The sequence below is a fragment of the Centroberyx affinis genome, unplaced genomic scaffold (assembly GCF_046629955.1).
Source record: "Centroberyx affinis isolate AG114_WGS23_722 - 3 ecotype Tasmania unplaced genomic scaffold, CSIRO-AGI_Caff_v1 ptg002281l_1, whole genome shotgun sequence".
NCBI classification, from domain to species: domain Eukaryota; kingdom Metazoa; phylum Chordata; class Actinopteri; order Beryciformes; family Berycidae; genus Centroberyx; species Centroberyx affinis.
In genome coordinates this window covers 118,499-183,193 of record NW_027280559.1, presented here as the reverse complement: position 1 = coordinate 183,193, position 64,695 = coordinate 118,499, and the positions used below count along the sequence as shown (strand labels likewise).

General features: G+C 42.5%; 2 protein-coding genes across 3 annotated transcripts; both read left to right on the top strand.

Moving 5' to 3' along the window:
• The first annotated feature begins 4,614 nt into the window (after positions 1-4,614).
• LOC139655488 (scavenger receptor cysteine-rich type 1 protein M130-like) lies at positions 4,615-35,617 on the top strand. The gene is made up of 13 exons (XM_071532912.1): positions 4,615-4,897; positions 7,719-8,024; positions 16,907-17,209; positions 21,200-21,505; positions 21,601-21,906; positions 30,257-30,562; positions 30,658-30,954; positions 33,661-33,966; positions 34,062-34,367; positions 34,633-34,719; positions 34,804-34,962; positions 35,332-35,405; positions 35,525-35,617. The coding sequence occupies exons 1-13, from the start codon at positions 4,615-4,617 to the stop codon at positions 35,615-35,617; spliced, it is 3,132 nt and encodes a 1,043-aa protein (XP_071389013.1).
• Positions 35,618-50,310: 14,693 nt separating this feature from the next.
• Positions 50,311-59,122, top strand: clrn1 (clarin 1). Of its 2 annotated transcripts, XM_071532927.1 has the most exons (4): positions 50,311-50,563; positions 56,684-56,863; positions 58,013-58,032; positions 58,838-59,122. In XM_071532927.1, the coding sequence occupies exons 1-4, from the start codon at positions 50,311-50,313 to the stop codon at positions 59,120-59,122; spliced, it is 738 nt and encodes a 245-aa protein (XP_071389028.1). The 2 variants fall into 2 exon arrangements, with proteins under 2 accessions (XP_071389028.1, XP_071389029.1); XM_071532928.1 differs by lacking the exon at positions 58,013-58,032 and having other exon boundaries at positions 58,857-59,122.
• The last annotated feature ends 5,573 nt before the right edge of the window (positions 59,123-64,695 follow it).

The window sequence follows — 64,695 nt, the reverse complement described above, 5'->3', positions numbered from 1 at the left end:
AAAGTTCAAAACAGAAAATACATTACGTATTTATAACAAACAAATGAACATTCAGTTTAAAACACAAGCATGACCATTAGGCTACTCTAATCCGCAGTTTATTTGAATCTAAAAAGTATTTTTTTAACCATGAGGAATAAAACTATGGGAATCTCTGAAGTGAGAATGGAAGGACACTAAAATAATAAACTCTAGTGGATTAGAAACAGATAGAAACAGAGTAGAAACAGAAACAGAGTAGAAACATGTGAGAAACAAATAGAAACAGAGTGGAAATATTAGAAACGGAGTAGAAACAGATAGAATCAGATAGAATCAGATAGAATCAGCAGGGCTGGACAGGCTCGCGGCTCCCTCTGGCGGTGAGTCTGAAACCTGCAGGGAATCTGAGGAGAAACTACAACTCCATAATGCGAGAGGATTCTTCTAGAAATCAGAGGGGAAAGGTTTTAGAAAATATTCCTTCATTTACACAAATCTAAACTGTAGTCAGAGCCTGTTATGATTCCTTCCATTGACTTTGTTGGCCTGGTGAGTGATGTTTTCTGAGCTCCTGCCGTTTCTAACAACAATAATGATCAGAATAACTCACTGTAACTCACTGTTCATTTACAGCAGATCTCAAAGTGCAAAGAGGAAAGAACATCAGGTCAGAATTAGATCAGTACTCTGTATCAGCAAGTACTCCAGATGAAGTACTCGTACTTGTACTCAGTCACCATCTCAGCTCTCTACTGTGTCTCTAAGACCAGCAGGTGGTGCTGTTTCCTCATTTCTCAGCACCTGAGTCCACTGAGCTTCTCTTTCAGCCAGCAGCATTCAACAGGTCAAGAGGAGAGGAGAGGAGAGGAGAGAAGATGAGAGAAGAAACGAGATGAGAAGAGAAGAGGAGAGGAGAGGAGAGGAGAGGAGAGGAGAGGAGAGGAGAGGAGAGGAGAGGAGAGGAGAGGAGAGGAGAGGAGAGGAGAGAAGAAACAAGATGAGAAGAGGAGGAGAGAAGAGAAGAAACGAGATGAGAATAGGGAGGAAGAAAAGAGAAGAGACTAGAATAGAATAGAATAGAATAGAATAGAATAGAATAGAATAGAGCATTAGGTCAGATGCTGTTGAAAGCGTAGTGGTTCCTGCTGTTTGTAGGAGACTGTTGACTGTAGAGAGATTTAGCTCCAAGCTGTTGATGAAACAGACAGTGGGATTTAAATGGTATTTTGGCCCCGATCATCCAGCAGGGATCACACAAACTCTCTATTCAAGTCATTTGATGTTTTTTTAAGCGTTGCTCACACACTTCTTTATTTACTTTAATGGCTGCAGGTTTTCTGCTGCGTTCAGGTCTTATAAGAGAAGTGGAGAATGGGATTTATTTGTGTTTTACATGTTGGAACGCCCACGTCCAAAATCATTTGTATATGAATTTAAAATCAAACTACAGCAGATATTTCTCGCCTTTCTTAGGTATGGTTGATTGTATTAATGTGAATATAACTGATAACTTTGATATTTAATACCTTGGACTACAGACTTTTAAGACTAATGCACATTCTACTGAAATTATTATTTTTTACTGAAATTGGAAACAATTTCGTTTTTTCTATATAAAGTATGAGATATTTGAACAAATCATTGGACACTCATGTTGACAAGTTGACAGGTTGAGACATATTTGTTTGTGGATAGTAAAATACATTTGGGATATGTCTCTTATTTATGGATCATTATACACACATTTGTCAATAATATTGAGTCCAGCCTCTCTCCATACTTGCACCAGGTTATATTTCTGATCTTTTTAAGTTATGAACCGGTAAGACCCCTCAGATCATCTGCTAACTGTACCAAAAACCAGGACTAAAACCCTTTGGAGGCAGAATTTAGTAGTATGGCCCGATACGTTTGAACAGCCTCCCGGAGGACCTGAGGAAAGGGGATAATATTTATATTTTTAAACGTCAGCACAAAACCTTGCTTTGAATTTTAGGTGTGTAATGTTTGTAATGTTTTAGCTCATCTTACATTTTTATTTGTATTATTTTATATTATGTCTTATTTTATTTTTGTTTTACCTCTAACTGTTCTGTGCATTGGTCTCTATTGCTGTAACCTGTCAATTTCCTGTCTCATCTACTGCAGTGGAAAGCACTTTGAATTGCATTCACTTGTACGAAAAGTGCTCTATAAATAAAGTTTTGCTTGATTTTGAGTGATTGACTGATGAATTACCTGTGTTAAATTCATGACACCAGATGGGAAATAACAGAGCTACAAAAAAATCCCACATATTTGTCTTGTAATATGGTAATTACCACTAGGAGATTGACATGAATGATTTTTCCCAGTCGGCGGATCGTATTTACACAACATCCAACATGCATTGGATGCAGCATCAGAGTACTGGAGCGGTCTAGCTCATGCTAGTTATAGAAAATACCATAAAGTATGATGAGGTCACTATAAACACAGTATATGTCATCATCTGCCCCTGTCTGCATGTTCTGCCCCTGTTCCTGGTCCTGCTCTATCTCTCCCTTCACTCCCCAGTCCTGCCGTCCTCCTGCCAGCCTCCAGATGTCCTCGGACTTCCCCTCATCACCTTTCCTGCTAAATCAAACTGAATGATGGACAGTGGACTTTAGATGTTGGAGACGACATGAAGCTACAGGAAGTCACTGTGGTTACCGCTAGCAGCTTCCTGTCCATACTGATATCAGAGAGAAACATGAAGCTGATGAGGAGATAAAGGATGGAGAGGAAACAACACTGACTAGCAGGAGGAGAGCTGAGTGCCAAACATAAAGACCCAGAAGACCAAGAGACACCAAGTTAAGACACTGACAGGCTGGTTCAGACAGACAGGCTGGTTCAGACCGACAGGCTGGTTCAGACTCCTGACTGACTGGATATGGATCCCATACTGATGCTGTTCATGTTGCTCTGCAGCTCAGGTAGGACTCTGATTTAATGATGATGTGTGAAAGGCTCTGAGGCAGATATCTGGGAGAACCAGGCTGCTATGGAAGATCTGTGGAAGTTGTGTGTGTGTGTGTGTGTGTATTATAGGTTCCTGTGGGGAGAAGGGAGAATGGACCAACTGTGTGTGCGTGTGCGTGTGCGTGTGTGTGTGTGTGTGTGTGTGTCCGTCCGGTTATTGTGAAATCTTACATGAGAAACAAAACTACATAAATTACATACATGTATAATATGGCAAAATCCCATGTGTAAAATTAATTGATTTCTCTCTGACCACAGACACACACACATACACACACACAAAGAAGAACTGAACAATTTTACTTGTCGATTGGCCAAAAGGGGGCGTGGTGGTGGGCGTGGAATTTCATCAAAAGGTGCCTAACTGCCTTGCGGTTACACCCCTTTTGGCCAGTCGACATGAAAAGTTAATCAGCCCTGCGTTCAGCCCCGACGAAACGTAGCAAAGCGTTTATTTAAAGGGAAACGGTGGAGCGTTGAACAGCCTGTTGTGTTACGCAAGCGTTGCAACTACGGCAGCTGAGGAGGCCATTCTTTGTGTTCTTTAATACTATAAAATACACTCGATGTTACAGTCACTGCCCTTTCCGTCCAGAATAGCAGAGAACATCCCAGTGGACTGAAGGGGTTTGTGGAAACTGTGCTTTCTAGATACAGTGATCCAGCATTCGCCTCATTTGCATTTCAGGATGACAAGGCAAACATTTCAGGTGAAGGATAATCCACTTCTTACCTTCGAGACTGCGTTAGGACCTATATGAGCTAATTATTTTATTATGAGTATTAGGCCTATCATTATTGCTGATCACTGTTGTTGTGATATGATATTGTAATATTTACCATTATATATTTAGAGGAGTAGAGTGGAGTAGAAAAGTTTATGAAAGAGTCACTCCACAGTGGTACAAACAATAGCAAAAGATACAAACATGTCTTCTAGTTAGTTCAGTTGTTGCAGACAGCAAGCTGCAGGACGTATTAGTAAAGGACATTTGTTGGATCCATTGTGCGCACTGCCTTTTTAATACGGCGGGGGTTTATATACACGTCGCTGCTGATTGGCTAACACCTCTGACACGCCCACCACACGACAGACAACGTACCTCTAAGCCCGGTGCACACCGTTTCGAGGAAACATGACGTGCAACCCGGAAACCGTAGCAAAACGGTGCGCACCGTATTTAGATTGAACGTGCCCCAGTTCTTCCTTGGCCCATCACCAACCTTCATACCAAGTTTTGTGCAGATCCGTGCCCAACACAAACACACAGACGTGGGTGAAAACATTATCTCCTTGGCGGAGGTAACAAGTATGTTAACCTTGTGTTCTGTGTTTTTAAATGTTCATCTTATCATTTATATTGAAATCAGTCATGAGTGTGTTCAGTAAATATACTATGTTTATTTTCATTGAGATGATTTGAAAGAGTTTATGATACTACCCATTCATTTTCTGCTTTTTGTCCTCAGAACTCCAGGCTGAAGTAAAACACAATTGAACAGGTAAACAGAGAAAATAAAACTGGAAATAAAGAGGAGCATCCATCTTGTTTTGGTTTGATCTTTTTCAGATGAGTGTAAAAATCACTTTTTTGTCTCTGTTCAGAGCCTGATGATGTCAGATTGATGGGAGGAGCCAGCCGCTGTGCTGGTGGACTGGAGATGAAACAACATGGAGACTGGAAACCAGTGGATTTCTGGTACTCTGACTGGAGCCTGAAGTCAGCAGCTGTAGTGTGTAGACAGCTGGACTGTGGCTCTGCTGTTTCAACAGAAAGGAGAAAGGATTCCTCATGGAGATCTGTATGGAGGATCAGTCCTTACTGTCTTCAGTCTGGGTCTACACTGAGGGAGTGTCTATCAACAGGGTCTGACTCTTCCTCTTCCAGCCTGGCGATCACCTGCTCAGGTAACACCATCAATGACACTAATCTATGACACTAATCTTTACATATGAGCTTCAGAGAGCTGAAACTTGAGAGGAAAACAACCAGGGACTCATCTATCCCACTGGAGTTAAGTCAAGTCAAGTCAAGTTTATTTATAATAATAATAATATGTTTATTTATATAGCACCTTTCAAGAACAGACGTCACAAAGTGCTTCACAACAACACAAAGAACAAAGAAAGCAAAAATAATAAACAGAGCAGCAGACAGTAATTGCAGACATCCAGCTAAAAACACAAGACATCACAGAAAAGGATAAAGAAAAATTAAACAAAAGTAAGTCTAAACAAATGGGTCTTGAGCTGCTTTTTAAAAGTGTCCACAGTGTCCACTGATCTTAAGACCAGTGGGAGAGAGTTCCAGAGTTTAGGAGCTACAACCTCTAAAGCACGGTCACCCTTTGTCTTAAGCCTCGAGCGAGGGACAAACAACAAACCCTGGTCAGAGGACCTCAGAGTCCTACTAGTACTATGAGGCTGCAGCAGCTCTTTAATGTAGGCAGGTGCCTGAGCATGCAAGGCTCTGTACGTGATAACAAGAATCTTGAACTGGATTCTAAATTTGATGGGAAGCCAGTGTAAGGACATCAGGATTGGTGTTATATGAGACCTTTTGGAGGACTTGGTAAGAAGCTTGGCAGCAGCATTTTGGACCACTTGTAAACGGTTTAGGGACGTGTTGCTAAGACAGGTGAAAAGAGAATTGCAGTAATCAAGACGGGAGGAAATAAACGCATGTATAACCATCTCCATCTCAGTTATGGACAGAATGGACCTGAGTTTGGCAATGTTTCTCAGCTGGTAGAAACAAGAACGAACCAAACAATTAACATGTTGGTCAAGCCTCAAAGCCTGGCCCATGGAAACGCCTACGTTACGGAGGGTAGGTTTAACAGAAGAGGATAAAGAGCCAAGACTGTCCATCACCTTCGGGACAACATCATCTGGGGCAGAAACAAGAACTTCTGTTTTGTCAGTATTTAGCTGAAGAAAATTATCTGCCATCCAAACTTTTATAGAGGTGAGGCACTTCAGTAGAACAGACAGTTTAGAGACATTTTGTGGGTTAAACGAAATATATAATTGAATATTGTCTGCATAGCAATGGAAGGAGATGTCTTTAAAATTTCTAATTATCTGCCCGAGAGGGAGCAAGTATAATGCAAACAGCAGGGGGCCCAGGACCGAACACCACATAACAGAGATTCAGTTGATGAGACATATTTATGAACTATGACTGAGAAAGACCTGTCTGACAGGTACGAGGAGAACCAATCCAACCAGAGATACCCACCCACGGCCTGAGCCTCTCATCCAATATGCGGTGGTCCAGAGTGTCAAAAGCGGCACTGAGATCTAGTAGTACCAGAACAGAACATTCTCCTGCATCACCCTGCATTTGCAGATCGTTTGAGACGCTGAGAAGAGCAGCTTCTGTTGAATGCAACCAACGGAAACTAGACTGAAACTTATCAAAAATGTTGTGCTCATCTAAGACAGCTGTAAACTGTTTAGCAACCACTTTTTCTAATACCTTAGCTATAAAAGGTAATTTGGAAATAGGCCTGTAGTTCTGGGGCAGAGAAGGGTCCAAATTAGTTTTTTTGAGAAGTGGTTGAACAGCGGCTGGTTTGAAATAGGCTGGGACATGACCAGATGCCAACGAGTTATTGATTATTAAGAGCAAACATGGACCAATGGAATCAAAAACAGTTTTTAAGAAAGAAGTAGGAACAATGTCAAGGGGACTAGAGGAGGTTTTCATTGTACTGACCAGAATTTTGAGCTCTTGTAGTGAGATTGGGGAAAAACTATCCAGGATTGTTGGCCGGGTAGGGCAAGGAATTGGGGGGGGAAAAAGAGGGAATGATGTTTGCTCGTATGTCATTTATCTTACCAACAAAGAAGGAGAGAAAGTTGTTACCCTTTGTCACAAGCATGTCTCAGAGGACTTTACAGAGAGTGTGTCTAGCTAGGTCTAACTAAACACAATCAATGGTGAACAAAGTTATGTAAGACAAACATAGCAAACAAAAAAACACAGGTAGGCAAGAGCAGATTGAGCAAGACAAAACAAACTACCTATTCTATTAAACACAATCAGTGGTGAACAAAGTTATGCAAGACAAACTTAGCAAACAGCTAATGTGGGAGGAGGACCAAGGCCGGTGCCGACGACCGCCAAGATGGAGCAACACCTGTCCACTGGCAGGTGGGACACTGGACCAGAGTCTGGGGAAGGGGAGAGAAGACAGCTGCACACAGAACACCTGGAGTCAGAGCACGACAGGTCGGAGCAGCACCAGGGATATGGACTATGGCATGCACTGGCGACCATTGCATTGCACTGGAGTCTGAGAAAGGGGGGAGAGAGAGACAGGTGCAAACAAAGACAACAACAACAACACAGAGAGAGAGACAACCAGGTGGGAGCAGCATCAGGGATGGGACTAAGGCCAGCACCGAGGACATCAGAGCCGGGGCTGTACCTGTCTGCTGACAGCTAGAAGACTGCACAGGAATCTGAGAAAGGGTGGAGAAAACCAGCCACACACACACACACACACACACACAGCTGCGCAGAAGCAGCACGATACCCAGATGTATTTGGGCACACGCTCATACAGACAACAGATAGAAAGCGATTAGACACTGTGTAACCAGGAGGCAGCCCTATGTTCCCAACGGCAAATTTGTTTTTACAGTCTGTCTGTCTGTCTGTCTGTCTGTCTGTCTGTCTGTCTGTCTGTCTGTCTGTCTCTCTCTCTCTCCCTCCCTCCAGAGTCTGTGAGGCTGGTGAATGGGACTAGTCTGTGCTCAGGCAGACTGGAGGTGAAGTCTAACCAGTTCTGGTCCTCAGTGTGTGAAGCTGACTTTGACCAGCAGGATGCAGAGGTGGTCTGTAGGGAGCTTGGCTGTGGGGCTCCTTCAGTCCTCCAGGGGGCGCTCTATGGAGAAGTGGAGGCTCCAATGTGGACCAAAGAGTTCCAGTGTGAAGGCAGTGAGTCCGTTCTCCTGGACTGTGGAAGCTCAGGCTCAGCTAGAAACACCTGCTCACCTGGCAAAGCTGTTGGACTCACCTGCTCAGGTAGAAGAGGAGCTGCAGCTTGTATTTGGCTTCATTTCTGTTCTAATCAAAGTGACTTTACTTCTTTTACTAATTACTCTCTTGTCTCTGTTCAGAGCCTGATGATGTCAGGTTGGTGGGAGGAGCCAGCCGCTGTGCTGGTGGACTGGAGATGAAACACTGGGGAAACTGGAGACCAGTGGAGGACTGGTTCTCTGACTGGAACCTGAAGTCAGCAGCTGTAGTGTGTAGACAGCTGGACTGTGGCTCTGCTGTTTCAACAGAAAGCAGAGAGGATTCCTCAGAAAGATCTGTGTGGCTGGTTATATCTCGCTGTGATGGGTCTGAGTCTGTACTGAGGGAGTGTGTACCAACATGGTCTGGGTCTTCCTCTTCCAGCCTGGAGGTGATCTGCTCAGGTAACACTGAACAGTGACATCACATCCTCAGCTGGGCTGCTCTCTGACTCCTCTGTATTACATATGAATGCAGCAGTTCTCTGTCTTGTACGGTGGCTGCTAACAGACAAATCCTGTCGCCTTTCAGCCATCAGCGTTCATCACTTTGACAAAACAGATGAGGAGAAAACAGTCAGTTTCTCACTGAGGAAGGAGGCATTAGGATATCAGTAACATGTATTCTCAAGTCTTCATCATCTATCTGTTTCCAGATCTGCTGGTTCAGCCAATCATCTCCCTCTCTCCCTCCGTGGACGGGGTCTCCGAGGCCCAGCAGCAGGGGCTTCAGGTGTTCAGGGACTCCAGCTTCACCATCAGCTGCTCCATCCAGCCACAGTACCCAGGAGGCTCCTTCCACCTCACCTCCACCGCCTCCAACACAGGACACAACCACACCCAGCCAGCTGTCAATCACTCTGCCCACTTCCTGTTTCCTGCTGCAGGCCACGCCCACCAAGGGGTCTACAGCTGTGTTTATCAAATCTCTGTTTTCTCTCATAACTTCTCCTCTGAGAGCCAGCCCCTCTCTCTCACTGTCTCAGGTAACCTGAAGGAAAATCTGAAGCTGAATCCAACAGGAATATGTGACAGTGTTAACAATCCATTTTATCATCAACATAAAACAAGACATGAGAGTTCATGAGAGAATCAGCAGCTTTACTTCATTCCTGAAAACTGACTTTCTGCAGATATGTGGCTTTTGTCCAACAACATCAATATAATCTTTAGAGTGGATCAGATTACCATATTCTCTAAGAACTGAATCAAACAGAGATGTTAAAGTGACCTTCATTTAGTGGTTTTAAGGGTTTTAGGGCAACATGAACTTTATCTTTAATGGGAGCTGTTGTCCTCATGATGTCAGGTGATCTGATGTGATGATTCTGAATCTGTTTCAGCCTCTCCAACAGATCTCACCATCAGACTAGTTCTCCTGCTGCTGACTGTGGTGTTGGTGGTCACTGCCGTCTGTTTCTACTGCAAGGTACTGAACATCTTTATTCAGTAGAGGATTGGGTTAAATGAAGCAGTTAGACTGTATATTTTAGCTAGAAGAGAGGTGTGATCCAGTAACAGAGATGGCTGCTGTCATGTCTCTCCAGGCCACCAGGGGGCAGAAGCCAGGAAGAGAGGAGAACATCGAGCTGGATTATTATAACCTCGGTGGTTCCGGTGCTGAAGGCGGGCCGGGTGAAGAGGCAGGAGCCCAGGGAACAGAGTAGGGTCTCCAAGGAGCTCATCTCACTTCCAGATGGATCGCTCAGCTTTCACACAACCGTCCATCACCTTAGTGAAGGATTTTACAGACAGAGCTGTTCCCTTTAAAGGACTAGTTCACCCAAAAATGAATATTCAGTCATTATCTACTCTCCCCCATCCCAGTAGAAACTTCACTTGTTTTGGAGGCTGAAGGCTGCTATGGAGTTCTACTGCAAAGCTCAGAGACTGTTGTAGGCTATCTAACAAAGCCGGGGGGCTCGGGCTTGACGTAGACGGCGTAGGCGTGCAAAAGGCAGGCGGCAGGTGTTGCTTGTATATTTTACAGCAACAATCCTTATTTCAGCAGGTCTGCATGGTGTAAACACAAAACATGTTGCACGAGGATAGAAAAGCATTATAAGCTAAATCACCTCTTGCAAGAGAAAATGTGAACTCTCAGCTAATCAAATCACTGTTATGATTCCTTGACATGAATATTCATGACAAAATTTTGTATCAAAGGGTCCACTTGTAATTCCACCCGGCGTAGCCTACGTCGAAACTGGCCCGGGTAGGCGGAGTCGGCACTTGTTATTTAAACGGGCGACGCCACGGCGTATGCCGAATGACCAACTTCAACCTGACGGCTGAGACCGACGCTAACATCACCAGTGCTCTCCTATTGGCTGAGATACTGAACGGAGTTAGAAAGAGAACCAGACAAAACACTAGCAGACTGAGGATTCACGTTTTCTCCTGCAAGTTGTGATTTAGCTTTTAATGCGTTCCTATCCTTATGCCAACTGTGCAGCTGCTGAAATAAGGGCTTTCACACCAGAAGCGGCAATGCGCAAGGTAGAGTGTAAGCTGGAATCTCGGTAGGCAGAAACATATTTTCGCCTTTCCAGAAGCACTAGCGGGGTCACCAGCAGTTTATTAAACAACTTCAACAGCCTATGGTTAGGTTTCTGTAAATAGTCTGTTTTAAATGGTGTAGATAGATTTACTAATGACATGAATAATGTGCTACGTTAATGCTTTCAGGTCTTAACATCGTACAAAGCAGCTGAAATAATTCAACAATGATAGCCTACTATCTAGACTTCTTTTGAATATGTAAATAATGCAATATTTTTTTTTCTAACCTGGTATCTCCATTTTTTGGACATTATCTGCCATGCCTGTGATTTTTTTGGTCAGGTTCCAATATGTTGTTAATATGGAGTTATAACTCTTTGGTGCTCCAGCGCCTACAAAACTTCCGCCTCCTGTAAATGTCATTTAGCCCAGTAGCTTTGCTGTGTGTTTACAAAATGTGTTGCTGTCACCCTCTAGTGGTCAGAAAAAATTGTGTTAGTGTAGTTTTAAATCCCACTGTTTCATAAATTTCACTGGTGAAAAATTAGATTTTTGACATGAGGTTTTCACCAGAGAAATATGTTACACAGCAGAATTTTTTGATTTTCTTGTTTTTGGTTTTTGTTGTACTAACTCAAAAAAAAAAAACTCAATAAAAGCAAAAAGTGGTTGAGGAAAACGAAGTGTCCGTCCTGCTGAGTGTGTTCCAGCCTTTCTGCAGTGGAGGAAGTCAGTCTGTGTGTCTTTACAGCTCTGCCTTCTGATTCTCATTGGTTTCAATGCAGCACAGCCATGTTTTTACAGTTTGGTGAGCCAGACTCTGAAAGTTAAAGATATGAACTTTATCAAAAGAGCGCTGCACTTCAAACAGGCTGTCAGCAGTCTCCTACAAACAGCAGGAGCCGCTACGCTTTCAACAGCATCTGTTGACACCTAATGCTCTGTTCTGTTCTATTCTATTCTATTCTATTCTATTCTCTTGACCTGCTGAATGCTGCTAGATGAAAATGATGCTCAGTGGATTCAGGTGTTGAGAATTGTGAGAAAACAGCTCCATCTGCTGGCCATAGAGACACACAGCAGAGCTGAATATATTGCTGTATATCACTGAATATAACTGTATTACTGAACTGTATATATTACTGTGTTGAAGCAGAGTTGTGATGCAGCCGGTTCATTTTGGTGACAAAGTGTGGCACTTAACATGGAGTGTTTGATGATCTAACTCATCTGAATCGTTTTGCCCTTTCAGCACTTGAAGATTTTATTTGAATGAAAAGAGAGTTACAGTGAGTTAAGTGAGATTTTTGACAAGTTGATGATGAATAATATTAATATTTAACAAATGTTGCTCAGCGGACTAAGAGACGCATCATTCAAATGGTGTAAATGGAAAGTAAATGGAAAAAGTAAGTAAGTAAAGTAAATGGAAGGATTTCTCTTCTCTTCTCCTCTCATCTCGTTTTGTCTCCTCTCTTCTCTTCTCATCTTGTTTCTTCTCTTCTCTCCTCTCCTCTTCTCTTCTCTTCTCCTCTCCTCTTCTCTTCTCTTCTCTTGACCTGCTGAATGCTGCTGGCTGAAACAGAAGCTCAGTGGACTCAGGTGCTAAGAAATGAGGAAACTGCGCCACCTGCTGGTCTTAGAGACACAGTAGAGAGCTGAGATGGTGACTGAGTACAAGTACGAGTACTTCATCTGGAGTACTTGCTGATACAGAGTACTGATCTAATTCTGACCTGATGTTCTTTCCTCTTTGCACTTTGAGATCTGCTGTAAATGAACAGTGAGTTACAGTGAGTTATTCTGATCATTATTGTTGTTAGAAACGGCAGGAGCTCAGAAAACATCACTCACCAGGCCAACAAAGTCAATGGAAGGAATCATAACAGGCTCTGACTCCAGTTTAGATTTGTGTAAATGAAGGAATATTTTCTAAAACCTCTCCCCTCTGATTTCTAGAAGAATCCTCTCACATTATGGAGTTGTAGTTTCTCCTCAGATTCCCTGCAGGTTTCAGACTCACCGCCAGAGGGAGCAGCGAGCCTGTCCAGCCCTGCTGATTCTATCTGTTTCTACCTGTTTCTGTCTCTAATCTGTTTCTGTCTGTTTTTACTCTGTTTCTATTTCTACTCTGTTCCGATCTGTTTCTACTGTTTCTGTTTCTATCGGTTTCTATTTCTAATCGGTTTCTAATCTGTTTCTAGCTGTTTCTATGTGTTTCTTACATTTCTGTTTCTTACACAAACAGCTAATATTGCTCAAAGCAGCAGCTAAGATGAGCACCACTCACCATCCCAATACAAATAAATGGAAGACTCGGCTACTAGTTAAGATTTCCTAAAACACATCCTAACTGATTTCTACAAGAACCCTAAAACATTATGGAACTGTGATTTATCTCTATTATTCATGTTAGAAATGACTGGATTTTAATATCTCTGTCTATATAATTGATATAATTGTGATTTCTCTGTCTGTATAATTGATATCATTCTCCATCCAGCCTTGAGTCTTCTCCCTCCTGGCTCCTCAGTGGTAGAAAACCTTCCCACTCCAGTCTGGACAGCAGAGTCTCTCCCTCTACTGCACAGTTCAGTTTTTCAGTTTGACGCTAATTACTCACTGACTCACAATACAGTGACTGGATTCAGCAGAATGCATTGGTGAGAATAGGGAGGAGGAGTGTGTGTGTGTGTGTGTGTGTGTTAGTGTGTGTGTGTGTGTGTGTGTGTGGGGGGGGGGTTATTGGATCATCCAGTGGCTCCAGGAGGCTCAGCAGTAAACTCAGATGTCCCAGAACCAATGGATAGTGATGCAGATCAACTCACACATAACTGACTGGAGCTGTGGTTCTCTAAATCAAACTGAATGATGGACAGTGGACTTTAGATGCTGGCGACATCATGAAGCTACAGGAAGTCACTGTGGTTACTGCTAGCAGCTTCCTGTCAGTACAGATATCAGAGAGAAACATGAAGCTGATGAGGAGATAAAGGATGGAGAGGAAACAACACTGACTAGCAGGAGGAGAGCTGAGTGTCAAACATAAAGACCCAGAAGACCAAGAGACACCAAGTTAAGACGACACACAGACAGGCTGGTTCAGACACACAGGCTGGTTCAGACAGACAGGCTGGTTCAGACACACAGGCTGGTTCAGACAGACAGGCTGGTTCAGACACACAGGCTGGTTCAGACAGACAGGCTGGTTCAGACAGACAGGCTCGTTCAGACTCCTGACTGACTGGATATGGATCCCATACTGATGCTGTTCATGTTGCTCTGCAGCTCAGGTAGGACTCTGATTTAATGATGATGTGTGAAAGGCTCTGAGGCAGATATCTGGGAGAACCAGGCTGCTATGAGAGATCTATGGACGTTAAACTCAGTGATCAACTGGGCCAACAACACTATTAGAGAGGCTGTGTGTGTGTGTGTGTGTGTGTGTGTGTGTGTGTGTGTGTGTGTGTGTGTGTGTGTGAGTGTGAGAGAGATAGATTCTGTGTTAGAGCTCAGTGCCTGTGTCAAGCAAACCAGAATATAAAAAATAGGATTTCAGTTCACAGTTTTCAAATAAAACTGTTATTGATGAACCTACAACATTTTTGCGTAATATAATATACAAAGTGAAAATATAGGATATATATGAGGAGGGTTCAATAATTAATAAATATACAGTTGATGTTATTTCCAGAATGTTCTCTACACCCCAATAGTTATTCTTTTTCCCCCAAGTGACGCATGTTAGACTTTGTTAGACATAAAGGAAAGTCACCCACAGAACTCCTGTCTTCTGGTCTCCTCTGGCTGACTGTTCTTGTTGGTAAGAAGCTGTTGAGTAATGATACGGAAATGTGATAAATGATTCTCGTTTGATAAAACCTTGTGGTTTCAGACTAGTTGACGTCGTCAACAGTTTCAAATGTAAAGTGAAGTTACACATTAATGCTTAATTCTACAACAACTGATTCATGTTGTTTTGATAGCAGGTAAAACTCTAACAGTGTTTTCTATCTGTGGTAATGTCTTGGTCAAGAGAGTTACTGCATAAAAGACTTAATGTCAAAGTATGTGATGCTGCAGAGCTGCTCTGACCCAAGTATTGTTATTACTGCAAGTTTCACTATTATCACAAGTGATGTTAAAGGAATAACCTGACTGTGTCTGACCTTTGACCTGCACAGTGTGAGAAAAAACAAAATATCTTTACAAGCCCCAAAACATGGAGAGATTGAGCAGGAAAGTAGGTTGTTAACCAGGTTATGTTACTGTGATTATGACCTTATAATCAGATAAAGGCTTTTACATGGCATGTCAATAGTCAAAGTATTGCTTTAATTGGGTTAAGATCAAATTATTGTGTGAATGTAAACACACTTACTGCCACAACATTGTAATTTAGTTAGCTGAGGAGTGTGGTTTGAGTTTTGTATTGTGAAATGTGTGTTTTGTAGTGTAGTGAGTGTTTGTGTGTTTGGTGTTGAGTGTTTCCCTGCTGACTGCTGTAGTGACACCTGAGTTTCCCTCTGGATTTAATTCAGTATATTTCATCTCATCATTTATATTTCATGAGTTAAATTATGCACACTGATTTACAGTGACCTTGTCAAAATGAATCACAGCTGAGTTCAGTCATAGACTTACGTCAAAGGAGTTTGGACCATTACAGCACTAATGGTTATACAGTTGTATTTGGCGGAAAAGGCTCTGCTCTTGAGGAAGCTTCCCAATGAATCCAAGCAGCATGCGAGAGATTCTGCAGGAAGCGCAATAAACCCCCCAAGGCATAGTAGACAAATCATTAATATTATGAAGCAACATAAAACCAGATATAATTCAGAGATAGCTTGCACAGCATCCTGGGAACAGATAATACAAGAGGAGGTTGGGGTGGTGGAAGGACAGACTGATCTCACAGAAAAACGTGAAATGAACACGACATGTTAACAGCGAATTACGTGTTGGTGGAACGTAAAGTGTTAAATTTCCCAGCACGATGCAGTTCTGTGAGGGAGACACGACTATAAACAGGAAGTACTGTGACACTGAAGTAGCACTGGCTAGTCAGGGTGTTGTGGTCGGGATGGTGGATGGGCGAATACGTTTGCCTTTGATGTCGGTGACCAGGGTTTGATTCCCAGCGTTTCCATAGGACATGCAACCAGTCACATTTTAATTTTTAAGGAACGCTTTTCTTATTTAACCACGACCAAACCATTTCCCTAACCTTAACCAAGTTGTTTTAGTTAACTAAACTTTACCATAACCTTAACCCTAACCTTAACCAAACTTGTTTTAGTTGCCTAAATTTAACCATTAACCGACCTTTGGGACGTAATTCAATTCGTAGCGGAGACAAGTTTTTTTCCCATAACACGTGTCCACAACACGTAAATCACCATTTTAGAGTTCGTGTTCATTTCACGTATTTTTGTGAGATCACGTTGAGGAAGGAATTGCATCGACTTGGGTCAACAGCAGCAGTGGCATGAATGATCAGCAGTGTGAGCTGGCAGATAATAAAGACCGCCTCATTGACTTATTTGAATGTGATTGGTGATGAGCGTCAGCTTGGATTGGACAGCTGATAGCCAATCAGCTGATAGCGTGCACGACTTCAGTGTTCTGCCTGAACTAACGCGATGCTCCATTTCAGTCCATAATCTCTGTGCTTTGTAATTGAGATCCTCCAGTGCTTCCTGAGTGTTTAGTTTGTCCACGGCTCTGATTTCAGTTCAAGTTCTTTTATTTCTATAACCTTCATCACAAGCCTGTCTCAAAGGACTTTACAGAGAAAGAGCTGACCGAAAGAGCTGACCTAGATCTAACTGCTCAACACATTTAACAATCAATCATAGAACAAAATGATGTAACACAAACTTATGGAAGCAAAAGAAAGCACAAGACATTTATTCATGATGCCCACATGTGAGAAGGAGAGAGAAGGGGCAATGCACTGTGCAGACGATGTCATTTGTGTTTTGCATTTGCTCAAATAGTTTTGCTCGTATCGCTACAATTTATTAACTATTCGGAAAATGCCTAAAATAAAATAGTACATTTATTGGAAGGGGCATTTTGTTCAATTAAGGGAAAAGAAGCAGGTGCCCAAGCACCCAGAGCCCCCCCCCCCCCCCCCCCCCGCACGTGCCTGACAATGACAATGACATGAGAAAACAAATCATCAAATCATGATACTCATTTATTTTCTGCTTTTTCTGCTCAGGACTCCAGGCTGAAGAAAAACACAATTCAACAGGTAAATAGAGGAAAGAAATAGAAATGGAGAATTACAAAAAGAGAAACAACAGCTGTCTCATTTGGTTTGATTTTTAAGTTTACTTTCTTTTTTTTTTTTAAACTAATCACTATCTTGTCTCTGTTCAGAGCCTGATGATGTCAGGTTGGTGGGAGGAGCCAGCCACTGTGCTGGTGGACTGGAGATGAAACAACATGGAGACTGGAAACCAGTGGATGACTGGGACTCTGAGTGGAACCTGAAGTCAGCAGCTCTAGTGTGTAGACAGCTGGACTGTGGCTCTGCTGTTTCAACAGAAAGGAGAAAGAATTCCTCACCAAGATCTGTATGGAGGATCAGGTCTTCCTGTCTTCAGTCTGGGTCTACACCGAGGAAGTGTGTATCAACAAGGTCTGTCTCTTCCTCTCGCAGCCTGCAGATCACCTGCTCAGGTAACACCATCAATGACATCAACTATGACAGTAATGTTTCCAGTCTCTTCCTTCCTCTGTCACAGTGACAGTCAGTGGTTTACATTGGACTGAACTGTAAAGTTATCCAGGACAATGGCATCCTAAAGGGAAGAGAAGTGGGCTTGTTGCTGGAAGCTCACTGGTTCAAATCCCCCTCTTTTACTGTGGTGCCCTTCAGCAAGGCAGCTCCCCCCTAACTGCTATAGTGGAGCTATTAACATAATAATGTATTACGTTAGTCAAGGCAGCAGTTTGTCTCTGAGCTTTTTCATGTATTTTGGAAAACAATGGGAGTCTATGAGTTCAAACCTGCAGTAGAACAGACAGTAGGAGCTTCTGACTGTGGAAATACATCAGAGGATTTAGACTTTTCATGGGTGATAATGGAGACAGAGAAAAAATATTCTAGTATTATCTTTTCAACAAATAAGAACTGAATCTAGATCAGTATTGCAACTTGACTTTATCTCTCCTTGTCTCTGTTCATCTGTCTGTCTGTCTGTCTGTCTTTTTCTCTTTTTGTCTTTCTGTCTCTCTTCCTCTCAGTTTAATTCCAAATATGCTTTATTGTCATTACAGTAAAGAAATGCATGTTGTCAAAGCAGTACAGTATATCAGTTACACACAGTGAGTGTGTATTTGTAAGTAATTAATGTTTGTGTAGAAACAATAAAATAAATGTAACATACAAACATATAATAAAATGGGATTAGTGAGAGAACCGAGCAAAGCAAACAGCCTGGGCAAAATAAAAAGACTGGAGAGCAGGCAGGACAGACCGCTGCCAGAGTGGCAGAGAGGCTGTTTTAGTGGAGGAGGAAGATGTGACGCTAGATGACAATCTGATGAAAATGTCTGTTAAAAGGAAACCTAAAGAAAGCAGCCAAAACAGTTCAAAAGCAAAAAAAACCTTCTAAAGAAACGAAGCTCCCATCCTCTTTACCGGAGGAGAACACAGATGACAGTGACAGTGATGCAGATTCTGCCTCCGCCTCTCAGGTGCAGGCTGATTCAGAGAGCAGCTGCTCTCTCATTAAGATTAGGAAGTTCCTACAAGCCACCAAGCTGTGAGGGCAGTGAAGGTGGAGAGCTTCTTTCCACACCTGAAACTGTTTGTTGATTCAGTCAGGTGTGTTGTGAAAAATGCAGGAGGTTTGAGAAAGCTTTACTGAGCAAGAGATTTTCCGCCTGAAAAAACTTGTCCAAAAGGTGAAAATTCATATACTTGATGAATAAGTTCATCATATTTTCTCTTAGGTGTAATTAGTGTGTTTCTCTTTTTAAACTGGTTGATATCAGGAAATTAGATGTTTTGATTGATAATGCAACTGAATGGAAGAGAAAATGGAATGGGGAAATCTTTCTTAGTCATAAATCTAACAACAGTGGTGGTGTTGGGATTTTGTTCTCCAAAGATTTTATGCCAGATTCTTATGATGTAGAAGAAATAGTTGCTGGTCGATTACTGAAAATTAAAGCACAATATAAGAATGTCAGAATGTTTTTATAAATGTTTATGCTCCAGTTCTTGGCGCTGAAAGACGGTGTTTTATTGATGTGCTATGTAATACAATTCATAGTTGTAATAGTGAGGAATATTTATTTCTGGGAGGTGATTGTAATTGTACAGAAAATGATAAATTAGACAGGAAGCATCAGGAACCACATCCTGCTTCACGGAGTCGGCTTCAACGTTTAGTTGAATCAAATGAACTGAGCGATGTGTGGAGAAGTTTTCACAGAAACCAGAGGCAGTATACCTGGACACACTCAAAGCATAATGTGCTCTCTATGGCCAGGCTTGATCGCTTTTATTGTTTTAAACATCACTTCAGTGTCTTTAAAGGATGTCATTTGAACCCAGTTGGTTTTTCTGATCATTTCCTTGTTCAGTGTTTTTATGAAGAGTGTTAAACCAAATAGTGCTTTTTGGCATGTTAATGCAGTTCTTTTACATGACAATAATTTTAAAAAGTTTTTTTGGAATGAGTACAGAAATAGAAAGGTTGATTTTAGTTACAACAATGGTGGGATATTGGGAAGTGTCAGATAAAGCAGGTTTGTCAGCAGTACACTCGCAATGTCACAAAGGACTTAGTCAGATCTGTGAGAGATCTAGAGAGTGAAGTGGTGGAACTCCAGAGTTCAGCAGAGTCCACAGGAGATCGAGGCCATATTGAGGCTCTCAGATATAAAAAGTCTGCTTTGGTGAACCTGCTGGGTATTACAGCACAGGGGGCGCTGGTACGCTCACGGTTTTTGAATGCCACACAAATGGATGCCTCATCTCACTTTTTCTTTAGTCTAGAGCAGAAGAATGGCCAAAGAAAGATCAGTCACTCACTGTGTTCGAACACTGGTCTGTTGCTGTCAGAGTCTTCTGAGATTCACAAGTATGCAGCAGAGTTTTATGGTGATCTCTACCAGAGCAAGCATAAAGAGGATAAGAGATAAAGAGGAGTATTCTCTGGCTATTGAGCCCCTGCTGCATAAACTCAACTTTTAAACTATCTGCATATGCTGATGATGCAATAATGTAATTTAATTTCTTCAGCAAAGGTTAACTGGGGTAAAAGCGAGGCACTGATGGTTGGAGAGGGGTTGTGTAGGATGCTCAGTTTACCTGGTGGGCTCACCTGGAAAAAAGGAGGATTTAAATATCTGGGAGTGTTTCTGGGGACTGAGTCTTTTGTAAATAAGAACTGGGAAAATGTTTTAGAGAAAGCTGAAGGACGTCTTAGCAAATGGAGATGGAGACGTGGACTGTTGAGAGTGTGGAGTATGTTCAAGAAGGAGAGACTGTAATGGTCTGACTCTCTGTACTGGCTTTTAAAGGAACCAGTGGTTTATGGAGGATGTTTAGTCACAAGCTGTGGGGTTGGACCCACAGTCTTAAAACTGTTCTGCATGGTGAAAATCGTCACACTGGGTGACGTAGTGGACTTGGCGGGGCCAAACCTGGACAATGCTGCTGCACTAGCGTCTCACCTGGGAGTGAGATCCACACGGCTCATTAGTCAGCTGCTGGACAACTGGAGATGTCAGCTTACAGAGAAGGAATGTTCTTTGTTAGCAGCATCCTGACAGTGAAGATCCTTTTCGATTGCTCCTGATTTTAAAGATTGTGTGGGTCTTTTTTTAGAAATGGGGGATGCAGTTAATACAGACTTGGTGATGTAAAAGGTAAAACGATGTATAACATGATTGTGAAAATGTTGAATAAAACAAAAGCGAATGGTCGAAGTGACACACCTTGGAGAGCTCAATGAGCTTGAAAGAGGAGGTGAGACCAGTGTGGAGGGCATTATACAAACCACTGTTAACAAAAACAGCTGGTGATCTGCAGTGGAGGATCCTGCATGGCATAGTGGCTGTCAGTGCTTTTATCTCTGTTTTAAACCCTAATGTCAAAGACAACTGTCCCTATTGTGTCCAGAGAGAAACTGTTTCATTGCTTTTCTGAATGTGCTCGACCTTCACATCTGTTCCTTCTGTTAAAGAGGATGTTTCAGTTGTTTGGAGAGTTTTTTTCTAAACAGTCTTTTATTCTTGGTTGTAAACACAGTCAAAACTCGAGGGATAAATGCAACTCTTGAACCCCATCTTAGGACAGGCAAAACTGGCTTTTTATGTCAGTTGGAAAAAGAAAATTGAACAATCTTTAGACTTGATGAAGACTAGACTGCAGAAGATTTGTTCATCAGGATGCTAAAGGCCAGAGTACGGGTTGATTTTAATTATTATAGTGCTATGAAGGATCTGGATAAATTAATATATACTGTATCTGGTCTTATGGAGGTGCGCTGTGCTCTGTTGAGGGGGAGGAGCTTATCTTTAGAGATGAATGTATGAAATCCTTATTTTTTTGTAACTTACTCAATTATTTTTAATAAAGAGCTTCAAGAAATTCAAATTCTCTCTCTCTCTCTCTCTCTCTCTCTCTCTCTCTCTCTCTCTCTCTCTCTCCAGAGTCTGTGAGGCTGGTGAATGGGACTAGTCTGTGCTCAGGCAGACTGGAGGTGAAGTCTAACCAGTCCTGGTCCTCAGTGTGTGAAGCTGACTTTGACCAGCAGGATGCAGAGGTGGTCTGTAGGGAGCTTGGCTGTGGGGCTCCTTCAGTCCTCCAGGGGGCGCTCTATGGAGACGTGGAGGCTGCAATGTGGACCAAAGAGTTCCAGTGTGAAGGCAATGAGTCCGTTCTCCTGGACTGTGGAAGCTCAGGCTCAGCTAGAAACACCTGCTCACCTGGCAAAGCTGTTGGACTCACCTGCTCAGGTAGAAGAGGAGCTGCAGCTTGGATTTGGCTTCATTTCTGTTCTAATCAAAGTGACTTTACTTCTTTTACTAATTACTCTCTTGTCTCTGTTCAGAGCCTGATGATGTCAGGTTGGTGGGAGGAGCCAGCCGCTGTGCTGGTGGACTGGAGATGAAACAACATGGAGACTGGAAACCAGTGGATAACCAGTGGTTCTCTGACTGGAACCTGAAGTCAGCAGCTCTAGTGTGTAGACAGCTGGACTGTGGCTCTGCTGTTTCAACAGAAAAGAGAAAGGATTCCTCACTAAGATCTGTATGGAGGATCGATTCTTCCTGTCTTCAGTCTGGGTCTACACTGAGGGAGTGTGTATCAACAGAGTCTGCCTCTTCCACTTCCAGCCTGCAGATCACCTGCTCAGGTAACACCATCAATGACATCAACTATGACAGTAATGTTTCCAGTCTCTTCCTTCCTCTGTCACAGTGACAGTCAGTGGTTTACATTGGACTGAACTGTAAAGTTATCCAGGACAATGGCATCCTAAAGGGAAGAGAAGTGGGCTTGTTGCTGGAAGCTCACTGGTTCAAATCCCCCTCTTTTACTGTGGTGCCCTTCAGCAAGGCAGCTCCCCCCTAACTGCTATAGTGGAGCTGTTAACATAATAATGTATTGCGTTAGTCAAGGCAGCAGTTTGTCTCTGAGCTTTTTCATGTATTTTGGAAAACAATGGGAGTCTATGAGTTCAAACCTGCAGTAGAACAGACAGTAGGAGCTTCTGACTGTGGAAATACATCAGAGGATTTAGACTTTTCATGGGAGATAATGGAGACAGGAAAGAAATATTCTGGTATTGTCCTTTCAACAAATAAGAACTGAATCTAGATCAGTATTGCAACTTAACTTTCTCTCTCCCTGTCTCTGTTCATCTGTCTGTCTGTCTGTCTGTCTCGCTTCCTCTCAATTTAATTCCAAATATGCTTTATTGTCATTACAGTATTACCCCCCCCCTTATCTGTGTGTGTGTGTGTGTGTGTGTGTGTGTGTGTGTGTGTGTGTCAGCAGTGTAGACTCTGGGTTGCTGCATACTCAGCTCCCATACCCAGACTCTTCACCACAGTTTGTGTAGAAACAATAAAATAAATGTAACATACAAACATATAATTAAATGGGATTAGTGAGAGAACCGAGCAAAGCAAACAGCCTGGGCAAAATAAAAAGACTGGAGAGCAGGCAGGACAGACCGCTGCCAGAGTGGCAGAGGCTGTTTTAGTGGAGGAGGAAGATGTGACGCTAGATGACAATCTGATGAAAATGTCTGTTAAAAGGAAACCGACCCTGTGAACAGCCTGTTGTGTTACGCAAGCGTTGCAACTACGGCAGCTGAGGAGGCCATTCTTTGTGTTCTTTAAATGTGTGTTTAATACTATAACAGTCACTGCCCTTTCCGTCCAGAATAGCAGAAACATCCCAATGGACTGAAGGGGTTTGTGGAAACTGTGCTTTCTAGATACAGTGATCCAGCATTTGGTCCCATTTGCATTTCAGGATGACAAGGCAAACATTTCAGGTGAAGGATAACCCACTTCTTACCTTCGAGACTGTGTTAGGACCTATATGAGCTAATTATTTTATTATGAGGCCTATCATTATTGCTGATCACTGTTGTTGTGATATGATATTGTAATATTTACCATTATATATTTAGAGGAGTAGAGCGGAGTAGAAACGTTTATGAAAGAGTCACTCCACAGTGGTACAAACAGCAAAAGATACAAACATGTTTTCTAGTTAGTTCAGTTGTTGCAGATGGCAAGCTGCAGCATAATAGGTGTAATTAGTGCATTTCTGTTTTTAAACCGGTTGATATCAAGAAATTAGATGTTTTATTTGTGCAAGAAACACATGGTACCGTTGATAATGCAACTGAATGGAAGAAAGAATGGAATGGGGAAATCTTTCTTAGTCATAAATCTAACAACAGTGGTGGTGTTGGGATTTTGTTCTCCAAAGATTTTATGCCAGATTCTTATGATGTAGAAGAAATAGTTGCTGGTCGATTACTGAAAATTAAAGCACAATATAAGAATGTCAGAATGTTTTTATAAATGTTTATGCTCCAGTTCTTGGCGCTGAAAGACGGTGTTTTATTGATGTGCTATGTAATACAATTCATAGTTGTAATAGTGAGGAATATTTATTTCTGGGAGGTGATTGTAATTGTACAGGAAATGATAAATTAGACAGGAACCATCAGGAACCACATCCTGCTTCACGGAGTCGGCTTCAACGTTTAGTTGAATCAAATGAACTGAGCGATGTGTGGAGAAGTTTTCACAGAAACCAGAGGCAGTATACCTGGACACACTCAAAGCATAATGTGCTCTCTATGGCCAGGCTTGATCGCTTTTATTGTTTTAAACATCACTTCAGTGTCTTTAAAGGATGTCATTTGAACCCAGTTGGTTTTTCTGATCATTTCCTTGTTCAGTGTTTTTATGAAGAGTGTTAAACCAAATAGTGCTTTTTGGCATTTTAATGCAGTTCTTTTACATGACAATAATTTTAAAAAGTTTTTTTGGAATGAGTACAGAAATAGAAAGGCTGATTTTAGTTACAACAATGGTGGGATATTGGGAAGTGTCAGATAAAGCAGTTTTGTCAGCAGTACACTCGCAATGTCACAAAGGACTTAGTCAGATCTGTGAGAGATCTAGAGAGTGAAGTGGTGGAACTCCAGAGTTCAGCAGAGTCCACAGGAGATCGAGGCCATATTGAGGCTCTCAGATATAAAAAGTCTGCTTTGGTGAACCTGCTGGGTATTACAGCACAGGGGGCGCTGGTACGCTCACGGTTTTTGAATGCCACACAAATGGATGCCTCATCTCACTTTTTCTTTAGTCTAGAGCACAAGAATGGCCAAAGAAAGATGTAGGGAATGTTCTCCCATGAGGATAATATTAATGTAAGGAATATGAGTCTTTTCACACAGTGGCACTAATTATGAAGAGTTATAACTTTTCATAATGTGGCACAAATGACAAGATAAATATTCCTACAATGTCTAAAAATCAGTCTCATATGAGTCTCATAAAGTTAGCTATCAATTTGGAATATCAACTAACAATTGAATAATTATTTTTGAAATTTCAATATTTATAGTTAATCTCAATTAAAATACAATAATATACCTTTAGTTAACACTAAATTAATAATATTGGTAATTTCAGGGTTGAAGGATAAGGTGAGGTCTTTAACAGCAGAGGTTGGTTCATTCATGCATTCTGTAATACAGACACAAGACCTTTTTTGTATAAACACACAATTTATTGATTAAAAGTAACACAAACTAATACAAACTATTTACGTGTGTGTGTGTGTGTGTGTGCATGTGTCCTTAACTATAGTTAAGGATAGTGGTGTTGGTTTGGTTACTGGTGTGTAAATAGTGCAGGTGTAGGGTTTTGGTTTTTGGTGGTTTTGTCGGGGCCAGCCAGCGTTGGCTGGTTGGTTTGGTGGTGGTAGTATGGAGTTCACCAAACTGACGAGGAAGCACGGCATTAAGATCTCGCCTGCTTTCCCGTGTTCAGTGGAGGAGTGTAGCCTGGCTGTAGCCGAGGTTGTCGGCCACAGCGGTCTGATGTCAGCTGCGAGGATGAACGGGGCCGTTGTCATTTTTGTAGACGCGGTAGCGAAGGTTAATACCCCTCTCTCTTAATGACTCGTTCGTCTCGGTGTTGCCGCTCGCCACACCGGTGAAAAGAATAACTTTATCTAATGTTCCCCCGTTTATTGGAGATGAGTTGTTGGAGCGAGAGTTGTCCAGGCATGGAAAAATAGTTTCGCCAATTAAAAAACTCCCGTCTGGTTGCAAGTCGCCGCTGTTGAAACACGTTGTTTCACACAGGCGACAGGTCCACATGATCCTCAATAACAGAAACGAGGAGTTGAGCCTGGTTTTTAAAATAAGAGTGGAGGATTTTGACTACTCTCTGTTTGTGTCAGACACCATGAAGTGCTTCGGTTGTGAGAAGGATGGACATCTTATAAGGGCTTGCCCCGATAAGGCTTCTGGCGCCGGTGCTGGGACAGGGGGAGTGAGAAGGCAGAGAAGCGGGGCCAGGGAAAAAACAAAACAGCCAATAAGGAGACAGGTGGTCAGGGCCAGAAAGTGGGTGATACAGCCAATAAGGAGACAGAGAGGCAAGGTCAGAAACAAATGGACACAGCCAATGAGGAGACAGGAGAGGCGGGTCAAAATGAAACGGAGAAATCCTCAAGTAAACCAGGTTCAGAAATATGTGATGTAGAAGGAAAGGACAGTGGGAGTGGTGAGGGGCAGGAGAAGCCAGGTGAAGAAGAACACAGTGAAAATAAAAAACAAGAAGGAACAGAAAACACAACTGTAACAGCTGGAGATGATGCAGCGTTGTCAGGAGGGGCCAATGAGGAGGTGGACATGGTGGAGGATGAGGTGGCACTAAGAGCGCCACGTTTAAAAAGAAAAGCTGTAGCGAAAACCTGGAAGCAGACAGAACACAGAGGAGACTGACTCCAGTATGGAGGACAGCTCTGCTGCTAACAGTGAGGCTGAAATGTCTGAAGGGTACAGTGTAGAGAAAATTAAACAGTTCCTACAAAAAACAAAGAACATGAAAGGTGTGAAAGTGGAGGACTACTTTTCACAGAAAAGAGTCTTTGTTGATTCTGCCAGGCTCCACATGAGCAAAGGGAAAGGAACGTTTACTGACCAGGAAACTTACAGACTGAAGAAAGTAGTTCAGAAGCTCAGACAAGAACTGAACAATGATGATGGCAATCAAACAGCCTAAGACCATGTGTCTGGTTTTAAAGTCAGTTTTACTGTTGTGTTTTATCCTCCTTTTCTCCTTTCCCATGAGTGGTTTTAAAGTAGGAACTTTAAATCTAAACGGGGCGAGGGACGCTAGAAAGAGAGCAGTGTTGTTTGAGCTTTTAAAACTCAACAACACTGATGTAATGTTTGTCCAGGAGACCCACAGTGACAGCTCCAATGAGACCGACTGGAGAAGAGAGTGGGACGGGGAGGTGATACTGAGCCACAGGAGCCCAACTAGTGGCGGGGTGGGCATCCTCTTCTCCAGGAGCTTTTTAAAAAATGAGTAGCACTCTGAACAATTGTAATCCTGAGGAGTTTTTATTTTTGGGAGGGGATTTTAATTGCACTGAGAATGAAGTTTTAGATAGGAACCATCTAGAACCTCATGCTGCATCTCGGCGTGCAATGAGCCAGCTGGTTGAAAAACATGACTTGGTAGATATATGGAGAAGACTTCACAGCAACACAAGACAGTACACATGGGCCCATACCAGAGATAATATAATCTCCTTGGCCAGGTTAGATAGGTTTTATTGCTTTAAACATCATTTTAACATTTTTAAAATGTGTAAAATGATGCCTGTTGGTTTTACTGATCACTCCCTGGTAACTTGCACTGTTTTAATAGGAAATATTAAACCTAAGAGCGCTTATTGGCATTTTAACACCGCTTTACTGTTTGATGCTAATTTTAAGGATGCTTTTAGGTTTTTCTGGACAGGTTTTAGAGCTACGAGGCAGGTTTTTACATCTTCAAGGCAGTGGTGGGACTGTGGGAAGGTAGAAATTAGGCAGCTTTGTCAGCAGTACACTCTCAATGTCACACGGGATATTACGAGATCTATAAGTGACCTAGGAACGGAAATAGGGGAACTGCAAAGATTAATAGAGCCCACAGGAAATCGAGGACATATTGAAGTCCTCAAATCCAAACAAACTGCCATAGCTGACCTACTAGGCACTAGGGCTCAAGGGGCGTTGGTCCGCTCACGCTTCCAGAGAACCAACCTGATGGATGCACCTTCGAAATTCTTCTTTGGCCTCGAGAAGAGGAACGGTTAGAGCAGGCTCATCCATGCCCTGCGCTCTAGTACTGGACAGGAGCTTACCGAGCCCAGGGACATCAGGAGGCGAGCAGTACAATTTTACTCTGAACTGTATAGTAGTGAATATCACGACGATGAAGAGCTTTTTAACTCCTTTTCTCAAGGTCTGCCCAAGGTCTCTGAAGAGTCCAACAAAGAACTGGAGAAGCCACTGGTGCTGGAAGAGCTCCACGCTGCTCTACAGAGCATGGACGGGGGAAAGGCCCCTGGTATTGATGGGCTTCCAGTGGAATTTTACAAAATGTTTTGGACTGAGTTGGGCGAGGACCTTTTAATGGTTTTAAATGAAAGCCCTACTGCCAAAGAAGGGGGATCTGCAGGACATTAAAAACTGGTGTCCTGTGTCCCTCTTATGCTCGGACTACAAGATCCTGTCCAAGGCTCTGGCCAATAGACAGAGGTCATGGACCAGGTCATCCATCAGGACCAGACATACTGTGTGCCTGGTAGGTTCATATTAGACAATGTGTCTTTAATTCGTGATATTTTGGACATCTCTAGTTCTTTGGGTAAAGACACTGGTCTCATTTCAATAGATCAGGAAAAGGCTTTTGACCGGGTTGAACACCTCTACCTCTGGAAGATTCTGGAGAGTTTTGGGTTCAGCCCAGGCCTCATAGCTATGATCAAGGTTTTATAAAAGGACATTGGGAGTGTACTAAAGATCAATGGAGGGTTGAGTGCCCCTTTTAAAGTGGGCAGAGGTATTAGGCAGGGTTGTGCGCTCTCAGGGATGCTGTATGCACTTTCCATAGAGCCCTTGCTGCACAAGATAAGGTCTTGTATTGAAGGACTGGTTTTACCTCATTTTAACACAAGTCACATTTTATCAGCTTATGCAGACGATGTTGTTGTTCTTATAAAAAAGCAGGAAGATATTGACAGGTTGTATGAAACTGTTACAAATTTTGGACTGATGTCAGCTGCAAAAGTAAACTGGGGGAAAAGCGAAGCTCTGGCAGTTGGGAGCTGGCGCAATGGGTTTCCCAAGCTACCGGGGGGTTTGATCTGGAAACAAGAGGGTTTTAAATATCTGGGGGTGTTACTTGGCGACGAAGCCACCGTGTGGTGGAAAAGGTAAAAGGTAGGCTGTCAAAGTGGAAGTGGCTGCTGCCACAGATGTCCTATAGAGGGAGGACACTTATCATTAACAACCTGGTGGCCTCTGCACTCTGGCATCGGCTGGCTTGTTTAGAGCCACCTACAGGCCTATTACAACAACTACAATCAATTATTGTGGATTTCTTCTGGGACCGGCTGCACTGGGTTCCTCAGGGTATACTGTTTCTTCCTAAAGAGGAGGGTGGGCAAGGCCTGATACACCTTGCTAGCAGAGTGACTGCTTTTAGACTGCAATTTACACAAAATTACCTTACAGGCCCAGTGGATGTGGTATGGAGGCAAGTGGCAAGCACCATTCTAAGAAGGGCAGCTGGGTTGGGTCTGGATACTGCACTGTTCTTAATGGATTTTAAGTTTTTAAGAACATCTGGATTACCTCCCTTTTATCAAGGAATTTGAAAAGCATGGAACTTATTTAAGTGGGAAAGACTGGCCCAGACCGTCCCATTGTACTGGCTTCTGGAGGAGCCCATCATCAATGGAGCTAGGTTGGATGTACAGAACAGCAACACACCTGGACTCACTCACACTCTGTGTGCCACCAAGACTATAAAACTTTCACACATAGTGGATGTAGCTGGACCTGATTTTAACAACACACAGGCTGTGGCCTCTCTTTTAGGCCAGAGGTCTGTTCGCCACACAGAGAACATTTTGAACTTGTGGCGTAGCACTGCTGCAAGACTATTGCAGCGGTGTAGAAGTCCCAGACAAGGGCGACCCATTTCCAGAGCTTGGATTTACTCCAAATCTGGATGGGACAACAGGACCGCTGCTTGTGCTGAGAAACACAGACAAACTAGATTTGTATACAGTAAAGGGTAAGGTATTGTACAAATGTTGTGTAAAAGTGTTAAATAAAGGTAAACTGGATGGAAAGGTGGACACGGTATGGAGGGAGAAGCTTGGAGTAGAGGATGGTGTGGGGCCAGTTTGGAGGGTCCTGTACAAACCTCCTCTGAGCAAAAGATCAGGTGACCTTCAGTGGAGGATCTTGCACGGCGCTATAGCTGTGAACACTTTTATATCCATTATTAACCCAACAGTCCCCAATAGATGCCCTTTCTGTGGGATGGGGGAGTCCATCTTTCATGGGTTTGCAGAATGCCAGAGACTTGTACCTTTATTTGGGGTGCTAGACAGTTTGTTCCTAGCCTGTGGAGAAACCTTTTCTAAAACTGTTTTTATTTTCGGAGCTGGTTACAGAAAGATAAACAAGACTAAGTGGCAACTACTAAATTTTATAGTTGGGCAGGCAAAGTTGGCCATCTACAAAAGCAGGAAGAGCAAGGTAGAAGACAGCCCTGGACAGGAAGTAGTCCCTCTGTTTGTTGCACTAGTGAGAGCCAGAGTGTGGGTTGATTTTAGGTTTTACAAAGCGATGAACAACATGGATGATTTTAAACAACAGTGGTGCTACAATGACGTCATCTGCTCTGTCATAGAGGATGCTTTGATCTTTGGATTTGTTTTTACTTAAGAACAGTTTTGTATTTGTCATTTGTTTTTGTTTTGTTGTCATTTGTTTAATCAGAATAATGTTTTTGCATGTTTTTTTATTATTGTCGTTTATGATGAGTCTCATGTAATTTAAATGAAGTTTTTAAAAAAAATCAAAAATCTCTCTCTGTCTCTCTCTCTCTCTCTCTCTCTCTCTCTCTCTCTCTCTCTCTCTCTCTCTCCAGAGTCTGTGAGGCTGGTGGATGGGACTAGTCTGTGCTCAGGCAGACTGGAGGTGAAGTCTAACCAGTCCTGGTCCTCAGTGTGTGAAGCTGACTTTGACCAGCAGGATGCAGATGTGGTCTGTAGGGAGCTTGGCTGTGGGGCTCCTTCAGTCCTCCAGGGGGCGCTCTATGGAGAAGTGGAGGCTGCAATGTGGACCAAAGAGTTCCAGTGTGAAGGCAATGAGTCCGTTCTCCTGGACTGTGGAAGCTCAGGCTCAGCTAGAAACACCTGCTCACCTGGCAAAGCTGTTGGACTCACCTGCTCAGGTAGAAGAGGAGCTGCAGCTTGGATTTGGCTTCATTTCTGTTCTAATCAAAGTGACTTTACTTCTTTTACTAATTACTCTCTTGTCTCTGTTCAGAGCCTGATGATGTCAGGTTGGTGGGAGGAGCCAGCCGCTGTGCTGGTGGACTGGAGATGAAACAACATGGAGACTGGAGACCAGTGTATGATGAGTACTGGAACCTGAAGTCAGCAGCTCTAGTGTGTAGACAGCTGGACTGTGGCTCTGCTGTTTCAACAGGAAGGAGAAAGGATTCCTCAGAAAGATCTGTATGGAGGATCAGATCTTTCTGTCTTCAGTCTGGGTCTACACTGAGGGAGTGTGTATCAACAGGGTCTGACTCTTCCTCTTCCAGCCTGCAGATCACCTGCTCAGGTAACACCATCAATGACATCAACTATGACAGTAATGTTTCCAGTCTCTTCCTTCCTCTGTCACAGTGACAGTCAGTGGTTTACATTGGACTGAACTGTAAAGTTATCCAGGACAATGGCATCCTAAAGGGAAGAGAAGTGGGCTTGTTGCTGGAAGCTCACTGGTTCAAATCCCCCTCTTTTACTGTGGTGCCCTTCAGCAAGGCAGCTCCCCCCTAACTGCTATAGTGGAGCTGTTAACATAATAATGTATTACGTTAGTCAAGGCAGCAGTTTGTCTCTGAGCTTTTTCATGTATTCTGGAAAACAATGGGAGTCTATGAGTTCAAACCTGCAGTAGAACAGACAGTAGGAGCTTCTGACTGTGGAAATACATCAGAGGATTTAGACTTTTCATGGGTGATAATGGAGACAGAGAAAAAATATTCTAGTATTATCTTTTCAACAAATAAGAACTGAATCTAGATCAGTATTGCAACTTGACTTTATCTCTCCTTGTCTCTGTTCATCTGCCTGTCTGTCTGTCTGTCTATCTGCCTGTCTCTCTGTCTGATTCAATACTTTATTGCCATATAACCGTAGTTGTAAGGAATTTGTCTCGGTGTGCTCATATCAGAACATTAACAACAGGGACCATAAGCATAAAATAACATAAAAACATGAAAAAGCACATAAGGCAAAGGCACATGATAAAATACATGAGAAAAACCCCACCCCACCCCATAATTAGAAAGGTGCATACATCCATGGATGTCAGAAACATACAGGAGTAACGTCCAAGTGGCAGATCACCTTAGAGGTATAATAAAGATCTGGGGTAAAGTGACCAGTGCATCAAAAGTTTCGGGGTCATTAAAAAGAATATTTCCTCACTTCATTGTCAATTGACATAAGATGCTGCTGTTAGCATTCAGTAGCTGGGTGGTCCTGCAGTAAGTGCTGTTGAGGAGGTGGGTGGTTTTAGTTTTGAACGCTCTGAGTCTCCTCCCTGAGGGGAGCGGTGTTAGGAGGGGGTTGGCCGGGTGCTCGGGGTCTTGGAGAATTTTCAGTCCTTTGCGTTGGATGCAGGTCTCATAGATGTCAGAGATGGGGGTGAGCTGGCAGCCAATGAGTTTTGAGGCTGAGCGCACAATCCTGTCAAGCCGCCTCCTCTGCTGAGCTATAGAGGGAGCACGGGGTTGTCGTCAACTGCTGAACCAAATATCTTGTAGTTAGTGATTTGTTGAAGGCCTTGCCACACACCCCGGCTGTCAGTGGCCTTTAGTTTGTTTTCTAACTTGCACTTGTAGTCAGCTTTCGCTTTTTTGACAGCTGTCTCAAATTCATGTTTGGCAGAAGTTCCCTGTCTCCACTCTTATAGGCACTGTGCTTGTTTTTCCATAAGCTTTTTGATCTCTCTGCTAAACCATGGCTTATTGTTACTGTATGTAATCACAGACTTAGATGGAATACACATGTTCTCAGAGAAGTTAATATAGGAAGTGACCACATCGGTATATTCATCAAGATCACAACATGACTCTTTAAAAACAGTCCAGTCAGTACTGTCTAAACAGTCCACGAGTGTATTTATTGCTTGCGGAGACCACTGTTTAACCACCTTGGTTGTTGGTTTGACAGATTTCAGCTTCTGGCGGTAAACGGGGATGAGAAGGATCATATTATGGTCTGACTGCCCAAGCGGGGCCCAGGCTACAGCGTGAAAAGCATCGTGAATAACACTGTAACACCGATCCAGTACTTTATCAGACCTGGTGGCCACATGTATCTGTTGTTTAAACCTTGGCAAGGTCCTCCTCATGTTTACATGGTGAAGATCTCAGAGTACCAGCACCGCTGAGTCTGGGTAGGAATTTTCACCTTCCATGATGTGAGCTGTTAGCTGCTGTGCTGCCTCCGACGCTGTTGCTTGTGGCGGTATGTACACAGAGACTAGTATGACCGAAGAGAAGTCTCTTGGAAGGTAAAATGGTCTGCACCTGTCTCCCAAGAGGAGACAGATTTTCTCTTCATGTGACAGATCATGGAATCTTGGTATTTTGTCAACAAATGTAGGGAAATATATCTCTCTAATACCTTGGTACTTGGAGCACCAGAGCAAGAAATGCTGTTCATCCTCTGTGTCTCCTGAGCTGCAGTGTTTACAGCCTCCATGTTTTTCTGAGGAGTTCCTCTATAGCAAGACTGACTCTCTCTCTCTCTCTTCCTCTCTCTCTCTCCCCTCTCTCTCTCTCTCCCTCTCTCTCTCTGTCTCTCCCTCTCTCCCCCTCTCTCTCTCCCTCTCTCTCTCTCTCTCACCCTCTCTCTCACTGTCTCTCTCTCCCCCTCCTTCTCTCTCTCCCTCTCTCTCACTGTCTCTCTCTCTCTCTCCCCCCCTCCCTCTCTCCCTCTCTCTCCCACTGTCTCTCTCTCTCTCTCTCTCCCCTGTCTCTCTCTCCCCCTCCCTCTCCCCCCCCCCTCTCTCTCTCTCTCTCTACCCCTCGCTCTCTCTGTCTCTCTCTCTCTCTCTCTCTCTCTCTCTCTCTCTCTCTCTCTCTCTCTCTCTCCCCCCTTCTCTCTCTCTCCCTCTCTCTCTCTCTCTCTCTCTCTCTCTCTCTCTCTCTCTCCCCTTCTCTCTCTCTCTCCCTCTCTCTCTCTCTCTCTCTCTCTCTCTCTCTCTCTCTCTCTCTCTCTCTCTCCCTCCCTCTCTCTCTCTCTCTCTCTCCAGAGTCTGTGAGGCTGGTGGATGGGACTAGTCTGTGCTCAGGCAGACTGGAGGTGAAGTCTAACCAGTCCTGGTCCTCAGTGTGTGAAGCTGACTTTGACCAGCAGGATGCAGAGGTGGTCTGTAGGGAGCTTGGCTGTGGGGCTCCTTCAGTCCTCCAGGGGGCGCTCTATGGAGAAGTGAAGGCTGCAATGTGGACCAAAGAGTTCCAGTGTGAAGGCAATGAGTCCGTTCTCCTGGACTGTGGAAGCTCAGGCTCAGCTAGAAACACCTGCTCACCTGGCAAAGCTGTTGGACTCACCTGCTCAGGTAGAAGAGGAGCTGCAGCTTGGATTTGGCTTCATTTCTGTTCTAATCAAAGTGACTTTACTTCTTTTACTAATTACTCTCTTGTCTCTGTTCAGAGCCTGATGATGTCAGGTTGGTGGGAGGAGCCAGCCGCTGTGCTGGTGGACTGGAGATGAAACAACATGGAGACTGGAAACCAGTGGATGACCAGTTCTCTGAGTGGAGCCTGAAGTCAGCAGCTGTAGTGTGTAGACAGCTGGACTGTGGCTCTGCTGTTTCAACAGAAAGGAGAGAGGATTCCTCATCAAGATCTGTATGGAAGATCATCAGTTCTTTCTGTCTTCAGTCTGGGTCTACACTGAGGGAGTGTGTAGAAACAGGGTCTCTCCCTTCCTCTTCCAGCCTGGAGGTGATCTGCTCAGGTAACACTGAACAGTGACATCACATCCTCAGCTGCTTCCACAGTGACAGGCTGCTCTCTGACTCCTCTGTATTACATATGAATGCAGCAGTTCTCTGTCTTGTACGGTGGCTGCTAACAGACAAACCCTGTCGCCTTTCAGCCATCAGCGTTCATCACTTTGACAAAACAGATGAGGAGAAAACAGTCAGTTTCTCACTGAGGAAGGAGGCATTAGGATATCAGTAACATGTATTCTCAAGTCTTCATCATCTATCTGTTTACAGATCTGCTGGTTCAGCCAAACATCTCCCTCGCTCCCTCCGTGGACGGGGTCTCCGAGGCCCAGCGGCAGGGGCTTCAGGTGTTCAGGGGCTCCAGCTTCACCATCGGCTGCTCCATCCAGCCACAGTACCCAGGAGGCTCCTTCCACCTCACCTCCACCGCCTCCGACACAGCACACAACCACACCCAGCCAGCTGTCAATCACTCTGCCCACTTCCTGTTTCCTGCTGCAGGCCACGCCCACCAAGGGATCTACAGCTGTGTTTATCACATCTATGTTTTCTCTCATAACTTCTCCTCTGAGAGCCAGCCCCTCTCTCTCACTGTCTCAGGTAACCTGAAGGAGAATCTGAAGCTGAATCCAACAGGAATATGTGACAGTGTTAACAATCCATTTTATCATCAACATAAAACAAGACATGAGAGTTCATGAGAGAATCAGCAGCTTTACTTCATTCCTGAAAACTGACTTTCTGCAGATATGTGGCTTTTGTCCAACAACATCAATATAATCTTTAGAGTGGATCAGATTACCATATTCTCTAAGAACTGAATCAAACAGAGATGTTAAAGTGACCTTCATTTAGTGGTTTTAAGGGTTTTAGGGCAACATGAACTTTATCTTTAATGGGAGCTGTTGTCCTCATGATGTCAGGTGATCTGATGTGATGATTCTGAATCTGTTTCAGCCTCTCCAACAGATCTCACCATCAGACTAGTTCTCCTGCTGCTGACTGTGGTGTTGGTGGTCACTGCCCACTGTTTCTACTGCAAGGTACTGAACATCTTTATTCAGTAGAGGATTGGGTTAAATGAAGCAGTTAGACTGTATATTTTTAGCTAGAAGAGAGGTGTGATCCAGTAACAGAGATGGCTGCTGTCATGTCTCTCCAGGCCACCAGGGGGCAGAAGCCAGGAAGAGAGGAGAACATCGAGCTGGATTATTATAACCTCGGTGGTTCCGGTGCTGAAGGCGGGGCCGGGTGAAGAGGCAGGAGCCCGGGGAACAGAGTAGGATCTCCAAGGAGCTCATCTCACTTCCAGATGGATCACTCAGCTTTCACACAACCGTCCATCACCTTAGTGAAGGATTTTACAGACAGAGCTGTTCCCTTTGAAGTCAGACTGACATCACAGCAGGAAAAACAGGATCGTTGAAAAGGAAGTCAGGACATTTTGCTGTAATGGACGTTCCCAAAACTCCCAGTTTGTAATGTGTGAAAACAAAGAGCGCCCCCTGTCTGTCATGTGGTAATGCAGGTGTTGAATGTCTGTCCATCAGCGTCACTAAAATACAGCCAATCAGCTGTCAGCAGTGAAGACTCACAGCAAATCAGATCACAGTTATGACTCCTTGATGTGAATATTCATGACAACAGTCCCTGTCAAACTGAGAGTCTCTAGAGTGTAGCAAAGACAGAAATTAAGAAAAACATACTTATGACATAAATACTGTTTTAGAAATTGATGATAATTGTTTTGAAATTATCATGTCAGTCTGACTTTAATCCTTTTTTATTCAGTTTATCGGTTTTCCCATTAGTTCAGGTCCATTTATTGTCACAGTAATATCTACAATATGAGGTGTGGAAGAGGTGGAGAAAGCCTTCAGGGATTGTGAAGAAGAAAGAGACACAAGAGTCACACATTTATATTCATCAGGGTCCAATTCAGAAACTGAAGAAAACAACAACAGGAAACTATGAAATACTAATCTCTATAAAGAAATGAGTAAAAACAGAAAGTCCAGAGCAAAACAGACATGTCAACAGTGAAGTATCACCTTGGTAGACCATATATACTGACCTCCATGTCAGTTGAAGGCTTGACAACAGACAGCAGGAGTCCTGCTCTGTTTACAGCCTCCATTCATTCCTCTGGGTGGAGAGAAGCTCGTCTACAAATCTTGGTGATAAAGATCCTGAGGAAATTATTTTTAAGTAACAAGTCATTTTAGCAATTTAGTAATTTTGCTTGGCTTCCAAATTGAAATATTGTTCCTATATAACCTCATCACTCAGTTTGGTGATTTTCCTGTTTTAATTTTAATTGAAGTGTCACATGCTCCTCTATGGGTTGAGAAAATTCTACAACCATTGAGTTTATGAAACCTTTTCTAAACCAATTAGATAAACTCAAAACTGCATGGTGGTCAAGCTAAAAACAAAGCTGCTTTTCTTGATTCCTGAAAAGTTGATGTTTTGGAGATAAGAGGTTTTCTCAGGTCAGCAGCAACATGTTGGCAGCTCATAGCTGTAGGGCTTTCCACTGGTTGGTAGAGACACTGAAAACAGAAGAAGACCAGGCTTTTACCTTCAGAGAAACTTTTATTTTTAGACCAGCCTGAAGATCTGAGGCTGGAAAGCTTGTTTCTCTTTTTAAATCTCTGTACAATAGATCATGATGTGCTTCAAATGTATTGATTTAGATGTGTAAGCTTAGTGTTGTGATGTTGTGTGAAGCTTCAGGCAGTAGACTTGGGAAGGAAAAGCAAACTTGTGAAAAGATTTTAAAGAGTCTATCGTTCATCTTCATGAGTGTTTGTACTGACTGGCTGTGACGGTCCGAACCTCCACCAACTTTACCACACAGGAGAGGAGAGAGGAGACGGTCTGGTGGTTTTGGTCCGACCCAGGTCTGGATAAGACTGTCAGCTAAATGCTAAACACATCTACAAAACTCATTTGCTCATTGCTTTATTTTGTTATTATTCATTTTGTTACTTATCACTTCTATCCTGTAAACACCTTGTGTAACTTCAACTTTCTCATTTTTTTAGTTGACGATTTTTCTTGAATTAAAAGTTTGCATGGTCCGATCTTGATGAGCTCAGGGCCCAAGAAACCCATTTAAGAGCTCAGACCTAAAACTTTTCTACTTTTTCTACTAAAATTTACTTTTTAACAGCCAATTACAGCTGAATTTTTATATTTTCTCTTTTTAATTTTTGTTCTTTGAAACCCAAAAAAACTGAATAAAGACAAAAAGTGGTTGAGGAAAACGAAGTGTCCGTCCTGCTGAGTGTGTTCCAGCCTTTCTGCAGTGGAGGAAGTCAGTCTGTGTGTCTTTACAGCTCTGCCTTCTGATTCTCATTGGTTTCAATGCAGCACAGCCATGTTTTTACAGTTTGGTGAACCAGACTCTGAAAGTTAAAGATATGAACTTTATCAAAAGAGCACTGCACTTCAAACAGGCTGTCAGCAGTCTCCTACAAACAGCAGGAGCCGCTACGCTTTCAACAGCATCTGTTGACACCTAATGCTCTGCTCTATTCTATTCTATTCTATTCTATTCTACTGACATGCTGAATACTGCTAGATGAAAATGATGGTCAGTGGATTCAGGTGTTGAGAATTGTGAGAAAACATCTCTATCTGCTGGCCATAGAAACACACAGTAGAGCTGAATATATTGCTGTATATCACTGAATATAACTGTATTACTGAACTGTAAGTAAGTAAGTAATTTATTTTTCAAAGTGTCATGCATCAAAAGGTGTCCAGCCCGCATGGGCTTACAAGACACTACAAACACTATGTCAGGGTGACATAGTGCTCTGGATGGTAAATACACTTAATCAGACTGTAGGTTCTCAATTTTGGTTTGCATAAAACTTCTTCTGACCATTTCTGTTTATAATTTTCAGATAGTATTGTTTTAATTTGACTAATACTACAAGATAATTTATTTCTATATACATATTGGACCTACCTTGCCAAATATTGTTGCAAGCTCCCTTGCCCAAGAATAATTATTTTGAAAAAGTCTGTTATCAGGCATGCTGATTAATCTATTCCACAGTCGCAACATGTCAGCCTTATGCCGCACTTCACATGGCTCCCATCCCATGTCACCACATACTACAGGTTTTGGGGCCATTTTATGCGCACCCAGAAAAGAGCGCATAGCTCTGTTCTGAACTGTGTGCCATTTTGTTTGCTTGAAATAACCCCAGACCCCTGCACCATAATCTAAAATAGGACAGACACAAGATTTATTCAACTGTGTATAGGTTTTATAACCAAGATCCCTACATAGCTTAACCTCATTAAGGACAGCTCCCAGTGCCCTACCTGCAGAGTCTGATAAGACTTTTATTCCTTCTTCAAAGGTAAGATGGTCATCTAGAATAATCCCTAAGTATTTGTATACTGTATATATTACTGTGTTGAAGCAGAGTTGTGATGCAGCCGGTTCATTTTGGTGACAAAGTGTGGGACTTAACATGGAGTGTTTGATGATCTAACTCATCTGAATCGTTTTGCCCTTTCAGCACTTGAAGATTTTATTTGAATGAAAAGAGAGTTACAGTGAGTTAAGTGAGATTTTTGACAAGTTGATGATGAATAATATTAATATTGAACAAATGTTGCTCAGTGGGAAAGCAGGAACTAAGAGACGCATCATTCAAATGGTGAAGTAAATAGAAGGATTTCTCTTCTCTTCCCTTCTCTCCTCTCCTCCTCTCCTCTCCTCTCCTCTCCTCTCCTCTCCTCTCCTCTTCCCTTCCCTTCTCTTCTCTTCTCTCCTCTTCTCTTCTCTCCTCTTCCCTTCCCTTCTCTTCTCTTCTCTCCTCTCCTCTCCTCTCCTCTCCTCTCCTCTCCTCTCCTCTCCTCTCCTCTCCTCTCCTCTCCTCTTCCCTTCCCTTCTCTTCCCTTCTCTCCTCTTCTTTTCTCTTCTCTTCTCTTCTCTTCTCTTCTCTTCTCTTGACCTGCTGAATGCTGCTGGCTGAAAGAGAAGCTCAGTGGACTCAGGTGCTGAGAAATGAGGAAACAGCACCACCTGCTGGTCTTAGAGACACAGTAGAGAGCTGAGATGGTGACTGAGTACAAGTACGAGTACTTCATCTGGAGTACTTCATCTGGAGTACTTGCTGATGCAGAGTACTGATCTAATTCTGACCTGATGTTCTTTCCTCTTTGCACTTTGAGATCTGCTGTAAATGAACAGTGAGTTACAGTGAGTTATTCTGATCATTATTGTTGTTAGAAACAGCAGGAGCTCAGAAAACATCACTCACCAGGCCAACAAAGTCAATGGAAGGAATCATAACAGGCTCTGACTCCAGTTTAGATTTGTGTAAATGAAGGAATATTTTCTAAAACCTTTCCCCTCTGATTTCTAGAAGAATCCTCTCACATTATGGAGTTGTAGTTTCTCCTCAGATTCCCTGCAGGTTTCAGACTCACCGCCAGAGGGAGCAGCGAGCCTGTCCAGCCCTGCTGTTTCTATCTGATTCTACCTGTTTCTGTTTCTATTCGTTTTCTACTGTTTCTATCTCTAATCTTTTTCTGTTTCCACCTCTCTATTTCTAATGTGTTTCTACTCTGTTTCTGTTTCTACCTTTTTCTATTTGATTCAAATCTGTTCGTCAGATTCCTGTTTCATTTTTTTAGTTTCCTTCTATTCTCACTTTAGAGATTCCCATAGTATTTATTTCCAGTAATACAGTTATATAGAGCAATATATTCAGCTCTACTTTGTGTCTCTATAGCCAGCAGATGGAGCTGTTTTTTCTCTACTTTTTCTATTTTCCTCTCTAGTTTTGCTACTTTTCTGCTATCTTTTTGCACTATCCTTGAATTGTAATGCACTACTCAACCTTTTCAGCGTTTCTAGCTCTATACTTTGTGCTAAGAATTTATTTATCTACAAAGTTTTAGCCAGACAGCAGACGGACAGACAATGCTTGTCTATACGCAAGAGGCGCTTCTTGTGCTTCAGGCTAAAGCAGCCGGTCAGCCCATGCATACCTCCCGTGTAATAAAGCAGTTCTCCACTAGGCGGCGCATGTACTCCACAGCTGAATCTGTGCCGGTTTTTCACTTTCCTGATGCAAACTGGAGTCTGCTCAGTAGTGTCTGCGCTGGTCTGCTGCGGGGGGGCGGACAGCGTGGTACGACGAATAAACAAAGGTGTATCTTGCAAATGTAATCGGCCTACTTTGAATTAACTGTAGATTCATATGTTGTCCTGTTCACAATAATTTATTTAAGCTTTCATTTACTAAGATTTTTTTTTTGTCAAATACTATTTTTAAATAAACAAATTAAATGCTATTTCCTCTCAGCTTCATTTTGATATGCAGCTTGCTTCTTGTTTTCTTACCTCTTCTGTGTTCAAAGCAAGTCAAACAGAACAGGCACCGAGGTAAAGGTTTTAGACACTAGTCACAGATGTTGAAATGCTTTTTTCAAGCAAAACACATGTATAGCTTGTTGATATTCTATCAGCCTACGATATCAACTATGAAAAAAAGTTATTTGTCTTTTCTGCATATCTATATCCCCAAACTGCCATCCACAGGTTAATGCTGGATAAATTGATTTGATATTATATGAACTAACTCAGTAACATCTTTGAAATCGTTGCATGTTACTGTTGAGGGTAACAATATTTTATTTTAATCACCTTTTCCTGTTGCATTTTCTCTCCTCGTCTCTCACATGCAAGTTTGTCATGATCATTGTGGTAACTCTCAAAAGGTTATAGGCCATTTCAAGTCGGCCGACCCAATGCGGTGTATTGTTGCTGAAGGTGTGCTGTATGCTACTGTGAGATACAATTTCAAACAGCAGTCAGTCAGGTGTTCACCCTCCAACACCCCTGGACCCAAACAAGCATATTTATGAGCAAATGCTCATTAATGTTGTTCGAAATCTTGTTTGGGTTCTTGCTGTGTTAGATCTGTATAATGTATTCTAAGTGGAAAGGACAGTCTGTTCTACAAATGGGTGAAAGGGTTAAACAGAAAAAATCTGGTTTGAGGTTGTAGTTAATCTTTGGTTCAGTTGTTGATGGCATTTCACCAGTTCTCAGTTCTTTGGGTACAGAAAGTCTACATGTTTTGATAGACTTAAATGTGGGGTAAAAGTATGCATTTTGCAGTAAATGCAACTTTGATATGAACTGTGGAATCTGTATAAGGGGATTCAACCTCTGTGATTATGCCTTTCTTTCTCAGTTTGTATGGTAATCCAATGCAAAAATGTCATGACTGAACCTAAGTTGGTCTTTAGTTTGTAAATTGCAATCCTGGTTGATTTATCATTACTTGTGTATTAGAGCTAAGGCACAGAATCGTCCACATGGGAAGGCCTATATACAAGCCTCTTGAGTATTTTAGATGTGTGATAGGCCTACCACTCATTCATAAATGTACAAAAGTAGTGACCTCAAACTTTACACATGACAAAACTCACTGCAACACATCTGATAATATGGATATGTTGTCTTGCCTCGGATGTCTAACCCATCTTCCTGTGTAGTTTGGTGAAAATCAAGGAATCTCCAATGTAAGTTAATGTACTTTTCCTCTCAATCTTCCTCTCTACTTGTTTTTCTTAATCCCCTGGTTGGAGAGTGAATTGAACCCGTAAAGTCATAAAATGATTGCTCTTATGCCTTATCATTTAGGGTAGACAGACATTTGGTGGCAGTCCGCCTGTCTTTGGGTCTACATGCAGGTCTTCCCCTGCTGGTCTGGGCTTCAGTCCCACCAGAACCTTCTCTGATGTTTTCCCCTACTCCGTCCTCTCAGCTTTCCTATTGTCTCAAGAATTTAAATAACTAAGGGGAGTGGACTGGCCACTCTAAAAGCAAAATACTGTCATTAACCCAATGTAAAGAGAAACCAGCAAGACTAGAGCCAAGGTGTGTATCATGACTTTCCCCAATCTTTCAGTCATAGCGAGGAATTAAGAAAAGCAAAACACAATGATAGAAACACAAATGGGATTTAAAAGTGAAGTTTGAGAGAGGTCGCAGTGACTCTGTGGTTTAAGGAGCTGACTTAGGATACAAGCTGCAGGAGTGAAGGTCATGGGTTCAAATCCTACTCATGATGTTTGTTGCATGTCCTTATTCATCTTTATTGTGTCACTCCAGTGAATGCTGCTGAAAGTACCAAAGTCGTAAATATTTTCTTCACAAAAATTGTCATAGACCAAGTTTGCTCAGTGTAGTAGTCAGTTAGAGTATATAGGTCCACTTATTTGTAAAGTCATGAATTGTTTCGATTTTTTTTTTATTACTAATAAACACCCATTTTACAATCTATCTTATATTTAGGACAATCTAGAGATCTAGAATTTTGTTTTTGAACTGCAATTCACAACCTAAATTTTGGATTTTGGACCCTTTCCCTTTAAATAGTGTGTACAGAAAATACTTCATGAGGTTATATTCTTTTTGGCCACTGAACATGACAAGCATCCACAACAACCACCTCCAGCTCAACATCAGGAAGACCAAGGAACTGGTGGTGGACTTCAGAAGGAGCAGGAAGCCCCCAAACTCTGTCACCATCCAGGGGGAGGAGGTGGAGATGATGAACTCCTATCGGTTCCTAGGAGTGCAGCTCAACAACAAATTGGACTGGTTGGACAACACTGAGGCTCTACAGGAAAGGACAGAGCAGGCTGTATTTCCTGAGGAGACTCAGGTCCTTCAACGTGTGTAACAGGCTGCTGCAGATGTTCTACCAGTCTGTACTACTTTGCTGTGGTTTGCTGAGGAGGCGACATCAAGGCAGGGGAAACAAAGCGACCGAACAAGCTGGTGAGGAAGGCCAGCTCTGTTGTTGGACACAAACTGGACAGTCTGGAGGCAGTGGCAGAGAAGAGGATGAGGCGAAAGTTCAATGCCATCCTGGAGAACCCTTCTCACCCTCTCTACGACGAGCTGAGGCTGATGAAGAGCAGCTTCAGCCACAGGCTCCTCCTCCCACGATGCAGGACAGAGCGCCTCAGACATTCCTTTGTGCCGGCGGCCATTAGACTGTTCAGCATCAGTGACCCCTGCGACAGCCAGCCATGACCACCACTCCCCACCCCCACAAGGTAGTGTGCTAGGGCCTCTTTTGTTCTTGTTGTACATCAATGATATGGAGCTTGCCTGTGTGGGTAATCTCTTCTTGTATGCAGATGATTCAGCAATAGTTGTGTCACATAGGGACAAGAATAAGATACAGGAGATTTTAAGTGAGGAGGTCTTAAAAATCAGGACTTGGTCGATAGACAAACTGTCACTACATTTAGGAAAGACTGAATGAATTTTATTTGGGTCCAAAGAGAAGCTGAATAAAATCCCTGGGCTACAGATTCAGGTGAGAGGAGTCCCAATTCACGTAAAGAGGGCAGTGAACTACTTGGGATGTGTTCTGGACGAGAGTCTATGAGAGAGCATGGCATTAAAGGTGTTGGCAAGGTTAATGCCAGGGCCAGATACTTAGCAAGGGTGGCTAAGCTACTGGACAAGGACTGTCAGAGTTTTAGCCACTAGTCTAGCCCTGTGCCATTTTGACTATGGTAATTGTGCATGGTTTGGAAGTCTGCCAGAAAAACTTAAAAAGATGCTCAAAACCTCCCAAAATAAACTAGTCAGGGTGGTGCTGTGCCTGGACTTCAGAGATCATGTGGGCACAGAGCAATTCGACCAACTGGGTTGGTTGCCTGTGGAGGCAACCAATTACATCCTGCTATGGTCCACCACGCCACGCCCCCAGCTCATGTTGTGAACAGAAGGCGCCGTGCAAAACGTCAGAGAGGAGAAGGTGAAAAAGATGGAGAAGCTGAAAAAATGCCCAGGTAGCGCAGATAAGTTGCGGGCGAAAAAGTTCAGATCTCTGGAGGCGGAGGCCGCCAAATGTGCCAAACTCACTGATATATTTGGGGCTGCAGCAGGACAGTGGAGCAGGCTGAAAGCGTCACCACTGGCTGAATACAAGTCAAGGACAGTGGAGGATGGATCTGGTGGAGAGGAGGACAACAAAGAGGAGGTTGATAGTACCATAGTTACCAAAAGCTGTGCCTCCTGCAAAAAGTGCCCTCTCTGCTGTTATCAAATACTAAGGCAGTTCAACATGCTCACAGATACATACCATATCCTTGGTCTTGCATACAAGTTCCTTCTGACACTATCACTCACCCAGGTGGCCTGCGAATGCACATTTTCCACCCTGAAGTTTATCAAGAGCAGACTCAGGAGCAGCCTCTCACCCGACAAACTGGAGGGTTTCATGTTGACGGCCACTGAGAAAGACATTCTTATGGCCTTGGACTCCAACACTGTGATTGACAGACTTGCAGAGAAGAGTGAGCTGCTGAAAAAGCTGCTCTTCTAATAAAGTGAGACAAAAATTATTATCATTATTATTATTAATCATTATTATTATGCAATTAGTAATTAATTATCTAGCAACTTTCTGATTTTCTAGATTTAGGATAGTGTGATCATGTGGGACTCGAATAATTTCTCTCCCTCCCTTTCCCATCCTCTCTCTCTCTCTCTCTCTCTCTATATATATTTTTTTATCCCAGTCCACCCCTGTACTCTGCTGCAACTAACCATGGTCCACAAGATTATAAACAGCAAGGCCCCAGTCTACCTGCTCAACTTCTTTTCAAAAATCAGAGAGCTTCACAGCTATAGCACCAGAGCAAGCTTGGCCAGCTTGAGTCTGACCAGGTTTAAAACAATGATGGGTAAATTTTTTTTATATGTTTTTAGAGCCAAGACAGGAAAATGATGTGTGATTTGTTTTTTGTGAATGTATTTCTTTGTAATTGGAGTTAAGGGATTGGTATTTAATTGCTGTTAAGAAACTGTTGACTGCCGGTGATGTCTGCTACCATCTTCTCTGTACATGTTCCACCAAGAACCACAACAGAAATAAGTCTCGGACTTTATTGTGTTATCCTTGACGGTTTTATGTACAACATATTTTAAAATTGTCCAAATAAACTAAACTAAACTAAACAGCAGGACAGACACTTTGTTTTCCTCAAGGACTTTTTTGTCTTTATTGATATTTTTGAGTTACAAAAAACAAAAATTTAAAAGACAAAATATAAAAATGCGGCTGTATAACACTGTTCTCTTTAAAAAGCAAATTTTTCAGCAGTGAAGTTGAAAAGTTTTAGGTCTGAGCTCTTAAAGGGTTTCTTGGGCCCTGAGCTCATCAAGATCGGACCATGCAAACTTTTAATTCAAGCAAAATCTTTCTCTAAGTGATAGTAACAAAATGAATAATAACCAAATAAAGCAATATACAAATGATCAAGAATTAAATTTTTGTTTTGTAGATGTGTTTAGCATTTAGCTGACAGTCTTATCCAGACCTGGGTCGGACCAAAACCACCAGACCGTCTCCTCTCTCCTCTCCTGTGTGGTAAAGTTGGTGGAGGTTTGGACCGTCACAGCCAGTCAGTACAAACACTCATGAAGATGAACGATAGACTCTTTAAAATCTTTTCACAAGTTTGCTTTTCCTTCCCAAGTCTACTGCCTGAAGCTTCACACAACATCACAACACTAAGCTTACACATCTAAATCAATACATTTGAAGCACATCATGATCTATTGTACAGAGATTTAAAAAGAGAAACAAGCTTTCCAGCCTCAGATCTTCAGGCTGGTCTAAAAATAAAAGTTTCTCTGAAGGTAAAAGCCTGGTCTTCTTCTGTTTTCAGTGTCTCTACCAACCAGTGGAAAGCCCTACAGCTATGAGCTGCCAACATGTTGCTGCTGACCTGAGAAAACCTCTTATCTCCAAAACATCAACTTTTCAGGAATTAAGAAAAGCAGCTTTGTTTTTAGCTTGACCACCATGAAGTTTTGAGTTTATCTAATTGGTTTAGAAAAGGTTTCATAAACTCAATGGTTGTAGAATTTTCTCAACCCATAGAGGAGCATGTGACACTTCAATTAAAATTAAAACAGGAAGATCCCCAAACTGAGTTAGGAGGTTTTTTTTCAAAAATAATTTCCTCAGGATCTTTATCACCAAGATTTGTAGACGAGCTTCTCTCCTCCCAGAGGAATGAATGGAGGCTGTAAACAGAGCAGGACTCCTGCTGTCTGTTGTCAAGCCTTCAACTGACATGGAGGTCAGTATATATGGTCTACCAAGGTGATACATCACTGTTGACATGTTTGTTTTACTCTGTACTTTATGTTTTTACTCATTTCTTTATAGAGATTAGTATTTCATAGTTTCCTGTTGTTGTTTTCTTCAGTTTCTGAATTGGACCCTGATGAATATAAATGTGTGACTCTTGTGTCTCTTTCTTCTTCTTCACAATCCCTGAAGGCTTTCTCCACCTCTTCCACACCTCATATTGTAGATATTACTGTGACAATAAATGGACCTGAACTAATGGGAAAACTGATAAACTGAATAAAAAAAGGATTAAAGTCAAACTGAAATGACAATCTCAAAACAATTATCATCAATTTCTAAAACAGTATTTATGTCATAAGTATGTTTTTGTTAATTTCTGTCTTTGCTACACTCTAGAGACTCTCAGTTTGACAGGGACTGTTGTCATGAATATTCACATCAAGGAGTCATAACTGTGATCTGATTTGCTGTGAGCCTTCACTGCTGACAGCTGATTGGCTGCATTTTAGTGACGCTGATGGACAGACATTCAACACCTGCATTACCACATGACAGACAGGGGGCGCTCTTTGTTTTCACACATTACAAACTGGGAGTTTTGGGAACGTCCATTACAGCAAAATGTCCTGACTTCCTTTTCAACAATCCTGTTTTTCCTGCTGTGATGTCAGTCTGACTTCAAAGGGAACAGCTCTGTCTGTAAAATCCTTCACTAAGGTGATGGACGGTTGTGTGAAAGCTGAGCGATCCATCTGGAAGTGAGATGAGCTCCTTGGAGATCCTACTCTGTTCCCTGGGCTCCTGCCTCTTCACCCGGCCCGCCTTCAGCACCGGAACCACCGAGGTTATAATAATCCAGCTCGATGTTCTCCTCTCTTCCTGGCTTCTGCCCCCTGGTGGCCTGGAGAGACATGACAGCAGCCATCTCTGTTACTGGATCACACCTCTCTTCTAGCTAAAAATACACAGTCTAACTACTTCATTTAACCCAATCCTCTACTGAATAAAGATGTTCAGTACCTTGCAGTAGAAACAGACGGCAGTGACCACCAACACCACAGTCAGCAGCAGGAGAACTAGTCTGATGGTGAGATCTGTTGGAGAGGCTGAAACAGATTCAGAATCATCTCATCAGATCACCTGACATCATGAGGACAACAGCTCCCATTAAAGATAAAGTTCATGTTGCCCTAAAACCCTTAAAATCACTAAATGAAGGTCACTTTAACATCTCTGTTTGATTCAGTTCTTAGAGAATATGGTAATCTGATCCACTCTAAAGATTATATTGATGTTGTTGGACAAAAGCCACATATCTGCAGAAAGTCAGTTTTCAGGAATGAAGTAAAGCTGCTGATTCTCTCATGAACTCTCATGTCTTGTTTTATGTTGATGATAAAATGGACTGTTAACACTGTCACATATTCCTGTTGGATTCAGCTTCAGATTCTCCTTCAGGTTACCTGAGACAGTGAGAGAGAGGGGCTGGCTCTCAGACCAAGCTCCCTACAGACCACCTCTGCATCCTGCTGGTCAAAGTCAGCTTCACACACTGAGGACCAGGATTTGAACCAGTGAGCTTCCAGCAACAAGCCCACTTCTCTTCCCTTTAGGATGCCATTGTCCTGGATAACTTTACAGTTCAGTCCAATGTAAACCACTGACTGTCACTGTGACAGAGGAAGGAAGAGACTGGAAACATTACTGTCATAGTTGATGTCATTGATGGTGTTACCTGAGCAGGTGATCTGCAGGCTGGAAGAGGAAGAGTCAGACCTTGTTGATACACACTCCCTCAGTGTAGACCCAGACTGAAAACAGGAAGGACTGATCTTCCATACAGATCTTGGTGAGGAATTCTCTCTCCTTTCTGTTGAAACAGCAGAACCACAGTCCAGCTGTCTACACACTACAGCTGCTGACTTCAGGTTCCAGTCAGAGCTCCAGTCATCCACTGGTTTCCAGTCTCCATGTTGTTTCATCCCCAGTCCACCAGCACAGCGGCTGGCTCCTCCCACCAACCTGACATCATCAGGCTCTGAACAGAGACAAGAGAGTAATTAGTAAAAGAAGTAAAGTCACTTTGATTTGAAAAAATTGATTTCTATTTCTTTTCTATTTACCTACTGAATTGTGTTTTTCTTCAGCCTGGAGTCCTGAGGAGACAAAGCAGACTTGACCAGAGCTTTGGACAGACTAAATACTCAAGGAGTACTGGATGATCTTCCAGCAGCTCTGAGGTTCGAAAACTAAACCATCTCAATTACAATGCACAGAGATTATGGACTGAACTCAGTTGTGATTCATTTTGACAAGGTCACTGTAAATTTCATGTCAATAATTTGACTCATTAAATATAAATGATGAGATGAAATATTGTTGGAGCCATAATGTAGTTTTTTGGTTGTTTTATTTTTATCCTTATCTAAAACAATATGTGACTATATGCATACACATGCAGTTCTGATATTGAACACAGGGTGGAGCATTAATGTAGGAAGTGCATATAGCTCAGCTCCAGGTGATGAGAATCAGGTGTGGAAGGGGAAGCAAACAGTTTTCAGTGCTTGAGTCTGATTTTGCTGAATGGAAAGATTATTGTGTCTGAATATGGACAATGCTGTTATCTATGCTAAGGTGAGCATGTGTATGTCGAACTGTGAATAAATGGATCGAAGAATCCAAAGATATACAGCGCACTGGACATTGGTTTATTTTTAGAACACGCGTCCGAAACAAGTTCACCCCGTTCGCCCCTCAGTGGATATATTATTACTGTTGAAAGTCACTACAAATATAGTGAATTAAATCCAGAGGGAAACTCAGGTGTCACTACAGCAGTCAGCAGGGAAACACTCAACACCAAACACACAAACACTCACTACACTACAAAACACACATTTCACAATACAAAACTCAAACACACTCCTCAGCTAACTAAATTACAATGTTGTGGCAATAAGTGTGTTTACATTCACACTAATAATTTGATCTTAACCCGATTAAAGCAATACTTTGACTATTGACTATGTCATGTAAAAGCCTTTATCTGATTATAAGGTCATAATCACAGTAACATAACCTGGTTAACAACCTACTTTCCTGCTCAATCTGCCCATGTATTATTTTTTTATTATTTTATTATTTATTATTATTTATTATTTTGTTTTTTCTCACACTGTGCAGGTCAAAGGTCAGACACAGTCAGGTTATAATAGTGAAACTTGCAGTAATAACAATACTTGGGTCAGAGCAGCTCCGCAGCATCACATACTTTGACATTAAGTCTCTCTGGACCAAGACGGAGAGGGGGGGGGGGGGGGGGGGTCTGTGTGAGCGCGCGCGCCATGCCACGTGACTAATTAACGACCATCAATCATACACAGCACAATTTACTGAACGTTTCTACTACCCCCACCATCTCTCTCTCTCTCTCTCTCTCGGTCTCTCTCTCTCTCTCTCTCTCTCTCTCTCTCTCTCTCTCTCTCTCTCTCTCTCTCTCTCTCTCTCTCTCTCTCTCCCTGTCCCTGAAATATAAAACCTTGGTTACTTGGAAACCACGAGCTTGTAGTGTAATTTAATATGCAGCCAACACAGTAGATCGGCGACAGATTCTTCTATCAGCCTTATAGCCTATAGCGTACAGGACTGATGTGTCATCATGCTGATAATGCACAGCTTATTAATTAAGGGTATTAATTAACTCATTAATTAGCGGGCGCGGCCATGTCTCCCTCTGAGCAGCGGTCCTCGGGTCTTGCAGCCTAGCCCAGCCGCCATGCCGAGCCGACAGAAGAGGGTGATATTTTCCATCTCCGGTGTGTTTGGCTTCTCCTGCGTCCTGACGGCCGCGGTGGCCACCGGACTGCCGTTCTGGGTCAGCGGGACCGTGCTGTGCCGAACCGGTGCAGAGCTGGTCAACGCCTCCGGACCCGAGCTGGACAAATTCCTGGGGAAAGTGAGTTACGGGCTTTTCCACGGACAGAGAGTGAGGCAGTGCGGCCTGGGAGGAAGACCCTACAGGTTCTCCTGTAAGTGTTCATTATTTTATACATAACATCCTGTAGGAATAGCCTGTTATAAGCTACTGATATTAATCATAGGAGATTCAAAAAAATACGAACTAGGATAAAGTCGCTATAAATTGAATATTGAGCCTTATAAACACACTATTAGCTCCTCCAGGAATATTATAGGAATATTACAGTGAAACCACAGGAGATAAAGTAAACTATAAACTAAAAACTATGATATACATAAACTATATATTCACTATAAACTCACAGTTGAGTACCACAAACCCTCTGTAAGTCTCTATAGGAATATAATAGGAATACTATAAGAATGTTTTACTACAGGAGATAAAAGTATGTCACAGTATAAACTCACTGGACCAGACACACTATGGGTCCCTAAGACTCCCCTATAGGACTGTCATAGTGATTTTTCAACAAGGTAATTGACCGAGACATCTTGTTATCTCACCTGCACATAAATTATTCAAAGCAACTTAGAATGCAACCCGCAGTCACAATAACATCATGAATAATTAAATCTTCTAATTTAAATATAGCTTATGTCTTCAGCCCAACAAAAACAAGATTACTATTTAAGAGACTAACACCCTTTATAACATTATATGACTTAAGGATGTGCCATTTTCAACACAGTTTGGGAAATACGTGGGCTGCTGTATTCATGTAACCATCACTCAACATGTTAAAATAAAAAAGATAAAGCTCCACTCACTGACAGCCCGATACACCCCGTGCAAAGGACACGTCACACTTTGGAAAGATGTGACTGCCGGCTAGAGAATTAAATTCACTATTAAACGTGATTGAACACATTGTCTGCCTTGAGTCCCATACTTACAGAATAGTGACATGTGAATGAGTTTCATCGTGATTTTTTTTTTACGTTTTGAGGGATGAAGATGAGATAACAATTCCTTTCTCCAAATCGGATTTATAATGTTATTACCATATGTTGTGTTGGAAAGTGTGTGTGTGTGTGTGTGTGATCCCAAACCGTGCGTCTTTTTTAGTGTTTTAGTGCGTGGTTGATTGGTTTTATTATCACACTGATAAATACTAAATGACAAGAGTATTACACATCACATGCAGAATAACCCTCAAGGGGCTTGGTGGGTGTTCCTGAGGAAAATAAGAAGTGCACATTCAGTATGTAGAAATGTTTACACAGTAGGAGTGTTGAGGCGTGTTGGTGCGTCCAGGAGGGAAGGATGGTTCATCAGCCGCTAAACGCCTGACTGGTTGGGAAATGGCTGCACTGTCAGAAGTAATTGGACTCTAAAGTGTGAACAGCAACGACACGCTGAGGAGATTTTATAGTCGCGACATGTAATCTATTGATTCGTGTACATGGACGCGATTTTTCCATTTTTTTCGTGACACTCGGCACGACTTTCAAACTAATGTATTTCAATTGGAAGTATCTTTCGTGCCTGCATGCAACACTTTTTTTTTTTTTTTTTTTTTTTATGCTGTCAGTCGGGACTCAGGAAGTAGTTTGACATTGAAATAAAACGGTGGCCAGTCGGGGAGTTGTGGTCGGGGTGGAGGACGGGCGAATACTCCGGATTCGATTCCCAGGGTGTTCAAAGTCACATTTCAATCGTAAATTTTTAACGAGCGTTTTTCTTATTTAACCATGACCAAACCATTTCTCTAACCTTAACCTAGTTGTTTTAGTTGCCTGTCACGGGAAGGTGTGGTGAGGACCCAAACGCAGGACAGCGAGGCAGGTTGTGATCAAACCCCAAGACTGGGTGTTTAATTGAACAGATAGTGACACAGGAAATCCAAAAACAAGAGCTCTACACAAACATAACACCAGTAACAGAACAATGAACCGACCAAGACTGACTGGGGAACAAGACTAATATACACATGGGGGGTGATTACAAATTAGACACAGCTGGGGCAGACAGGAAACATGGGTACACGAAGAACTAAAAGAACTAGACAGGGAAACACACAAAGAAATACAAAACTTAGACAGGGCAAAAGTCACAACCATTGCCATTGCCTAACCATAACCGTAACAGAAGTAGTTTTATTTGCCAAAACGTACGTTTTCAAATTCGTGGTGGAGGAACGTAACTCAGGTCGTGGTGGAGGCAAGTTTTTTAGGTCGTGTTCATTTCACGATGGCAAAATCGTGTCCATGTACACAAATCAAATGATTACATTTTCATGACAATATTTCACGAACTGACCGGGTTGCAACCACAGATGTTGGAGCTTAAAGGAATAGTTCACCCAAAAATTAAAACTCTGTCCTCATCTCCTCCCCCTCATGCCAGGTGAAACTCAGGTGAAGTTTGTCCATATAACACACAGGGAGGCTGCAGCACAACTCCATAGCAGCCTTCTCCAAAACACCTGAAGTCAGTGGGGACCAGTTCTTCAGAGTTCCACAAAGACCTACAGTATATTTACACCATCATTTAGTGCAAATCTGAACTACAGCTGATTGATCTGCAACAAATAATGGTGTCTAGGTCTTTCTATTCACAGTGTGATTGTTTGTCTGTTTTTGTTTTGGAGCTCTAAAGAACAGGTCCCCATTGACTTCAGCTGTTTTGGAGAAGGCTGCTACCAAGTTGTGCTGCAGCCTCCCTGTGTGTTATATGGACTAACAAACTTCACCTGTGTTTCATTTGGCATGATGGGGAGGAGATGATGACAGGATTTTCATTTTTGGGTGAACTATTCCTTTAAAGGTCCCCGAGGCTCTCAGGCTGTAAATCAGCATCATCTTTTAAGTCTCTCCTTAAAACTTACTTTTATGTAAAGGCATTTTCTTAGTGTGGCTTTTATTCCTTCTCTTTTACTGTTTTATATCTTGTTTTTATTATTTTATTTTCCCTTTTATCCCTGTCTTATTCTCTTATTTTAACACTTTTTACTGCCTTTAGTCCAACTTTTATTCTCATGTTTTATGACAGTTTTGAACTGTTTGTATCTTGTTCTGTAAAGCACTTTGTAATCTTCTTTTGAAAAGTGCTATATAAATAAAATTATTATTATTATTATCATTATTATTATTATTACCTACATCTGAAAGCCTCCACTCAGCAGGTTTACCTCATTTGAATTCAAGAAGCCGCTGCTGTCGGCCAATCAGGAGCCAGGATTGTGACGACATTTGTTCAGTTTAACTCATTCAATTCAACTTGGACTAAACTACATTTATCTGCAGAACATGAAGAACATTAATCTGATCCTGAGACAGAGGAGAGTTGAAAAGAAAATCATGAAAACTGAATAATAAGGAATAACTTATTGTCACAGTGTCACATTTTAAAACACTTCCTCCACCAACAGGTTCTGTCTGTCAGCAGGATATCTTAAAAACTTACGAACGACTTTCCATGAAATCTCGTCTTTGGACCAAGGATCAACTGGCTTTGATTTCTGTCATTAACCAATCATCATTTTTTAGCAGAAACTGTGAAACTAACGGAGATAGAGACTTGATTCCAAGTCCTATAAAGGGGATTTTTGCAGCATCAAGAAACCAGTTTAATCGGTGATTGGATGATGTGTTTGGATGTAACAGCAAGTTGGAGAATTGGGGGCTGTAGCATGTATGATGACGGGAACATTTTTGTAAACACCAAAGCAACACCTTTACAGGATCCTCCATAATAACTTCAGGTAAGGATTTTTTTTCCAAAATGGATAAATGGTGTTTCAGAATTAAAGTCATCATGTGTTTTGTCTGACGGGTTCAGAGGGGCGTTTGCTTTGGGTTTGGAGGCCTCTGGAAACTGGAGACTGGAGACTGGAGACTGGATGGGAAAAGAGGGAGCCGGACCAGCCGTCCTCCGCTAACGAGCTCTGGATGTTTGTCCAAATGTCTTTCTGCCTGACTGGCAGGAGAACAAAACCTGTTTGTTCCTCTCTTTGTTCCCCACCAGCCGCTGTGCTGTGCTGCGACTCATGAATGCTCACCCCCATGCTAAAGGATGCACAAATGCATGTGTAGGCCACACGCGCACACACACATACACACATATACACATACACACACGTACATACACATACACACACACAAGCTCTGGCCCCATATCTTAATATCTGTAATGCCCGGTCTCTTGTTTTTACCTGTATTTATGTCCTTTGCTGCTCTTTGTGACTAAGGTGTTCATTGAAAGTGCTTTATAAATCAATTTAAAGTGCTAATCTGCGAGGTCCTCATTTTTTATTTTTGTGCTCATTGCTGTGATGTTTTGTTGTTGTTGTTGTTGTTGTTGTTTTTTTCATTTTGCTGTGGTGGATTTTTCCCAGGAAAGAGCCACCAGACTCCAGCTGTTCAGAACAGAGAGAGAAGCTTCATGAACTGATAGAGGTTGGATCACTGTTAAAGAGAGAGAGAGAGAGAGAGGGAGAGAGAGAGAGAGAGAGAGAGAGAGAGAGAGAAAGAGAGAGAGAGAGAGGAGCAGGACAGACAGAGAGAGAGAGGGAAATGTCACTAATATTTTAACTAGACTTGATCTGAGTTGATCTATGCACATATGCAAAACTAACAAGCAAATAGTACATGTTGTCCCACCAGTGATGTAGTTCCTCCCTTGGGTCAGTCAGTGATTGCTGAGTGAACTTGAAATATTAATGAAATTGTATTTGCATTTTGGTATGGGACAATGAAAGGACAGATTGACCATATATTTCTGTTGCCTACTCTCCTCAGAATTAGGCTTACAAGTTATATCTTGAAATGTAGTAACTGTAATTGTCCTGTTTTTACTCAATACAGTACAAAATATAAGAACTACAATACGCAGTAAATACAATCCGTACATTACACAATGTACACTACAATACAATTTATAATACAATATACCATATAACATACAACAGCAGGAGCGTGAGTGTTATGAATAATATAAATGCTAAATGATAAGTGATATATGGTATTGCACAGTAGGTAAGTGGTAATATGATATCAGTAGTGAACACTGAGGCACAGTGGTAGTGCAGTGATGATGCAATAACAGAACAACAGTCCAACAACTGGACAATAACTACAGTGTCTTGTGGTTAGAGGTTTGACTCTCACTTCAACACATCAACCCAGTCTGATGTCTCCAAGTGTGTAGCGTGTGGAGACTCTTATGCTACCTATGATAACTTTAACTGTGTTGCTTTACCATTGAGTCCCCATTCACTGTCCCCCACACTGTATGATAACTTTAACTGTATGACCTGCTTTACCACTGAGTCCCCATTCATTGTCAATGCCGCCCCCTAGAGGCACAAAGTCAACATTACAGTGTGACTAAGTAACGAACTAACTAACTAACGAACGGAGACCGATCCATAGTCCCCCCTTTGGTGGGGGACGAAGCAGTGTTTAGTTCCTCCAGTCGTTCCTCCTCCTCCTCTCTTCTTCTAAAGTCACTTCAGTCAGTTTGCTCACCTGAACGATCAGGAAACCAAACAGCGTCGATGTTCGACGTTCCTGTCGTCTTTTTACTGAGGAAATCAAAGTCGAGGGAAAACTTCCACCAGACAAAGAAACTTTTCTATCATTTCTCCTGTCAGCAGCTCAGTGTGAGTGTGGATGACGAATAATTATGATGAAAAACAAATCAGCGGATTGGGGTCGGGATTTCGTTTTTGGGATTTAATTCAACTTATTTTGTGACTGCATTATTGCCGAAACTGAAATAGTAATTTGTTATACTACTCCTTACTGGGAAACGTACACTACCAGTCCACAGTCTGGACTCCTGACTGAATGTTCTGTCTTTCATTCTCTTGTTGTCATTCTGATCAACAGGGTTCTGCTTAAATGCTTGAAATGAGTTTCTTAGACAAATATAAATAGTGAAGTCTTTCCAAAGCCTTTGCCTTTCCATCAAGGCAAAGAATCTAAAATATAAGATAGTTTGGATTTAACACTTTTTTTGTTATTTCATGTTTTTGAGTCTTTACTGTTATTCTAAAATGTGGAAAATAGTAAAAATAAATAAACGTGTGTGTGTCCAAACTTTTGACTGGTGGTGTGATGTTGTTTCTGTAACACAGTACCACCCAACACTGCCAACAATGCAGTATAGAAATAATTACCACAACACATTGTGATAGTCTCTCTCTCTCTCTCTCTCTCTCTCTCAGTCTTCCCTGACCTGATGGACGCTATCCCAGCAGGCCTCCATGTCACTGTCATCTTCTTCTGTGGTGTCTTGATCCTCTTCTCCTCTGTGGCCACCGGCTTCTTCTTCTTCAACGCCTTCGGCCGCCCCTACGAGACGCTGCAAGGCCCCATGGGACTTTACCTCTGGAACTTCATCTGCTGTGAGAAACACACAATTACATCTCTGTACTACTAATAACACTGCTATTACTACTACAAATAACAACAATAATAATAATAATAATAATACTTATACTGCTACTAGTACCAGTACTAGTACTAGTACTGCTACTGGTATTACTATTAATGCTGCTACTAGTGCAGCTATTACGACTAGAAAGTACTAACCCAACTACTACTAATGCTAGTACTACTAGTATTACTACAACCATGATATTACCTAAAGTGGTGCTTTGGCAAACACATCTGTATGTGAGTGGAGATAACCAGAATTGTTTGTTAACCCGGTGCGTAAGATAGTCCGGTCAGAACTCATTCATGTCCAATCAATGAAAAATTTATTCCACCAAATGGCAACCAAAATAATACAAAGGGCAACAACACTTGATGATCCGAACTTTCAAAGATGTGTGTGGTTACATCAGACTCCACAGGGAACAGCATCAAATCACAAGCCAACGGGCAACGTGGGGAAACATCCGCCCCTGAGGATGGAGGAGAGCAAACTGAACAGAAATAAGTAACAGAATGGCCGAAGTTCAAAGTCCCGCACATTGAGCGCACTGATAGGCCAGAGAACTGGGGGGATGAATGACTGACACTTCCCCAGCAAATAAAGTTCTACCAATTAACTGTTCACTAGTCCAGACCCGGGGATCCGCGCGCCACAACAGACTCGCCAAAAATGTGCATAAATAGCGTAAATTTGGGAAAATGGAAAAATCTGCTTTGTCAATCCCTGCCTATGCCACTGCTCAATGCCCAGGTGCAGTTTCAGATTGATTGGCCGACCCATTGAGGAGTAAAATGGATGCAGGCAGACAGACAGAAGGACAGTTTTCCTCAGTTTATAGTAGGACAAAGTCAGTAGTCTAGCAAGAATGTCCAGCAGGGGGGGCTAAACTGCTGGAAAACAGCTGGCCTCTTGTACAACATCCTTCCTGTGTTTTGAACGGAATTTAATTTAATTTAATTTAATTTAATTGAGAGCGAGACAGAGACAATGTGGGGACGGCAGGAGACGACAGATAGGTAGAAATAGGGTTTATTGGTTGGTACAAGTTGGAGCAGGTTATTAATGATGCATACAAACAGCCGACCTGAACCAGGACAGCAGCCAGTATCTGCAGCAGCTCTGTTTATAACAGCTGCAATTACAGAAACACAGCACCAGGCAGGAGAGACGAGTCCCAGCTGTGTGGAATAAAACCCCGTTAGGAAACCAGGGGGCCGGGCCGGGACACTTAGAGATGCAACCTGAAACAGCCGGATGTATTTAGTCAGAAACAACAATCCTGTGATATTTCAACACAGTGCATCCAATCCAACGCTGCTCAGACCGGGTTTCAGAGCCAAGACAAAACTAGCATCTTTCAACTGGGACTTAAAGCGATAATCTGGGAGATCCTCGTGTTTTATTTATTCAGTCTCCATCTTTGTTGCTCAGCCTCACTGTGGTGTTTCTGCACTGCACGTCCCACAGATCACCTGTCAATCAAACGGTGTGGGCGGAGCTTGGATTTCCTGTTGATGCAGTTTGAGTTACTCTTTTCTCTGTCTGTTCAGTCATGGTGGCTATCGCTGCTCACTTCCTGTGCAGCAGAGGATTTTTCCCAGGAAAGAGCAGACAGACAGTTATTTAGAGGAAAATGTTGTGAATTATTACTTTGATTTACACTACTTTGATCTGACTATACTCTGACTGTCATGTCTATGGCGCACGACAAAAGAACTCACACACTGAGCATCTTACAGACTTCAATTAGCCGTCATATAACACAACTACATTACCCATCAGCCCTTGACAATAATAGTTTTCAAAGCCTTAATACATAACACTAATTTTCCTCCTGTTCAGTGTCCATGCATACATAGTCAAATTGGAATTACAGGTTAAAAACTGTCCAAGTGCTTTGTGCAGGTACATGCTTTTTTGAATAGTGGTTTATAGTTAGTCTATTTTTCGCCCTGCAGGTCTGTGCAGTTGCCTGGTGATGATTCTGTTTGCGTCGGAGGTGAAGCTCTATCGTCTGTCCGAGCGGATCGCCAACTTCAACGATGTGACCTACGTCTACCAGACGCACACCGAGCACTACGACCGATCCTTCTGGCTCCTCTTCCTCGTCTTCCTCCTCCACGGGCTCAACATCCTGCTGATCCGCCTGGCAGGGATCCAGTTTCCTTTCCAGGAAGCCAAAAAGTCGGACGTGAACAGCGGGGCGGTGGATCTCATGTACTGAGCTGACCAGACAATGAGATCTGAACTCCCTGTGAGCAGTGATGATCAACATTGTTCTCATGATGCCTTTAATAGACAGCAGAATGGTAAACACCAGTAAATGATTAATAGTTGTTAGGAGCCTTAATTACTGCCCTTATTCTGATGGACGTTTTGAACACTCGGGTTGGGAAACAATACCTGGAAGAGCAAGTCAAGCTCAGCTCTGTGCTGCTGTTGCGAACCAAGATGCATCATACAAACATTTATCATTTCATATATTCTCCACTGAAAAACACATTCAAAACAAATCGATCTCAACAATTCACAGGGATATACTGTAGGTTCACATTACGCTAGCTTAGGTAGCTAGCTAGTAGCTTACTAATCTGTAAGATAGCTAACTAACTTCCCTGTTGGGGCCCAAGAAAACTAACACTTGTCACTATGGGTCCCACTGTGAAAAAGTTGGGGAAGCCAGTTATTAGGCACCAGTTTGACGTGAACAAGATTAGATGAAGGATATCTTGTTGGAATGAGCCAGTGCTCAGAAAATCATTGAAACTGCTGTAATTACCACAGCCCATTCTACATAATGCATTTAGCTGAAGTCCTTCTAACTCTTACCCAGAGCAACTTACGGTGCGTGCACATTGTGATCAACTTGGTTGGGTCATTCTGTTCTGACTGATTGTGGGCAGGGCCAGACACTCAGAGTACAAAGTTTTGAACAGGCAAATCCTGTGGTATTGACTTTCATAACGTTACATTTGATGAGTTAACATAGCTAGCTAGCAAGCGTTAATTAGGTAGCATTACTTGGAAAAGAAAAAGAAAAAACTCAATGACTTCAAAACTTACCATCAACCCAATGATGGGTCAAGCGTTCTCCAAGCTTCGTTTTGATACATTCTGTCATCTTTCAAACAAGACTAGGTCAAAACCTAGTATATGGCTGGACCGTGTATGGATGTGCCACGTACCACAGCCGACCAATGGTGTAACTTCATCACTCAGTCAGTCTGTCACAGACATTCGCCTTTATAGGACAGTGGCCCCACTGTTGCGGTCCAGCCAAAAAAAGCTGTAGAGAACTGGGAAGCGTTGAATGGGTGGAATCAACTTCTCCATTTTGAACTGTTGTTCATGAGACATAGGTAGGGAAACAAGGAAATTTAGAAATCTGATTGGCTTTTGATCGCTAATGATGGTGAAAAGTTCACCAGCTGAGTTTCCTTGGTCACTCAGCTCTGTAGCAGATGAATGGACTGACGCTGACTTGGTGATTGCAGTGTGGAAGCGTGGATAGAGTAAAGCAGGGGTTCAGTGTCTTGCTTTACAATACTTCAACAGGACACACAGCTGTTGATGTACACATTGGTTGTTTCAGGGATTGAACCTGTGCCTTTCTGGGTACAGGACAGTCTCTAAACACCCTGACCACTCTGACCAGGCCTTTTTCCGTCCTGCCCCCTGCAGTGACACTGAAGCTCTCCTGTTAGTCTTTCTCAATAGGAGGTTTGGACCTCGGCTTCTCTGGGCCAGGAACTGTTGAAAGAACAAAGCAAATCGAACAATCGAGCCCTCTTAAGCCGGTCCTCTCCCCACTCGGTGAAAAGAAACCATCTCCTCAGATGAAAAGCCGAGACGGTCCTGGCTCCTTCTCTGAAGAACATGAACACATCATCCTGTAGGGGGGCTGGTGTCATGTTGTTTCCATCATGTGTTTAATTGTGGTGTCTTGTTCAGTAGGAGGGCCAATTAAAGGCCAGGATTTCACCAGGCTGTTGGTAGATTGAGACTCAGTTGGACTGCCTTCAAGGTGTTTGTATACTGCAAAAAAAATATCTCCATCTTAACATGTGATTTAACGGAGTAGTGATTCCAAATTTGACTTTTATGCCAATGCAGCAGTGGTTGATCAATAGAGGAGGCTAGGCCCGGCCTGATATTCAGCCTGAATGTCTGTTTGGTTCCCAAACAGATTTCTTTTCTGTGTGGGGGGGCTGATTTTGACGAATCCAGCCGCTCTGGCGTTATTTTCAGTGACACTGATGCTGGGTGTATTTACTAACATCACCAAGAATGTTGGTCGTTTTTGACAAAAATATTGTCTTTGAGTATAAGACAGTATGTTGGTTAAGGGGGTGATTTCAACAAATATTATTCTTCCGAAATCCATATGAAAAACTGTTGCACAAATGGTTCAAACTTTAGTCCCGCCCACAAAGGAGCTGATTGTCTCGATTGTTTCTCTGAGCATGGCAGTTTTCACTAAAAAAAAAAGAACAAAGAAAGAAAAATACCAGAATTGGTAGGTGGTGTCCCATTAGTAACTACAGAGTTCAGAGAAATGGCAACGTTTTCTATGTATCTATGAAGTGCTAGAAAGACAAACATTCTTCCTGGAAAACCTGAATGAACATGAAAAGTTTTTACCCTTTTTCCTCCTCTCCACTGATGGATGAGAAAGAGATTGAGTGTTAATCAGATTCTTCTATAAAAATCATTTCACTTCATATCATGTTCGTGTTATTGCATTCATACCATGTCTTATCATATTTGGAATTCTACGAGTGCCATTTTTCTTGATTATTTAATCCTGCTAACCAAGAAGACCTTCATGAGATGTTTTCTATCTTTTAGTAAAATTATATTGCAAGTATTACAAAAGGCAGAGGCATGTGCTACATCATACAACATGGGACTGTCCTGCATTCTTTTTAGCACTAAATAAAAACAACTGAAAATTAATTGATATGAATTTTGTATTTTCTCCGTAATGCAGCAGTTTAGTTGTGGTATGGATTTTACTGACTCACCTTGTGATCTAGCTTGATTGATTGATTGGTTGATCGATCTTGATTGACCAATTACATCACATTGCAGTATGTGTCTAACTAAAGCTTGGGGCACATTACACAAAGCCTTATTTGGCAACAATTTGAGATCAGGCAGAGTCTGCGTTAGTCCAGGGTAGTCCAGGATAGTCCAGGTAGTCCAGAGTAGTCCAGGATAGTCCAGGTAGTCCAGAGTAGTCCAGGGTAGTCCAGGATAGTCCAGGTAGTCCAGAGTAGTCCAGGGTAGTCCAGGATAGTCCAGGTAGTCCAGAGTAGTTCAGGGTAGTCCAGGGTAATCCAGGATAGTCCAGAGTAGTTCAGGGTAGTCCAGGGTAATCCAGGGTAGTCCAGGTAGTCCAGGGTAGTTCAGAGTAATCCAGGGTAGTTCAGGGTAGTCCAGGGTAGTCCAGGGTAGTCCAGGGTAGTTAAGGGTAGTCCAGGTAGTCCAGGGTGGTCCAGGTAGTCCAGGGTAGTTCAGGGTAGTCCAGGAGCTTCAGGGTAGTCCAGGTAGTCCAGGGTAGTTCAGGATAGTCCAAGGTAGTCCAGGGTAGTTCAGGGTAATCCAAGGTAGTTCATGGTAGTCCAGGGTAATTCAGGGTAGTCCAGGTAGTTGAGCTAGTCTAGGGTAGTTTAGGGTAGTTCAGGTTAGTCCAGGTAGTCCAGGGTAGTTCAGGGTAGTCCAGAGTAGTCCAGGATAGTCCAAGGTAGTCCAGGGTAGTCCAGGTATTTCAGGGTAGTCCAGGTAGTCCAGTGTAGTTCAGGGTAGTCCAAGATAGTCATGGGTAGTTCAGGGTAATCCAGGTAGTTCAGGGTAGTTCAGGGTAGTCCCGGTAGTCCAGAGTAGTCCAGGGTAGTTCAGGTTAGTCCAGGTAGCCCAAGGTAGTTCAGGGTAATCCAGGTAGTTCAGGGTAGTTCAGGTTAGTCCAGGTAGCCCAAGGGAGTCCAGGTAGTCCAGGGTAGTTCAGGGTAGTCCAGGTAGTCCAGGGTAGTTCAGGATAGTCCAAGGTAGTCCAGGGTAGTTCAGGGTAATCCAAGGTAGTTCATGGTAGTCCAGGGTAATTCAGGGTAGTCCAGGTAGTTGAGCTAGTCTAGGGTAGTTTAGGGTAGTTCAGGTTAGTCCAGGTAGTCCAGGGTAGTTCAGGGTAGTCCAGGGTAGTCCAGGATAGTCCAAGGTAGTCCAGGGTAGTCCAGGTATTTCAGGGTAGTCCAGGTAGTCCAGTGTAGTTCAGGGTAGTCCAAGATAGTCCAGGGTAGTTCAGGGTAATCCGGGTAGTTCAGGGTAGTTCCGGTAGTCCAGAGTAGTCCAGGGTAGTCCAGGTAGTCCAGGGTAGTTCAGGGTAGTCCAGGTAGTCCAGGTAGTCCAGGTAGTCCAGGTAGTTCAGGTAGTTCAGGTAGTCCAGGTAGTTCAGGTAGTCCAGGTAGTCCAGGTAGTTCAGGTAGTCCAGGTAGTTCAGGTAGTCCAGGTAGTCCAGGTAGGTCAGGGTTGTGCTGTATAGTTGCAGCTGTAATCGTTATGTGTGGGAAAGACTCAAATCTTTCTCCTGTGATCCAAATGGGCAACGTCATGATTAGATCATACGTGTTTCATTTTATCGGGGCTGGTCTTTGCATGATCGTGTGGTTTGCGCTCCTCAAAGACTCAAAACACCACTTTTTAATACCGGAAGTGAAAACACAAGATCCAACGTGTGCAATGGCTGAGCCGGGAAAGAAAAAGAAACCTGAGTGTGTTCTCAGTCTTTTTTCCATGCAAACTGCATCACAAACCACAACTGCTGCAAGCTGTATGGCCTACACTTTTATTTTTGGTATCAAAATATTGTGGAAAAATACATTCTTGCTAGTGCAGGTGAACCACAAAAAGTCATATTATTCTCAGGCGTCTGAATACGGTCTGTGGTCTTTAGATCTGTGCTTCTCAAAGACAGCCATTGTTATGTGTGAGAGTCACAAGAGATTGAAAATCTACAAATAGTTGTTAAATGTGCGCTGCCCAATCTTTTCATTGTCGCTTATGATTGGAAAAATCTTTTAATGTGTCCCCAGGTTTAGCTTCTCCTGACTTCTCAAAATGGCTCTGTAAAAAAACAAACAGGTTTTACTGTGTCCATCCAACCAGGCTCAGCACTGCTGCCTGTCACAGCATCAACACACAGCAGGACAAACCAGAACAGGCAGACCGCCTGCAGTAACTCTTCATGAATATGTAACTCAGCAGAGCCATAAAACCATCCGACATCCCACAACCTCCTCAGTAAAAGGAGCTTAACGTGGACAGACTGCACTGTGGAACAAGGTAAGATTAACATTAAATTAAAGTAATAGATTTGAGCTGTGGAGTTTTTTAAACTTCTGTTCATTTTTCACTACCTTTACATTGTATCTCATAGTAAAGCCATTTTTGACATATATATGTGTATATATATATATACATATATTTATATCTTGTTGTGACTAAAGAGATTGAGTATGAATCAGGTTCCTGTTCATCATGTTCATCATCTTGACATATTTGGAATTCAACTAGTGCCATTTTTCTTGATTATTAAATCCTGCTCATCAAGAAGTCTTTTGACATAATTCCAGCTTTTCGTAAAAATTATATTGCAACTATTACAAAAGGCAGACGGGCTATATCATACAAAATTGGACTGTCCTGCATTCTTTTTAGTACTAAATGAAAACAAAATAGTTTTGAATTAGTTTTCATTTTTCACTACCTTTACATTTCACCTCACAGCAAAGCCATTTTTAT

Excerpts from the sequence above, each read along its gene's own strand:
- LOC139655488 (XM_071532912.1), top strand. The coding sequence starts at position 4,615 with ATGGGAGGAGCCAGCCGCTGTGCTGGTGGACTGGAGATGAAACAACAT. Across the intron at positions 21,506-21,600 it reads TGTTGGACTCACCTGCTCAG|AGCCTGATGATGTCAGGTTG; the intron begins GTAGAAGAGGAG and ends GTCTCTGTTCAG. Across the intron at positions 34,963-35,331 it reads CCTCTCTCTCACTGTCTCAG|ATCTCACCATCAGACTAGTT; the intron begins GTAACCTGAAGG and ends CCTCTCCAACAG.
- clrn1 (XM_071532927.1), top strand. The coding sequence starts at position 50,311 with ATGCCGAGCCGACAGAAGAGGGTGATATTTTCCATCTCCGGTGTGTTT. Across the intron at positions 56,864-58,012 it reads CCTCTGGAACTTCATCTGCT|CAGCTCTGTTTATAACAGCT; the intron begins GTGAGAAACACA and ends CAGTATCTGCAG. Across the intron at positions 58,033-58,837 it reads CAGCTCTGTTTATAACAGCT|TCTATTTTTCGCCCTGCAGG; the intron begins GCAATTACAGAA and ends GTTTATAGTTAG.